The 72,089-nt window shown below is 34.3% G+C and overlaps 6 protein-coding genes across 14 annotated transcripts; 2 read left to right on the forward strand and 4 right to left on the reverse strand.

Moving 5' to 3' along the window:
- Positions 1 to 10,836: 10,836 nt before the first annotated feature.
- On the reverse strand, positions 10,837 to 14,076 carry LOC126699912 (uncharacterized). Of its 9 annotated transcripts, none has more exons than XR_007646923.1 (5): positions 13,798 to 14,076; positions 13,212 to 13,440; positions 12,263 to 12,359; positions 11,992 to 12,153; positions 10,837 to 11,185 (listed from the first exon to the last, which is right to left on the reverse strand). XR_007646923.1 is itself a non-coding variant. In XM_050397882.1 (5 exons), the coding sequence occupies exons 2-5, from the start codon at positions 13,261 to 13,263 to the stop codon at positions 11,105 to 11,107; spliced, it is 366 nt and encodes a 121-aa protein (XP_050253839.1). In that variant the 5' UTR covers positions 13,264 to 13,377; positions 13,798 to 14,076; the 3' UTR covers positions 10,837 to 11,104. The 9 variants fall into 9 exon arrangements, 5 of the variants coding, with proteins under 5 accessions (XP_050253839.1, XP_050253837.1, XP_050253842.1 ...); XM_050397882.1 differs by having other exon boundaries at positions 12,289 to 12,359; positions 13,212 to 13,377; XM_050397880.1 differs by having other exon boundaries at positions 12,289 to 12,359.
- Positions 14,077 to 15,145: 1,069 nt separating this feature from the next.
- Positions 15,146 to 16,772, forward strand: LOC126699058 (25.3 kDa vesicle transport protein). Its single transcript, XM_050396614.1, has 5 exons — positions 15,146 to 15,369; positions 15,766 to 15,926; positions 16,106 to 16,249; positions 16,338 to 16,405; positions 16,520 to 16,772. The coding sequence occupies exons 1-5, from the start codon at positions 15,179 to 15,181 to the stop codon at positions 16,619 to 16,621; spliced, it is 666 nt and encodes a 221-aa protein (XP_050252571.1). The 5' UTR covers positions 15,146 to 15,178; the 3' UTR covers positions 16,622 to 16,772.
- Positions 16,773 to 19,814: 3,042 nt separating this feature from the next.
- LOC126699837 (transcription factor LAF1-like) lies at positions 19,815 to 23,519 on the reverse strand. The gene is made up of 3 exons (XM_050397812.1): positions 23,236 to 23,519; positions 21,699 to 21,828; positions 19,815 to 20,527 (listed from the first exon to the last, which is right to left on the reverse strand). The coding sequence occupies exons 1-3, from the start codon at positions 23,369 to 23,371 to the stop codon at positions 19,924 to 19,926; spliced, it is 870 nt and encodes a 289-aa protein (XP_050253769.1). The 5' UTR covers positions 23,372 to 23,519; the 3' UTR covers positions 19,815 to 19,923.
- Positions 23,520 to 49,025: 25,506 nt separating this feature from the next.
- Positions 49,026 to 50,016, forward strand: LOC126700760 (uncharacterized). Its single transcript, XM_050398948.1, has 2 exons — positions 49,026 to 49,138; positions 49,485 to 50,016. Exon 2 carries the CDS (start codon positions 49,528 to 49,530, stop codon positions 50,014 to 50,016), a length of 489 nt encoding a protein of 162 aa, XP_050254905.1. The 5' UTR covers positions 49,026 to 49,138; positions 49,485 to 49,527.
- A 1,997-nt stretch (positions 50,017 to 52,013) lies between these two features.
- Positions 52,014 to 57,935, reverse strand: LOC126699092 (pre-mRNA cleavage factor Im 25 kDa subunit 2). The gene is made up of 7 exons (XM_050396670.1): positions 57,580 to 57,935; positions 57,134 to 57,179; positions 54,205 to 54,298; positions 54,003 to 54,076; positions 53,524 to 53,610; positions 53,277 to 53,387; positions 52,014 to 52,663 (listed from the first exon to the last, which is right to left on the reverse strand). Exons 1-7 carry the CDS (start codon positions 57,696 to 57,698, stop codon positions 52,592 to 52,594), a joined length of 603 nt encoding a protein of 200 aa, XP_050252627.1. The 5' UTR covers positions 57,699 to 57,935; the 3' UTR covers positions 52,014 to 52,591.
- Positions 57,936 to 61,742: 3,807 nt separating this feature from the next.
- On the reverse strand, positions 61,743 to 63,274 carry LOC126699561 (WD repeat-containing protein RUP2). The gene has a single exon (XM_050397460.1). It carries the CDS (start codon positions 63,170 to 63,172, stop codon positions 61,985 to 61,987), a length of 1,188 nt encoding a protein of 395 aa, XP_050253417.1. The 5' UTR covers positions 63,173 to 63,274; the 3' UTR covers positions 61,743 to 61,984.
- Between the last annotated feature and the right edge of the window lie 8,815 nt (positions 63,275 to 72,089).

A 72,089-nucleotide genomic window follows, 5' to 3' on the forward strand; every position in this document is an offset into this window, starting at 1 on the left:
AAAATTTATAGTAACTAGATGATGTTCCACGCGATACGCGGACTATTTTACAATTTTATTGGAAATCATTTGTATATATATTAAGACCTACATATAATACTTTTTTTGTTGTATAATATTTATGTTTGCCCATAGTATTGTTGAATACTTTGAAACTTGATTTTCTTAATTTATATTTTATTTTTAACAATATAACATATTATAATATTTACCGTTGAAAATATATTTTATTTTTTAAACTGATTAAATGATTTTGAAATCTTTAGATAAGAACTTAAAGCATAAAATAAGATTTTATCAATATTTAATTGTCTTTAGTTAGACTTCCGTACCCTTTAAAAAAAAAAAAAGCAAAAAATACACAAAAAAGTAGTAAAGAAACCTACAAATTATGAGTTCTAACATAGAATTATAAAAAAAAAAAAAATAGCTAACTTCATAAATAATCAATTTGGAAAATTTCTTTTTCTTTAGTTCTAAAACAAAATACATTTATGACTTTCTCAAACCAAATCCCAAACATTCAAAGACTCAAAGCAAATCACAATCTTTACAAAATGCACAATGTCCTTCTATAACATCAAACCGTAATCTACCGTCGCAAAATAAAAACCCAAGCCCCTTTCCTTAGTTAAAGCCTACTTATACAGATTAGGATCAAATGGTACTACAATGTTGAAATTATGTAGGTGTCGTTGAAAGGTTGAAGGTAAATGATATCATTTTTTGTTTTAGTGTATTTGAGATGAGATGACATGAAGTTAAGGGCTGTGGGCATGTGTATACAAAGGAGTAGAAGATAGAAGGGTAAATGGAAATGCAAAGAGTTTTTTGTGTGAGAGAGAGAAAGGAAAAGTCTTGAAACGTTGAATCAAATGAAACAAATATTAGTCTTAAAATATTAAATAAAAAATGTAACAAAAATTAGTCTCGAAACATCTAAAGACTCAAAGCAAATCACAACCTTTACAAAATCCACAATGTCATTCTATAACATCAAAACCGTAAGCTACCGTTACTAAATAAAAACCCAAGCCCCTTTCCTTAGTCAAAGCCTACTTATACGGGTTGGGATCAAATGGTACTGCAATGTTGGAATTATGTAGGTGTCGTTAAAAGATTGAAGGTAAATGATATAGTTTTTTGTTTTAGTGTATTTGAAATGAGATGACATGAAGCCAAGAGCTGTGGGCATGTGTATATAAAGGAGTAGAAGATAGAAGGGTAAATGGAAATACAAAGAGTTTTTGTGTGTGTGAGAAAGAGGAAAAGTCTTGAAACATTGAATCAAATGAAACAAATATTAGTCTTAAAATATTAAATAAAAAATGTAACAAAAATTAGTCACGAAACATTGAACCAAAAGAAATAAAGAATCCTTATTTTTAAATTTGTTCTTATCTCTAATGTTACTTAAGAGTATTTCAATTCTCTTCATAGAATGTGCTATACATGGCAGAACCTTATGCTTTCACGCATGAGCTCTCTGCTTTTATGTATATTAGCATTTAACCCGCACAATGCACATAAATTTTTTTCCTTTATTTATTTATTATTTTTCGTTTTTTAAAATTTTTATTGGTAAATGTTTTCTTGACAAAGTCACAAAGCAACTTATATTGCATAGGCATTTTTTTTTTTTTTTTTTGTGTTACTTTTCATCTTTAAATGTTTACTTACTATATTCAACGCGAAGGAAACAGACCAGCCCACTTTTTAGCAAAATATGCCAAGGGCATTGATGATTATTATACTTGGATTGAAGAGTCTCCTTGTTTTTTAGAACATGCTCTTATCCATGATGTAGCTTTTATTTCAGTGATTTAATAAAATATTCGGTCTTGCTATCAAAAAAAAAAAAATTAACGGGAGAGAAGGAAGAAATAATGATAATGAAAAAAAAATGCACAATAAAAAATACGAATAATTTTTACCTTTGACCTTACAAATAATAATAAAAAATTTGATTAATCAAATGTATTATACTATCTACAAAGGAAAAAAGGAAAAAAAGATGACTCATTTCACATCTCTTGTAAATTCCAAATGCTTATTGAAATTGCTTGACTTCAATATAGAAATCCAAATGTTCAAAGGTTCTACACATTCATTTTGTCACATTTTTAAACCATGGTACTAACAAAAACAAAAAGTACCAGACATAGAATTTCATAAAGTTAAAAGATCACAAAAATAATACATATAGAATTTCATAGACTTGATAGAGTGTGTTATCCTTCGGATTAATACATATAGGTTGAAACAAAGACTTATATTTTTAACCCCAACCAACATTTCTTGTGATTTGTGACAACTGTATAACTATTACTTGCCATTTGTCAATATTTATCTATAAGTTGATTCGGCTGAAAATACAAAACCATAATATTAGTTAGAATGCCACAAAGATGTAATATTAGCCCTACAAAGATGTAATGGTTTATAGGATATAAGAACTATGATTTAAGTCATTGGTGTTTCAGATACATTCTGATAGTAAAAACATAAAGTAAGCTTAGAACAAACAATCATCAATTGAAATCTACCAAGAAAGCCACTAAATATGTTTTTTTTTAGTGACTAACTAAAATATAATATGGGTTCTGCTAATAATAATATTCCTTGTAATCCTTAAAATATCATTTGTTGGAGTAATATCAAGACACATAAAATACTTCTAGAACTTATAAATGTGATTCAAACTCAAGATGATTTTTGCAATTTCTATGACACCTATAACAACTATTATTTTGTCTACCCTTTATTTTTTCTTTTTTCTTTTTTTTCATCTTTTAGATGGCAACTCTTTGTGTTCTACGGTTATAAATTTAAACAGCAACCCTTTGTGTTCCACGATTACAATCTCAAACGGCAACCCTTTAGCTTCCTAACATCAGACTTTGGCTTTCTAACTCCTTCATCTCTTCCTCTCCTCACACTATGGGTCCGTTTGGATAAAACTTATTTTGTTGAAATTAAAAGCTGAAAACTAAAAACACTGTAGTAAAATAATTTTTAAATATGTAAATAGTGCCGTAGGATCCATTTTTAATGAAAAAGTTGCTGAAAAGTGAAGTTTTTGGGTCTCGTGAATAATGCACGGGCCCACAAACTGATGAAAAGTGGCTGAAAAGTCAGAAATATATGGCTACTAAAGAGTAGCCGATGTCCCCCTGAAATGCGTGCTACAAAAAAAAAAAAAAAAAAAAACGCCAGACGCAATAAACGCAACGTGTATCCAAACGGATACTATATTAATACTGAAAAGATAGATGATTCAGTTTAAGTATCTCTAAATCCCAATTGCTCTTTGCTCTTTACCTCTATTCTCATGGCTGCCTGCATAATAGTTCAATGTAAGGATTAAATTAATAGTGTTGTTCTTTTTAGTTGTTGTTGTTGTTGTTGTTTTTTTTTTTTTTTTTTTTTTTTTTTTTTTTTTTTTGTTACTACCTCTTTTGTGTTGTGGGTCATACATGAGTTTTTATGTATTTAGGTTGGGTATTTGTACTTATATATGATGGTTTGTTTCTATGTTTAAAATTGGTTTTTTTTAAATGTTTGAGACGGTAACATTATTGGTTTATATTGTGTAATCCGTGTGATAGAGGTTTAGCAGTATCCATTTGATAGAGTTTTTATTTTTTTATTTTTTTTATTTTATTTAAATTGAATGATAGAGTTTTAGTAGTATCCATGCCTGCAGAAATTCAATTTGCTAAGGTATTTTAGTAGTTAGCAAATTGAATTATAGAGTTTAAAATTCAATATTATACTCAAAACATGATACTTCTCCTTTTTTTCTTGGTCTCCTCATTTAAGTGAATCCCTCCTTCATCATTGAAATCGATTTAAAATTTCTTCTATTAGCTTTGATTGTACTCTTAGCTATATCATAAAAGACTGTTTTTTGATATAATTTTTTTATGGTAATTATTGTCATTTTTGTTGTAGTTGAATCAAAATAAAATTATGCTAGATCTGCATAATTAGCAGTTGTTGCATCTTCATCATTATCACAAGTTTAAGATAGAGATTACCCTCATCAATAGCTGCTGCATCTTCTTTGTTGCCAAACTTGATCATCTTAACAAACCTTTTATTTATCTAATTGTACCACATGTATTTATTTATTTATGGATTCTATTTGATTGTAAGATTTTTATGTCTTTTGATATAAATTAACTAATTGGTATGCTAGCCAAACTGCTTACTTCTTCAGTTTTTTAAGATGCTTGTTATGTTATTCTCTCAATTTTTTTACAGCATTGACAACTTGCGGTATTGAGGTAATTACTGAATATTTTATATCAATAGTTATTTGTTAATAGGTGTTTGACAACTTTAGAATATGAAAAGTTTTAGGTTAAATGGGTAACAACTTTAATTTTGTTAATTTTTGCTTTTTAAATTAATAATAGTGATTTATCATGTTAAATTGGTAGTTTATTTGTATAGTAATCAGCTACAATGTTGTAATGTTATTTATTTTTTCTTTCTAATTTGTGAGGTTTAATTCAAATAATTTTGAATAAGTCCTCTGAAATCAAATTCAATACAAAAAATTTTTTGTTAGGGACTCTATATGGCTAAGGGGAGCTTGAATATAATATAAGTTTTGGCCGAATATAATATACTTATATTGTGAACTTCAGTTGCTTCAAGTAGTATTGTAGTAATTTAGATATGAAACTCTAGATGTATCACAAACAGTTAAGGATAACGGTATTTAGTAATATTTGTCTTTTAATTTAAATGGTATTTTGCATAATTGCTTTGCATTCATTAGATTTCATTTTCAGTAATTTTCCAGTGCATCATATGTGTTAGTGACTAATTATGTTAATAATGAAAATCTATATAGTGCTAACAAAAGAATTATAAAAAAGATAAAGATAATTTAGTAGAAAACAAACCCGAAAGAGAAAGGACTTAAAGCAATATCATAGTCAGAGTAAATCTTTTCCTTTCACGTGTGGCTCAATTGACCTGAAATTTATCATAGTCAGAGTTAGTCTCTCTCTCCCACCCTCTAATTTCATAGTGATTATAAATTTAAGAAAACAATTATAATATATGAAGTACATTACTATTTACATTAAAAAAAAAAAAAAAGAAAAAAAAAAAGAGGAAAATATAAAACAAATTGATACAAACCCAGAGGAGAAAGAAGCCAATGATTTGAAATATTATTGACCATGGCCAATGTAGATAGTGAACTCTTTAGATAGTCAGGTAATGTAAGTACTATAGTGAGAATTATACACATCATTTATTAAACTTAAAACTATGAACAATACAAAATGAATTTTAGAATAACATTAGAATTTTATCAAACAATTTGCAAGTGTGTTACTAAAATGTAGTTATCATTACCATTAGAGCAATATTTCTAACGTAGAGACCATCAATTACATACAGTTGGGTTGATGTTTGGGTAGGAAATGTCAAAGAAGTTCTTGGAGGACTGTTGCTTATTCATCTGATATTGTGGTGCAATACTATCTGCAATAAGTAAACACACCAACACATCGCTATTGCAAAAAACTATGTACATGTAATGTAATATTACCAATTGCATCATATTTGGTCGATAATTTTTTCTATCCACCATGTTGATATCTTCTAGCGCATTCATCCTTGAAAACTTTTGTTCATATTCATTGTTCATAAATGAAAAAATCATTTAGATTTATCATACTATGAGGCCGAAAAAATCAAATACAAACATCACATATTAAGGTCTAAAAGAGATTTCATCGAACATGTGGAGTGCAATAAAAATGAATATATAGAATACCAAAATTAACATATATAGAACCGTGCAAATTTTATCTGCTTTCAAAGAAACCCAAACATTCAAATCGGGTCCCATTTAGAAAAACCATAGACACGATAGCAAGCAACAAAACATATAATGCAGGATTCGAATATTTATATTAGCTTACCAATGAAAGCTGTTGTTGCCCATTTCATTGTCGAATAACCCCATCATTAAAATTTGAGTCTGACGGTGGTGGGACACTATCCTAAAGGTGGCAGCGGCCTTCAGATTTCTCTCTCTCTCTCTCTCTCTCTCTCTCTGCAAGGCCAAAAAACTTGCTGACCCTCGGATTTCTCTCTCTTTAGCTACTGTTCTAGAAGGCATAATAAAAAATAAAATTATATTCTAAGCCAAGAATCAATATTTGTTCAGCGAAAGATCAAACAAAAATGTACAATAGAGTTTGAAATCATGGGATAAATTGTATTTATAGGACAATAATTATTTTATTTTTGGAGGATTTGATAGTCACAAAATGGTTTAGATTGTAAGAGATGCTATTGGTTCTTGACCAAAGAGAACGGCTCTGTTCAATTTCTGAAGAGGGTAATTTTGGGTTTTCTTTTTCCCCTGATTGTTGGTTCAGAACGAAACGTGCGAACGGTAAGTAAGTGGCTGAACAGATGGGTTTATCCTTGAGGTGGCAGAAATTGCTAAATTACACAACAGAAAGAGTATATGAAAGAGGAAAATTAAGAACACTATGCTGACCTTGTGAATATGATATTGCAAAGAAGAAACGAAACAAAGCGGAATAGTAGATATCAGTTTAGAGTGAATACTGAAAGGAGGAAGGGAAGGGTTTTTTTTTTTTTTTTTTTTTTTTTTCCTTTCGTCTTCAATGAATGGGTTTATCGTTTGGTTGAGATGCTGCGTCTTCTTTTAACAGTAAACGTGTTTGTTCATACGTTATATCTTTTCGCTTTTTGCTGGGTTGCGGCGTTTGGGTTGGAATCAATGGGTTTAACATTTGATTTTGAGTTTTTCGTACGATGTAACTTTTCAAATTAAATTCTATACGTGGCAGATTTTTAAGTGGGGATTTTTTTTTTTGGTAAACTAAGTGGGGATTTTTCCTATATGTCACAACATCATTAATTGCAGGGAAATTCTTCTGTATATGATATGATATTGATTGATTTTATTATTTCTTTAATTTAATGATACCATTTCATTGTATTCTATGAGAATATAAATTAGAATTCCTCTCCTCCCACTTACTCTTGTTCAATTTTCTCTTGTCATATGAAAAAAAGTATACTCTTTTAATGTTAATTGTCGATTCTTAGGCTAAAGAGCATAAATTGCAAATTATACTATTTAAGTTTAGAGTAATTTTATTCTACTTCCTAACATTCCAACTTTTTAATCCACTTCCTTTACATTAAAGAGCGTTTGAATTTAAGCCTTTTTGTCCAAACGCTATGCCTAGAGTATAGACATGTTTTTCGCGTTGATGATGTGTCATAGTGAGGGGTAATTCTACAGTACCCCCTCTTTTTTTTTGGGGGTACGGTACCCTCTAATAGGTAATCTGCTATACCAGGTTACCAAAACATCACATTTGATGGTACCATCTTCACATTGTGTAATACTAACATCACATATGACTGTACTTTTGTCACATACGGTGGTTCCCTTATTTTTTTTCACATTCAATGGTACCATCATCACATTGTGTAGTACCAACATCACATGTGACTGTACTTTTGTCACATACAGTGGTTCCCTTATTTTTTTTTCTCATATTCGATGGTACCATCATCACATTGCATAGTACTAACATCACATGGGATTGTACTATTGTCACATTCGGTGGTTCCCTTATTTTTTTTCTCACATTTGATGGTACCATCTCACATTGTGCAGTACCAACATCACATGCGACTGTACTTTTGTCACATTCAGTGGTTCCCTTATTTTTTTCTCACATTTGATGGTACCATCTTCATATTGTGTAATACTAACATCACATGTGACTGCATTTTTGCCACATACGGTGGTTCCCTTATTTTTTCTCACATTCGATGGTACCATCCTCACATTGTGTAGTACCAACATCACATGTGATTGTACTTTTGTCACATTCAGTAATTCCTTTATTTTTTTTCCTCACATTTGATGATACCATCCTCACATTGTGCAGTACCAACATCACATGTGACTGTACTTTTGTCACATTTGATGGTTCCCTTATTTTTTTCTCACATTTGATGGTATCATTCTCACATTGTGCAGTACCAACATCACATGTGACTGTACTTTTGTCACATATGGTGGTTCTCTTATTTTTTTTCTCACATTCAATAGTACCACCCTCATATTGTGCAGTATTGACATCACATGTAATTGTACTATTGTCACATTCGGCGGTTCCCTTATTTTTTTCTCACATTTGATGGTACCATCCTCACATTTTGCAGTACCAACATCACATGTGACTGTACTTTTGTCACAGTCGATGGTTCCCTTATTTTTTTCCTCACATTTTATGGTACCAGCCTCACATTGCGCAGTACCAACATCACATGTGATTGTACTTTTGTTACATTCAGTAGTTCCTTTATTTTTTTTCTCACATTTGATAGTACCATCCACACATTGTGCAGTACCAATATCACATGTGATTGTACTTTTGTCACATTCGATAGTTCCCTTATTTTTTTTTCACATTTGATGGTACCATCCTTACACTATGCAGAACCAACATCACCTGTGATTGTACTTTTGTCAAATTCGGTAGTTCCCTTATTTCTTTCTCACATTTGATAGTATCATCCTTACATTGTACAGTACTAACATCATATGTGATTGTACTTTTGTCACATTCGGTGGTTCCCTTACTTTTTTTTCTTACATTTGATTATATCATCCTCACATTGTGCAGTACCAATATCACATGTGACTATACTTTTGTTACATTCTATGATTCCCTTATTTTTTTTCTCGCATTTGATGGTACTATCCTCAAATTGTGCAGTACCAACATCACATGTGACAGTACTTTTTTCACATTCGGTGGTTCCCTTTTTTTTTTCTCACATTTGATAGTACCATCCTTACATTGTACAGTACTAACATCATATGTGATTGTACTTTTGTCACACTCAGTGGTTCTCTTACTTTTTTTCTAACATTTAATTGTACCATCCTCACATTGTGCAGTACCAATATCACATTTGATTATACTTTTATTACATTTGGTGGTTCCCTTATTTTTTCTCACATTTGATGGCTCCATTATCACATTAAGTAATATCAATATCACATGTGACCGTACTTTTGTCACATATGATAGTTCATTTTTTTTTTTCACATTTGATAGTTCCATTATCACATTAAGTTGTATCAACATCATATATGACAGTACTTTTATCACATTCGGTTGTACTTGTATTTTTTTAAATTTTTTTATTTTTACATTTAATGGTATCATTTTCAAATTGTACAGTATCAAAATCAGATGTGATAATACTTTTGTCACGTTTGGTGATTCAATTCTTTTTCTCGTAAATTATGGTTCTATTATCTCATTAGGCAGTGACAACATCACATTTGATCATACTTTTCTCACATTTGATTGTACTTTAATTTTTTTTTCTCACATTTGATGGTGTTATCCTTATATTGTACAGTACCATCATCACATTTGACTGTACTTTTGTCACGTTTGGTGGTCCCGTTTTTTTTTTATTTTCATATTTGATTGTTTTATTGTCACATTAGGTAGTATCAACATCACATTAGACCGCACATTTCTCATATTCGGTGGTATTTTTGTCACATTTGACGGTTCCCTTTTTTTTTTTTTTCTCACAAATTACCATAATACTCCTAAAACCTAAAAAATGACGTAAATACCCTTAGAATCTAAAAAATGACAGAATAACCCTAAAACTTTTTTTTTTTTTTAAAAACCCAAAATTATCAAAAACCGAAAAATGACTAAAATAACCACAAAACCTAAAAATGACCAAAATACCCTTAAAATAAAAAAAAAAGACCAAATAACCTTGAATCTTAAAAAAAAAAACCAAAATTACCATAAAACCTAAAAATAACCGAAATAACAATGATACCTATAAAATGACCAAAATACCCTTAGGAAAAAAAAATGACCACATAGCATATCTTCTTCCCTTCGATGTTGATGATAAAAGATACAATTTCCTCTATCTCTCTTTGCATCTCTCTTTGTTCACAGTATTTGCCATTTATCACCTCTAAATTTCGGTACGTCTCCTTTTATGTAAAAGTTCAATGTTACATTGATGGTTTCCCTTCTTCTTCATATTTTTTTTAAAGCTAAACGAAATTACTAAGATAGTTAGCTTTAAATGAAACTTCAATACTAAACTTTTCAATTAATTAAAAATTATCTTTCAGTTAGCACTATTAATAAATTTTAAAAAAATCTAATAAAAGTTTGATTATTTACTTCTACTATTTTTTTTTTTCACTCTTACTTCTACAAACTCCATTAAAAACTTTTGACACCCCAATATGTAATGTAATAAACGAAAATTTTTTTGAACCCAACATTAAATCCCATGTTCACAACCACTAAATTTGTCAATTTGAACTCCAATCAGGCCTGCACTGCACAAAATGAAATTTCAATGTTCAAATAGATATATGTTAAGCTCTAAGATTATACCATCTAAAACAAAATTGTTGGGAACAACAATTTTTCAATAGTGATGGTTTCAATGACACTTCTTTTGCATTCATATCATCTTATAAAACCAGATCAAATAACTCTGCTTGTTCTGATGTAGGATTTTTTTGCCATTTAACATGATTTTCGAAATAATTTTTCAAGTTGGCATGTTTTTGAAACATATTTGTAAACTAGCATTTTGAGTCTTAAAGACTCGAGATTGCTTAAGGAACTCAAGCCTTTAAGACTCGAGTACAGGATCAAGTTCTAGTGATTCACATATACAGAATTGTTATTTGCAAAAAAAATAAAATAATAAATAAATAAATTTTATATATTCATCAAGACAAGATAACTACGACATAAAGATGCAACATCTTGCTCAGTGATTTGATTATACAATAGCAACAATAAAATGCAAAAATAATGTCATAGTCATGACTCATGACAAGTCTATTTCATAGTTCATACTTCAACATTTTTTTTCCAAGGGCCAAACCTAATTCTTGCATTCCCTAAGGCCAAAATTGCAATTGACCGGTTGGAATAAAAAAAGAGTTATTACTTAGACATGGTGCAGGAGGTTTCGGCAGGGCACAATCCAAGAGCTCCCTGACTTATCATTCCAAGGGTCCAATAGGAGCATAGCAAACTTGAGAGAGCTCCTGCAATCTGGTGCATTTCTCAATCTGACGAATCACCTTCAAGACTGCATAACATGCATATAAAATAGCTTAACATCACTTCAAAGTTTCTAACAGATAATTTCACAAATATCTCCTATGCATTTCCAAAATCAAAACTAAAATAAAATATATTTAAAAATCTAATATGTATAGATCAATGTTAAGATTATACACAGTCCAAGATTAAACCAAAATCAGGAAATTCAGAGCTTCACAACAAGTGCACAAGATTCTACAGAATAATGTTACTTTGCTTTTACATAACAATGTTTGAAAACTCAACAATACAAATTTAAATAAAAAGAATGTGCAAAGCTAATTATCAACATGTCCACTTGCAAGTTAGCAAAATTAATAGTATTGTTACATGAATGGCTCAATGACATAATCAAGCAATTAATAGTATTGTTACAAAAATTGCAAAGCTGCACCAACTAATGCTTACTAAAATAAAAAAACAAAGTGGAGTTCATCATCTCTTTATTAATTACAAAGATAATTGATAATAGCCCATAAATCTATAATTTTCCATCTTCATTGGGGTTGGAGACTTTGGCATAAAATATACATGATATCATTGTTAAAACGCTCTTACCAAAATTTAAAACTATAAATTAGATTCTTCATAACTACCTAAAAGAACTGAGAAACAAAGGGTGACACCCATAAATTATAAGGAAATGAACATGTAATGGAATCTAGCTCTTTTTCCAGGCTTAACTTGTGCCAAATTTTCTTACAAACTGACAATTTCATACACGCTGCTCTTATTACTAGTAATAAAATGACAAAACGAAAAATGTTGTAATAGAATTATAAACCTGAAATCGATAGAATACTAAAAAAAGCTTCCCTTTGGTGGAGAACACAATCAAAGAAACCTCGATTACGAAGGCAAAATGTTGCATGAGTGGGCATTTGCCACATTTTGTAGTTGGTGACTTCCAACCATGCACGTTTTCACATCCAAATAACTCAAGGAACTACAAGATTAACATAATTATAAATTATCCAAAACTTTCAAATGGGAACTTGCATAATTATAATTGTTATTTGTTTATAATACTCTAAACAATAACAATACAGACACACCAGATCCATAAAACATAGTACATCACCAATGGGCAAACTTGGAGAGTTTTCAATCCTCGACTGACGTAGTGGAACCGGAAGGCATGGTTGCAAACGCCTGCAGAAAAATAAACCATGTTTGTAAATAGAACAATTTCATTATTGAAAAAACCAAGGAACATATTAACAAATCAATTTTCACATTAAGAAAATCAATTGGTTATCATCAGGAATATGATGACAAAGAAGATCCTTCAAACTACTTGCCAAACTACTTGCCAAAAGTTGGGAAAACTACTTGCCAAAAGTTGGGAAAACTTAGACACAAAGCTTGAGAATATATATATCTATGGGAAGGCAGGTCATAATTGGGATCCTAAAGTTGATAGAACTAAAATGTTGCAATTTTTTTTTTTTTTTTTTTTGAGAAGCCAACCTGGAAGTCCAGGAGGGAAATTTATTGAAAAATAACAGCAATAATGTGATGAAGTGAAGATTGTTCAAATTTTTAGGTCCAAGAATGGTTTGGAAATTAAATTTAATGAAATGGAATTTGATGACTTCAATTATATCTATCAACACAAGGGCATACATTCTTTGTTAAAATATGCATTCCTACAAGATGGAAAGTGAGTTCCTATTCCTTGGGATGATTCTTTGAAATTGGCAGAATATACCTAATCTACTTCCCACATTACACAATTTATTCAATAAAAAATAAAATAGCCTACAATGTCACATTTTACAACCACCAATGACACATAACCCTGTGCATCAAAATCAGGCACCAAGACATTTTATTCCTCAATTTGCATTCCATGGGAACAAACATAACTAATCTCCTCTAATTTAACCATATATATATACACATAGAACTACGGCAAGCGTGTACAAATCACAAGAAATTATAAATTATAACATTGAGAGGAAATAAATAAAAATCAATAAATAGAGAAAGAAAAGAACCAACCTTTTATTTCCTTCAAACCAGATAGCATTGGAACTCTTTTGGCCTCCAGCATCCTAGAAACTTCCAAACCAGAATCATAAGCTCTGATAAAATGGTCTTCAACATCCTTCAATGCCTCCAACAATTCCCTCCCATCAGTGGGTGTATCAATCACTCTAAAACTTAGCTGGGACGAATCATGGAGGATATCATCAATAATGTGACCATATGAAGATTGTTCTGCAGAACCCTGTCATCATGCATGATTATTCATATATAATGTTAATTTTACTCACTTAATTTGAGAAGATTTTGGGGGACAACCCGTTTTGGCTAATTTAAATTTCAGTGTGTGGATCCTTGTTCCCAAATCATCACAAGTAACTAGCAAACATATAACCCAAAATACCCAAACCAAATGAAGCTAAAATACCCAAACAAATTAAACTCAAATAAAGAAAAGAAAAAATTCTTACACAAGACCTAACTTCTCAATACTAAAATAATCAAATCTAACCTAAAAATTAATAAATAAATTAAAAAAAAACCGAAATCAAATAAATAAATAAAGAAAAACAGCTTCTCAAATACTAAACAAAATTCTCACAGTAACAGTGGCGGCGGCGATGGCGGTGGCTTGCCAGGTCTCTTGTTCAACTTCTTAGCCCTTTTTGTCTTTCGTTCTCTTTTTTCTTTTTACCAATCTTTCGTTCTTCGTTTCTTTCTTTTTCTTTTGGCTTTCTTTTGTTTTTATACGCTACCTATTCTACCGGTAATAGGTCCACTACTAAACTTAAATGAACGATCAAGATTGAAACAATAAAAATATACGGTTAAGATTTGGGTGGGTATCATACCCACTAAAAATATAGGTGGGTACGATAGAATGACCCCATAGTGAGACATGAGATCACTTGAAAAAGGGTAGTGTCTTCCAAAACTCTTAGTAACCCTTTTTTTAATTTCAAAAAACGATGTCGTTCCATGCCTGGGAAACATATGACCTTGAAAGTAAGGAACAACAACAATCTCTCTCCAAGCAAGAGATTTCATATAGAGTAGATTCGGCTTGACATGACCTATTCAGGCCTAATGGAAGCCAGAGATCAAAGGTGGTCATCAGTGGTGGAAGGTGTTCTTATAGCATCCAATTGTGGAGGCAAAAATTTAGGAATTTAATACCACAATAAGTTACTTTACAATTTCATTTTACAAAATACCAAATATCGGGTGATTTTATTTTAGCATTCAACGTAATAAAATAATATATCTAGTACAATAAACAACAAATACCACCACTAACACAATAAAATAATATATTTTTTAATAAAAAATTGTTTTTTTAACCTTTTAGTTACAGTGCAGCCATTTTTGGTTGTGCACTGTAGCGCAACAGCCAAATGATATGTCCATAACTCCATCAATGCACTAGCTTTTTGTGTCACTTTTGTTATATCTAGTTGCTAAATTTAGCATTTTAACCATATGCCTCTACCAATACAAATGCTCTAGGCTGGTACGTAAGAGATTTGGCACAACAAGGTAAGAGTTCTTAGGTGGATTTGAAAAAAAATTGTGGTAATATATGTTTTGGTCTTAGGCTGCAAATTTTATGATCATGTAAAAATTTATTTAATCAAATGCATTTGGGTTAATTATTTTGCTGCAACTTGATTCCCACTAAGAAAAAAAAAGTCATACCAAAGCAAGCTTAAGTTACATGCATTATACTTAATGTGGATATTGGAAAGAAAAGATGGAAAAGAAACAAGAAAGGAAATGAATCTTTAAAACTTTTGCTACCCCCTCAACATATACACTGCTTTTCTCCTCTGGAATTGATTTCTATTGCACACCCAAGGAATAACTTCAGCTCCAAGTCTCTTACTTCCTTTCCCCATTTGTCCTATAAAAGACATTTCCTTTTAAGTCCAAATCCATCCTAACCTCATTACCTTAAAGGAGAACTGATTAATATTTCTTGGTAAATGGTTAAGCTAACGATAGTTGGAAGAGTTAGCGATGGGTTGCCTCTTGCACAAGGACCTAGGTATACGATTGAGGAAAATAACAACTTCTTATTTTACAAGCAACAAGCAGAGTTCATACTCAAAGAAATCTCCAAAGGAGCCTTGGCACATTCCAAGATGACCATTCACATTGATCATCACTGCTTCAAGTATATATCCTTTATTTCCTTTTGTTACTTGTCTATTTTATTTTCCATAGAACGATTATGCACTATGTTTCACATAATATCACATTAGATATTTCATGAAAAATGTGATTTGTTATTATTATTTTTAATTATAATTACTAGCAATATTTCCGATTTTTTTGGACATCTAATTCATGTGCCAAGTGCCATAATAGAAATACTGGGGTTCAAAGTTTTTGATTGAAATCATGATATTAATTCCATTATATCCTCTCTCTCTTTTTTCTTTTTCTTTTTGGGTTTTAATAGCAATATAAACAAAACTAAAGAAGTTGATCATGGTATAAAACATTCATCATCATAATGAAGGGATGATGGTATTTATCTATTTTACTTAATGTTTTGACATTAAGCTAGCCACTTGGTCGACAATGGAATCATCTTCATCACATTGTGCGATTCTTCATATCCAAGAAAACTAGCTTTCCATTATCTACAAGATTTGCAAAAGGAGTTTGAGAAGTTTGATAATAGACTCGTAGAGAAAATCACCAGACCATACAGCTTTGTGAAGTTTGGTAATTTCTATTTACTACAACAAGTTGATATTGATGTGTAGCACTCGAATTATAGAACAAGGAGAACATGATATATTTTATACACTAATTCCCACGCCGGATATTTATAATCTTCTGTGTTTTATGCTCTTATCAATATTTTTTTTCTGGAAACTATATTGCTGAAATTTAATTCTCAGATAGCATTATTGGGAATATCAGAAGACAATACATAGATACAAGAACGCAGGCCAACCTATCAAAGCTTAATGCTAATAGGAAACAAGATGTAGATATTGTTACTAAACATATATCTGAAATTTTAGAACGAAGGCAAAATGCTGGTGAAGTTCATGTTCTTTTTTTTTTCACATCAATTTGTTAATAATGAATAAACACATAAATCATGTATTATTCTTCTTCTCTTGGCAGAAATATCGGATCGAATATTTGTGACACCTCAAACTGTGTCCTCAATATGGAGCTCCCCACGCCTGGAGGCATGCAAAATTTTTCTACTCTTTTCTATCATATTCTCATTTCTCATCACCACCCAAATAAAGCATAGTTTTAATTAAGTTTTTGTAATATTTTCAATTTATTTTTCTTCACAGGTAATTGCCCTGAAGTGGACGCCTATCACAACAATTGTCGTAGTTGCTGTTGTTCTTTTATGGGCTAGCTTAGTACTCACAGACCACATCATAATTTCGTGAAATGTATGAGTTTGCGCAAGTCATGATTTAGTCCTTTTCTAGTTCCGCACAAATATAAATTTGAAAGATGTAACTTTGTTCTAGTCATTGTAATTAGAATAATCCGATTGGCCTAATGATCAATCAAGCATATGGACACATTATTATGTAATCAATTGCCTAATGAGGGGAGGGTGTATATAGTTCACAAACCCTTCAATTCTTATTCATTTTTATGTTTGACGGTGTATTAGTAAGCCCCAGCTGGATGAGGCAGGTAAAGCTAGGCTCTTTTGTTTACAACCCTATGCTTTGTAGAACGACAATGGTGCTGGTATAAAATGTTCTATGATTTGAATTCTTTGTAAAGTCAATGGAACCAGAACCTTTTTTAGATGAAAATTTTATCTATTAAAGTCATGTTGCTATATAATATAGAAGATACAGCTGGCCCAACAATTAAGTTTAAAAAACATTATCATAAACCCAATACAGATGTTGAATAAAGAATGGGGAACTGTAAGATTCTCACACGTTGATCTTATTTAGTTTTGTTATGTGATTTTGATAGTTTTGGGATGCATACAGAAGCAATTAGCAATCAAAGAAGAATGGCTTCAAATGGTTCCCAAAATGAATGACCAATCATCCATTTGGCATAATCTACCACAACATGCCATTTTATGTGGAGAGCTTTTGTCTTGCCAATCATATACACATACAAGTTATTCATCAAAAGAAATATATATATATACACATATAAGTTAGTCTTGAAACAGATTCTTGATTTTTAGTCGCAAGCACTCTAAGAATGGTTAAGGTCATTGTAAAAGCAACCTAATTTGTAGCAAATGCCTCCCTTCCTAACCTTCAAATGTAACTTTTAACTTCTTTTAAAAATATCACCACGGTTGCACTTTACAAAGGTATATGTATGATAACAAGTTTGATGGGATAAGTAATTGACAAATACAATCTGTTAGTCATTTGAAGTCAAAATTCCTTGGATTTAATTTCGGATCCAAGAACAAGCTTTCAGGTAACTATTGTGTGAATGATAAGCAATTAGACACATAATAGAAGAGAATCCCCACATCAAGGACCACTTTTACACTTTCTGAATCATATTAATTCAGGAGTCCAAGCAACACAAGAAGATCACAAATTGCAAGGCACTGTATTTGAAACAAATGAATAAGGGTGTCCCCAAAAGCAACTACATGGAAGAATAACCACTAATTAAACTTATCTGGTTTTTAATTGTTAAATATTAGCAACGCGATGTGTTATATCATGTTGTGTATGCTAGAGTGGATGCGGAAGATAAAGCCTAGAAGAGGAACATTGAGAACACGAGGGTTACGTGGTTCAGCCTTACGGCCTACATCCACGGAGGAATCCCTTAAGGGCTACATCTTTATTGTATGAGAGTGTAGTACAATAACCTCCTGTGTTACAATGAACCCTAACATGAGTATATATAGGTGACTAAACCCTAGACTAATAGACTTCTAGTACAAGTAGGAGACTTGACTTGCACACAAAGTAGAATTAGGGTTGGGCCTATTACATTGGGCTAATATGAATAATATATATCTCTAACACCCTCCCTCAAACTCAAGGCGGAAGCTTGATGAAGACTTGAGGTTGGATAAGCATGAGAAGATCACTTGGAGATGCCTTGAAGAATGCCTTCGAAGAGACCACAATGAAAAATGTGCCAATTGTCCAATTTCGAAGCTTCAAATGAAGAAACAGAGGCCAAAATTGGAATCTACGCGAAAAACTGAGCAAGATAAGCCCTTTTGAAAATTTTGACTTTTGGTCAAAAGTCAACGCAAAAAGTCAAAGTCAACTGGTCCAGGTCAAAGTCAACAGTCAAAGTGCTCATGGGTCAGATCCGGGTGGTCCGGGTCGGGTCGGTCCGGGTCAACGGTCAGCGAGGTGACGTGGTGCTGACGGGACGACACTGCTGACGTGGCTGATGACGTGTCGCTGACGTGGCTGATGACGTGTCGTTCACGTGGCTGATGACGTGTCACTGACGTGTACTAGGGCTGACGTGGCGTGCTTGCGTGGCTGCTGACGTGGATTAGGGCTGACGTGTCTGATGACGTCATCAGGTGACAGCAGCTTCAGTTTCGGCGCGTGGCTGTTTATCGGCGCGTGTTCTATTCTACCGGCGCGTGTCTGGAAATTCCGACGGCGCGTGGAGGCGCGTGCAAGGGAGATTGATGCTCGGACTTCGGTGGTTTGGTAGATCGGCGAGCTACGAGGCCGTCATGGCGGCGCGTGTAACCGTCGGAGAATCTTACCCTGTGAAATCGGCGGCGGCGCGTGGAGAAGTCGCTAGAAACTGCGCTAGCGCGTGGTGGCGCGTGCAGCATCGTATGACCACCAGATTCTCAGGCCAAGTAGATCGGTGGACGAGAAGGCCGTCTTGGCGGCGCGTGTGACTCAGATCTAGCCTGGGCGTCGAGAATCTGCGGCGGCGCGTGGGAATTTTCCGGAGGCTTCTGCGGCGCGTGGAGGCGCGTGGCAAGGATTTGGGTGACCGGATTTCTGGGTTTTGGTCGCGAGAGATCTTGGAACACGTCTGTGGTGTTGGTTTCGTCAGGCGAGGCTTGGATTTGCGCAGATCTGATAAGTTGAGTCACGGTTTGCTTGAGTCTGTGGATCTTGGACACAGCACTGCGCCACGGTGGCTGCGAGATGCCGTGGAGTCTAGATCCAGCAGAGAAGCATGCTCTGACTTCTGTTGGCGATGTGCACATGAGAATCTTCTTTGTTTGCTAGAGATGTTTGTTTGATGCCAAGAACGGAGTTTGGCTCTGATACCATGTTAAATATTAGCAACGCGATGTGTTATATCATGTTGTGTATGCTAGAGTGGATGCGGAAGATAAAGCCTAGAAGAGGAACATTGAGAACACGAGGGTTACGTGGTTCAGCCTTACGGCCTACATCCACGGAGGAATCCCTTAAGGGCTACATCTTTATTGTATGAGAGTGTAGTACAATAACCTCCTGTGTTACAATGAACCCTAACATGAGTATATATAGGTGACTAAACCCTAGACTAATAGACTTCTAGTACAAGTAGGAGACTTGACTTGCACACAAAGTAGAATTAGGGTTGGGCCTATTACATTGGGCTAATATGAATAATATATATCTCTAACATTAATGACCTATTTTATGGTCAAAGAAGCTATTAATTTCAGATAAATTGTGTAGTGGCCCTTTATTAGTATCAATATTATTACAATAAGAGTAATTAGAAGTTATTCTTCCTCAGTCGCCCAGAAAGTTGCCCTTAGTGCTCAGATATACATTACACCGTTATTCATGTTGAAATCACTACATGCATCACCCCCAGAGATGAAATCAACAAACCCATTTCCTGAAATCTGATCCTCAAACTTATATTGTAAATTGAACGTCTCAGTAGTGGCTGAGCCATGGCTTAGCCCATTGTGAAATTCACCACTATATGTTCCTTCATTGGATGAAAAAACTTGCATGGGAGAGTATTGGAAGTTTGAATTTTGAGAAAATGCATCTCTAGCAATTAGTCCCTCAGCAGAATTTGCAAAGCTCTCACCTTGAACATGATCTAAGGAAAGCCACTCGGCAAATAAAAGCTTTGGTAAGGGGCTACAGTTAGCCTCTTTAGGTGACTGATAAGCATTTGTTGTTGATTTTTCCATGTGTTCAAGTGAATTACAAATATTTGGAATTCCAGTTCTGGGATTTTTGGGAGAGTTTGAAGAATCCACAGTATCTGAGCTTGAACTAGTATACTGTGTTTTGGTATGAGCTTCCATTTCTTCAGCTCTGGCCACTTTCTTCTTCAAATAAGAATGCCAGTAGTTCTTAATCTCATTATCTGTTCTTCCAGGCAAATGCTGTGCTATCTGAGACCACCTGCTCAATGACAAACGGTATTACCTTTATCATTGTTGTTTATAACAAAAAATAGTTCTTGTATACTACTATATATTTTTAATTACCGGGTTACCTATAAAACAAAAATGTACTATGATATGCCTAAAGGCTAAAATAAGTTAATCATAGAGCTAGGTCAAATAAAGACTCGTAAAAAAAAAAAAAAAAAAAAAAAAGAGAGAGAGAGAGAGAGATTTAATCCCTCATATAATCTCCTTAATTCAAGTCATCCCAAAGAACAAGATTACTTGATTGACAAGTAAGAGCTTCGATTGGAGGAAGATTTCTAATAGACATCTAATTAGAGGTCTTCTTCAACCTTATAAAAAGAGAGTTCTACACCATCAACAAAGGTGAGCTCATATTGAAATAAAAATAACTCTTGCTCTTCAAGTTTTTCAAAAAATAGAGCGACCCTCTCTAACTTAAGCCTGTGCCCTCCGATAATCTCTAACTTGGTTTGCAGTGGTACAATTACTAAGCATCATTATAGGATAAAACTATTAGGTTTACTTTCTTATTCCATTCATCATCAAGACTTCCCCACACAAAACTCTTACATTACATGTGCTAACCTTAGTCATCACTTTCTCCCTACCTACTAATTAAAATATAAAAATTATTGCACCATTTTTACTTTTAACAATTATACTTCCACGTAGCCCAATAGATTCAACCTAGTGGGCAAGGGTTTTTTGTTTTTGTTTTTATTTTTTGGTTTTTCATAAGCCATAAGTGAGTTTGACTCCAACAACAGAGAGAGAGAGAGAGAGAGAGAGAGAGAGAGAGAGAGAGAGAGAGAGAGAGAGAGAGAGAGAAGGGAAGATTCAAATTAAAGATCTCAGCTTCATAAAACATCATCATGAGACAATTGTGCCACCCTTGAGAATAGTGAGCAAATTGCTTTGCTTGCATGATTGTCATGATCACAAAGATTATAACCTCACAGTTGATTGGTGTATTGAGATGACTTGCAAGTATCTGTCTTGATGGCTACTTATAATTTTATATTAACATCATGAACTGAGAAGTACCCATGTTTTTAGCTTTGAATATAGAATTGTAGAATGTTATTCTGGAATTTTTAATCACTAATTAGCAAAGCTAAATTAAAAAATAAAACAAAAGTAAGTGCACCCTTCTTTCTTACTTGTTGCCTAACATATGATGAAGGGTCAGAATTGTCTCCTCCTCTTGCTTGCTAAACATCCCTCGTTTCAATCCTGGTCTCAAGTAATTAATCCACCTTAATCTGCAGCTCTTTCCATTCCTCTGCAAGCCTGCAAGAAAAGTGTTACACTTTGTGATGAGGATGGAAGAAAAGTCAACTGATGAGGGTGTTTCAGTTAATTCAAGTAGAAGTCATATTCTGTCTATTAAAGAAAAAAAAAAAGAGGTCATAATCAATCTCTTTCACTCGAACATTTCAGATTTCAACAGAAATACATTTGTTACTGACTTTTTTTGGGGGGCTTTAAATTTTGCTACTGACTTAGGATAGCATCCTACTAACTCCGAACAATTAAGCGAGTAATTAACTATAATAAAAGTAAAAGTAAGAGTAAAAGTTATTATTAAGCAGCCAAAGTTATCTATATATATAGAACTTTTCTAACACTATCACCATCAAGAAAAAAAATGAAAAACAAGTTAGACATTTTACAGTATGCCACACAATTTACCGTAGATCAGGACTCTGTAATTAAATTGGTTATTTTTATATGCTTGGACAAGACTATAAAATGAGGTAGATGGCTGAATAAGAAAATAATCATCTGTCTTCATTCAGTAAGTCACTTGTATAATTAACTTTAGAATATAACAAATTCAACTTTATTTTTTGGTTAAAATAACAAATTCAACTTCATAAAAGTGGAAGTGTTTATTTGGGTTGGATCTCTCTCATTTCAAGTCAATGAAATTCAAGGCACATTCTTGCTATTAAAACAATGCCATAGAAAACAGGTAGGCTTATGAAAATATCCAAATATAGGTTTATTCAAGGTAGTTCTTCATAATCTTCTTTTGGATTAATTTTAATTATCCACTCTAGAGGTTATGAGCAAAATGCACTCTAAACAATAAAATTTTGAAATCACCATTTTAAATTAGTATAAATGTACAATGTCCATCCATATATATCCAAGGACAAAACTTAGATACAGTACCTTAGGTGCTATTCTTTAAGTTCCTCTCTTAAGATTCAGCCATATGGTTACTTAACTAAAAAATACACTTCCATCTATGAGAAAAAATCCATATGGCAGAATCCTAAAAAGGAAACCTAAGGAATAATACCTAAATACTGTACCTAAGTTTTACTCTATATCCAAAACATATTTCAAGATTAAAAATAAAAATATTAATGAACTGGTTGGATGTGTACTGCATATTAATAAAAACTAATATGTTGATTTTGATTCTTTAATATGCGCGCGCCTATCACCGAATCAATCCACTAATTTACTACTTTTAACTTTTGGATGATAGAGTAAACACTATAAGCTATAGTCTAGAGTTGATTATAAAAGGCAATAATTACAATGAACAGAGTAATTAAATGATCCCATAACCTCATGATAACTCAATTAATCCTTTATTTTACCATTAAGAATTTGTTAGTTAAGGTACCATGTACCGCAATGTACTTAAACATGATCATTGATAGAGGGGTATAGCAAACTCACCGGCGTTAATGGGGACGGAGCTCCAGCAGCCATGGCCATGTTTGAGGACATAGTTTCGGAGCCTTTGGTCTTCTTCAGGTGACCACAAGCCCTTCCTGTGCTTTGGCTTTGGTTTGTCTGATGACTTACACCCCATTTTGCTTATTTACAGAAATTGAGCTTAGCAACAGCTTGAATGTTTGAGCTTGTATTTTTATCTATATGCCAGAGAGAGAGAGAGAGAGAGAGAGTGTGTGAAAGAATATATGTCTCTGATGAGGTTATATGTAAGAGAACAATGGGTAGCCGACCATGAAGACTTCGGTATTTAAATCAATGATTAGTTGAAGTCTGCTCTCCCTTTGAAAATAAGATGAATTAACAAAGCAACGAATTTTGTTTTTAAAGAATTCCAGTTTTTTTATTTTTTTATTTTTTATGCATAACATATAGAAAGTTTCAAGGTTTTAAAAATGTCAATGTTACATAATGGTTTAAACTAGCTAACCTGTAATTGCCTAATTTAGGAGATTCAACTCAGAGAAAGAATTGACCCGAACCATGTGGGTGATATGTGCCCCAAGAACATAGTATCATTGCATATAGGTCGGCAGGCTTTTTCTGTGCCAATTGAAGGAATAAATATTATTGGTGGTAAGTTTACCTTGAAGGTCTTTGATATGTTAAGGTTCAAGTACTCTAATTAGAGGGTGAAAGCTCAAATTATAGCCAATTAGCCGTGTCATTCCTCCCAAGGTCAATCTCAAATAGTGCTATGTGACATTTTGATTTTTGACTACAATGAAACAGCGAAAGGAGTGAATAATTTGTTGAGGGAATTTAAAAAAAAAAATTATTTAGAGATGAAAAAGATGAAATAACTATTTCAAGGCTAAAAATTTTAAATATGGATTATGGTAAATATAATCTGAATTCTTCTATAGACACACATTCAACCACACACTTTAATATAACTTGTACATTTATTAACTTGCCATTTTAAATTGGATTATACCACTTACACATGGAGACCACTGTGGCACCACTTATGAAAATTAATTCAATCATTACTTGACATGTGTACTAGTTATGACAAAATGTGTGCAAGGGTGTGTCTCTCTTGACTTGTTGATATAATCTCAACTAATATGTTGTCATATATACTCAAACTCTACAAACTTTCATTAATGAGTTTAAACTATCAATTTTTATTTATTTTTTTTTTTTTTTTGTGTGTGTGTGTGTGTGTTTAAGACACTTTAAAATTTTTATAATTAGTTAATAATGTTTGGTTCATATTTTCTATGTAATTGCCTAGTCTCCTTTGACAAAACGTACTTTACTTGTAATTGGATAGATCTAAGTTGGGTTTAATGTATCAAGAAGTATGTTGTTCAAACATATCAAGTGATATCATTAAAGACATGAAGTTTGATCCAAGAAACAAGTGAAGAAAAGCTGTTTAATTAATTAAAGCTCGACACTAACTTGACACTAGCTGCTATCGAGGATTAATGATGGAACTCAACACAAGCTTGATTTATTGAGAATTATGATTTTAGAATTCTCAGATTTGAAATTTGGTCCATGATGACTTAAATGATTAGGGTTTCTCTATCTACAACCCTAGTCATATATAAAACTTATTTTAAAAGTCGTCAAATACAAAAATAGAGACCCAAAACTCATATAATCTGTGTGAAGTTACTGTATTTGTACACTTTAAGGTTTTGTAACTAAATTCTTTTTGATCTTCATCATTTATGAAGTGAAAAATTTTGCAGCCAACAACAATCAATCAAGTTATTGGAGTTAGTCACATATTGGGATCCATGTAAAGGAGTTAGTCACAGATTGGAAATTTGTACAAAGCGAAGAAGTTCGCTACAAGATCAAGTTCAATTGGGTATTGAAGCAAATGTTCAAATGTAGGTTGGTATTTTGGGATAGGCCATGGTAGTGATAAGATTTCTCATACTTATAACCGTTTGATTATTGATTAATGAATTCTTGGAAATGACGACTTGAAATTCACCCGGTGAGGTTTTTACTTTGCGAGAAGTTCTCCTCATTCGTTAACAAATCACCGTGTTATCTATTTTCCGTCACATATTAGTTATTTGGTAATTTGTTGGTGCCTCCACGATACTGTGTTATCTATTTTCCGCTGCATATTAGTTATTTGGTAATTTGTTAGTGCCTCCACGATTTGCATGTAATTTAACCTAACTAATTAACTTGGATAATTGAATTAATTTACTAGGGTCAATCTATTTTAATCCAACAAATAATTTGGTAGTTGGAGAGATAATTTGAATCTTAAACATCTTTATTAAAATACTGAAAGATGCTAATTAAGTTACGACACTCTCACATTCATTTGAAAATTTTCTAAAATTTTAGTTATGAATGAACATATTCATTTGAATAGGCTTTATTAGTTACAATGAAAGTATCCAGACCATTTTTTCTTCCAATTGTGTTGCAACTTAGAAAACTTTAATGGTCCATTTAAGGAAACCAATGTAAATGCAAGTCGTACTAGATGAAGATGGGCCATTGTGTTTCGCCGTAAAGTTGGACGTCAACCAAAGAAACAATAAGATTGATAAACTAAGTACGACGATTTTTTTGGTTGTCATGCCTGACATCATGTACTCCGGCGATGCCAGCAAAGCTAAAGAATCCGCAACCCTGTCTTGCGGGATTGTATCTCTTGGTTGACCCTACTAATTTAAGGCATAAAAAATGTGATTGTCAGAAGAACCCTTCTATCTTTCCTCAACAAAAAAAAAGGAAAAAGAACCCTTCTACATTTTATAGAGCCACAAATTTATCAGAAAAATTATATTTTTTAATCTAAAAGACTTGCCACAAACTTACATACCTATAACTAAATGAAGGGAATAAAAAAAATTAATTAAAAAAAGAAAAAGAAAAAAGAACTTGTTTGAGTAGCTGTCCTTTATTAGTGTTAGATTGGAACCAAACAAGGTTACAAATATTGAAAATTTTTATTATATTTTGGAATCATTGGGCGGCATCCATACCTTGGTTGTGTTTTATTGTGATAATTTATATTTGGTGAAAAACACATTTTAGTCCCTATATTTTCAGGCTATTCCTATTTTAATTCCTACATTTTATTTTTACCACTTTTAGTCCATATCCTGAAAAACGCTTTCTATTTTGGTCTCTGCCGTTACATCAGAAACGGAGAAAACTAATGTGGCAAATGGTAAGAATAAATAATATTAAATTAATATCTATGTGGCCTAAATTAATAATAAAAAATGTCACGTCAGCCTTTAAATTAAAAAAATTAATTTATTAATTTTAACTAATTAAAAACTAAAAATTATAGGAATTGAGATCTAAGTGTGTCTTGAACAAGAACAACAAGAACACAATCCCATATCCAAGAACACAAACTCAGAAATTATAAATAAATAAATAAATAAATAAAAAAACCCAGAAATTGCCTCAAATCTCCACAACGGTCCTACTTTGCCAAACCCTTCCATCCTTTCCCTCACAATCGCCTCAAACACCTTCAACTCTACCTCGTCATCCTCTGCCTTATCATCACTTTCGCTCACCAACTCCTCTTATCTACCGAATTTGACCCACTCGTCAAAGGCCACACCCCCGTCCACCGCTTCACTTCCCTCCAATTCACCGCCGTCCTCTTCCTCTTCCTCCTCCTCTCCGTCTCCCTCTTCCTCTCCGACTCCCCTTCCTCCCTCCTCCCCCTTCTTCCCGATCTCTTTTTCGCACTCGGCTCAACCGTTTTCTTCTTGCAATACTCCGTCTCCTCCATCGCCGCCACCGTCTAGACCTCTGATCTCCAAGCCAACTGCGACACCATCTCCGTGCGAATCTCCGCTCTCATCTCTCTCCTTTGTCTAATCCTCGCCTACCAGCCCAGGCTCTTTATTGCCGATGTGGGACTTGTGGCTGCTTTCTGCTGGCAAGGCCTTTGGGTTTTGCAAATTGGGTTGTCTCTCTAGTAGTGTAAGTGCGAGCTCGAGGACTCGAGGTTGCGCGCTGTGGCTATTTTGGATCTGGTTGTCTTTTTTCTTTTTTTTTTCTTTTTTTTTAATTTCTGGGTTTGTGTTCTTGAATCTAGGTTTGTATTCTTATTGTTTTTGTTCAAGACACACTTAGATCTCAATTCCTATGATTTTTAGTTTTTAATTCTGTTTTTAATTTTTTTTAATTAGTTAAAATAAATAAATAATTTTTTTTAAATTTAGAGGCTGATGTGGCATTTTTTATTATTAATTTAGGCCACATGGACATTAATTTAATATTATTTATTCCTATCGTTTGCCACATCAACTTTCTCTGTTTCTGATGTAACGGCAAGGACCAAAACGGGAAGCGTTTTTCAGGATAGGGACTAAAAACGGTAAAAGTAAAATGTAAGGATTAAAATGGGAATAGCCTGAAAATGTAGGGACTAAAATGTGCTTTTTATAAACAAAACTCAGTTTCTTTTCATGGTGAAAATTCAAATTATCCTCCTTTTATTGTAAGCAAAAAAAAAAAAAAATTATTTATCCCTTGTCAAATAATTTATTAGGTGGTTAAAACTCATTGATTAAATTTATTGTTACATCAATTTGTAAACTTTCTTTTTCTAGAGAGTTTCAACTTATGGCGTCCACTCTTGATGATAGCTCTTTATCATTAGACCAAGATATATACCAATCAATTTTTGGTATAGGTGGAGATTAAACCCCAGATCTTTTATTCAATTATCATAGAATTTACTAATTGAGCAAACTGGAATCCACAATTTGTAAACTTTATTAAGGTGTAATTGTTACAATGTAACTAAGTTGGCCCAATTAAAGCTCGCAATGTTGCAAGGCCATTTAAAAATTCAACTACCGCACACCCTTAGTGTGATGGTCACTTCATAAGTATAAGTATTTGTGAGATGTAAGGGGCAAGGACTAGGATTCAAGTCTCCAAGAGAGAACTTCACACATATATATATTTAGATTAGGCTATAGTAAAATTTCTATCTTGTATAAATAAAAAATAAATAAATAAAAAAAATCCAACTCAACTTCCACCTCATCCATTTATAACAGAATTAAAATAAATAAATAAATATATATATATATATATATATATACACATACATATATATATATATATATATATATATATCGGCCTTCATTAATCCTTTCTCTCTTGTGCCCACGCGAAAAGTTACAAGGCCATATTTTTCCCTTTGTTTTCTCATCATCTAAACAAATCCAAATCTCATGAACTTCACAATTAAACAATACCTGAGCTGCTCTCTCGATAAGATAATTAATGCATTTTTGTTCAAGCATAGAGTTATCCTCATCACCCACTATTTCCTTAAAATAATAAATAAATAAATAAGAAGCCACTAATATATGATATATCCACCAATTAACATTTTCAAATTCGTTGGAAAAAAAAAAGGCGCGACTCTATTGAGTTCTACAGTGCATTGTAGCCTAAATCGATTTGACATGACTTAGAATGAGTGATAGGAACGCAGTCAAGGCGGGAAAGATGGTCTAAATTGAACCACCCAACCCTAAAACTTACCCACCCAAATCTTTTATGGGTTCTAGAAGATCCAAAACCTTAAGATCGACTCCTTTCCAACAACCCCAAGTTGAAGAGAAACACTCTATTGATGTCAATTCCACAAGACTTTGCTGATGTCACTTCACAAGTGAGATGAAGCTGAGGGAGGTTATGGTCCTTGATGATTTCGTATAGAGAGAGAGATTTTTTTTTAGGTTTCATTAGTAATAGAGATAAGGTGGATGTTGAGTTGGATTTTTAATTAATAAAGCTACGATCACAACATATTCTCAATAATTTCACAATAGCTCTGGTAGCTAATTATTAATAGTAGGTAAAAAAATGATATTAGTGTGGGCCTAACTTAGGTAGCCTAAGCTTTGTGAAATTATTATAAAATTGTTGTGTAGGTAACACTACTCGTTTATAATTGACTTGGGTGAGCTCTAATTGGGCCAACTAAGTCGCATACTAGGAATTAAACTTACATTACATGTGATATGAACATTTGAAGGCACATGGGAGATTTTTTGGAAAATGATCAACTTACTCCATTTCTTCGTTTAAATTAAATATTATAGATTTAAAAAATCAAAATTAAAGGTGTATCTAATGTCGTGTTATTTAAAATTTTAAAAAGATATGACACTATATATATCGTTAAATATAAAAAATAAAATCTTAACCTTAACATCAACTTTATTCAATTCAATATATATATATATATATATATATATATAGTTTGTAGTTTATAAATTATAATGCATACAAGTGGCAATTGAAGAAGGTTTGCACATGTTGCTCCGTTGTATAGCCCGTGGACATTTTCATAAAAGACAAGTATAGTATCATACAAAGCCTTAAGAAAAGGTTTAATGAGAATCATAAAAAAATTAGAGCAAGTTGTCGGTGTTATCTCTCATGCTTCTCTACCGACAAGTAAATGTCTCAAGTAATGCATCACCTTCATCAGGCCCATTGTTGTGGCAAAATTCCAACCATTCCAAAATTAATATACATTTGTTGACCATAGAATTAGCTTACAATGAAATGTGGGAAATTCAAGTAGAAAAAAAAAAAAAAAAAAAAAAAAAAAATTGCAAGGACACCGGAGTAGAAATTTAATGAGTGCTGTACCTGTGCCCTTCTGCGTCATGTTGCATATATTGAAAAATAAAAATATCCTCACCCTTCTGATTATGATCAATGATGAATCATTTGATGAGATTGACAAAAAGAAAAACCATCTTCAATCATTGTTGAGAATCAGCATTTGGTTCACTAATTCATTAAAATATAGCAAAACATGGGATTACAAGTTAAAATATGCAGCCTAAAGTTCTTTGACAGATCATTTTCCTATATAATAATTGGCAGGATAGGATTACAATTGAGTATTGATATCCTGGATCATCCAATAGAGTAATAAAAAAAAACTTCTCTCTGAATATATGTCAACCCGTTAAAGCATTTCTTTGTGAAGAAAATAAGGCTTTTCTTCTTCACCAACTAATCGACATAGATGTATTGCAGTTTTAAATGGTAAATTATATATATATATATATATATATATTTTAAAAGTAAATGTGTCTCAAACCTTTTCATTGTTGGGTACATGAGTCAAAAACTTGGGAGGGGTGGAAATTGCTTACAAGTTACAACGACTGCTGTCACAACTAGTAAACTTTTTTTTTGATGGAGTCACAACTAGTAAACTATCGAAATGGAAGGGATTGGTTTTGATAAAAAGGAAATATAACTGTCGCAACTGTATGTCATATTTATTTGCCAACCAAACAGAAGTAGCTTCTTTCAAAACAATGAAACCAGTGCTGACCTATTTTATATGGTATTGCATAGGGATCAGCTACAAAGAGCGGAAATTGTTTGGATTGTTTACCCACTCAATAATCGTAGTATTCAATTCTGGTTGTTCTGATTATTTACTTTTATTCTTGGTTTTGTTTTTCCAATCCATTTTTTAAAGATTATATAACGCTAATTGCTTAAGTTTGAGATAAGACTTTAAGCATAATTTGTGCCAAATTAGTACTATGGAAAGGAATAAAGTGTAAAAACATTCAACAAATTCTAAAATGGTAAGGACTAGATTGTGATGAAAGAAAGTTTTTTCAAACCCAAACCCATTAAAAATATAAATATATTATTAAAATTGTAGGAAATTTATTTCAAATCCATCGTACTTATATTTGAGATATTTAAATTTCCTTTTTTATCTGCTTATGTCATTGGGGCCAGATGGGATAAATTTTAAATTATTCAATAATGTTAAGTTTTAAAATACTATTTAATTAACTAAATTTAATTATTAACACACTAATTCAGCCAAAAATAAATTGTATTGATAAACACTAAGACCACTATCTTAATAAAAATTAGATAATGTTAAGTGTTAACCATTCAATTTGTATAAAATTGTCTCATGCAACATGAGTTTAGAAAGAGTGAGAATATGGAGGTGAACTTTATAGAAATCTAGGAGGTTGTAATATATTAATGTTGAAAATTGTCACAAATACCTAATCAGTTTTGGTTTGGTTTCCTTGGCATGGAATGAAACGTTTTTCCTTGACCTAAAAGACAAGAATTTTCTTTGGTGTGGAAGTCAAGGATTCTTCTACATATGAAAGGAAAAGGTTTTTCAGTTGAAAAGGCAATTGGGTATTTCATATGCATCAACGAATAAAATTGAAACCTTATAAAAAAAAAGGTATTGTTATCAAGGTTCAGGGGTTTAATGGCTTTTACCTAAGGGTCCTTCCACATGAGGAAAGGAAAAAACTCTTAGATAAACATGTAGTGGGTTTCTTCAAATAGTAGTTTGGTAAATTTCTTTAGTTTGAAAGATACCTGTGTGTGTGTAGTGTGTGTGTGTGTGTGAGAGACTTATTGGGTGTATTTAGGTTTTGGGATTATGAGGTGAGTTAGTTTGTGTTTGTGAGAGGTTTTGTTTATATTGGCGAGATTTGTTTGTGTTGTTTGTGTGAGTTTTGAGTATTGTGAGGTTTGGTTAAGCGTGGTTGTAACCATATCATTGATAGTGTATTTTGGTTGGTGTTGCCCATGAATGTAGGCAAGGAGTTAGTTGAACCACGTTAAACATTGTTGTCTCATGTGGGTCTTTTATTTTCTTATTTGCATGAATGTGCTTCCACTAGTCCCAAATCACAACTATTAACATTAGAGCTTTTGCTGTTGCACAATGATTAATATTAGGAATTTTTATAATTAACTTGGATATTAAATCAAGTTTCTAATATTACCTAAAATTCAAACCGATCAAAACTAGGGGTGTCAATATTCGACCCAACCCGCGAACACAACACGAACCTGACATGAATTTTTGCAGGTTTGGGTCATAAACGAGTCAACTCGAAAACAATATAATAAGAAACAAGTCATTAGTGGGTCAACCCGCATGACTCACAATAAACACGTTTGACACACCAATTTATTTGAGTCAACCTAAAATGACCAATTTAACACAACTTGTTTAACTCGTATAACAAAATAAATATTTATTTTATTTTTGATTTGTCAAATATCTTTTATATCCAACCTATATTTTAAACTTTAAAAAAAAAAAAAAAGTGAGTAATTACAAAAACTTACAAGTATAATTGGAAATTGAAACTTTACAAGCCCTAATATACTTGGAAATTGAACTATATTATTTTGAATGTGGATTGAAGACATGACAGCACTACTTTTGGGATGTAAAAAATATTTATTTTTAGATGAATGTTATGTTTAATATTAAGCAGGTTGAAATGGATTGTGTCACATTCGTGTCAACCCAACACAACTTGTTTATTAAGTGTGTCAAGTGGATTGGGTCAGGTTAAACTGTCTCATTAACAGGTTGGGTTAGGATTGAATGATCATAACACAATTATTAAATGGGTTAGGTTGGGTTAAGTTTGATCCATTTAGTAAAATACTCTTATCTCGACACAACACGAACCTGACACGTTTACCCGAATTGACACCTCTATTCAAAACCTCGTTCGCTTTTAAATAGACTTGGTAAATGGGTTGGGCCGATAGGGTCAGGACAGATTGGGTTTGGATATAAAATAAAAATTAAAAAAAAAAAAATTAAAAAAAAAAAAAAAAAAAACTTATTAGACTAAAATAGACTACTATTTCTACGACCCTTAATTAGTCTTTAATGAATCAAATCAACTCAAAATGACCCTTAATGTTATACTGGTTTAATGAAATAAAGTAAAATCACTTATAATTAAGTGTGCTATTGGATTAGTTTCTTTCTAAAAGTTGGCAAAATTATAGTTGTAATTAAAAAAATTGAGGCTTTAAGAACGTATTACATAAGTAAATAAGCAAGAAAAATTAAAAGAAAAAACTAATCCAACTCATATGATATATACAATTTTAAGAATAAAATAAAACATGTTAAGTAAAGAAAAAAAAATAATTAGTAAGAAATAAAATCTATAATGAACTTACCAAAAAATATTACTCAAAAGTTAGTAGTAAAATAGACATTGAAAACAATTATATTTGAGAATTACTCAGCAAGTTGACACATATTGCTGTCAGTATATTCATCTACAATATAGAAAATTTAATATAACTTTAGTGTCTAAACACAATGAGTAAAAATAATAATTTTGTTTAGAATTTTATAATAAAGACTTGATGAGCAAGTAAAGTCGTGTATGGGTAAGGGTTCAACTTGGCCATGCCAAGTCAAAATTGGGTACGAGTTAGAAACTTATCAGAATAAAACAGATTGTTCTTCGTATTATTACTCATACCTTATTGTTTCATTTGGATTTAGACGGGTTAATGGATTTGAGTCCAATTTTACTCTCAATACTTGGTTTTTCTGAAAGGTTTCGTACTTGCAGATTATGTCCCTCTACCCTTGTATTATCATTAAGCAATGAACTTATTCCGTTAAACAGATTCTTATGATACCTTGCAAACAAAAGACATTTGATGTTATGTCTTAATCAGAAAAGACTTTTTTGTGAAGTTATCTAATATACATATGTTATATTTAAATTAATCACGAGATCCGTGGTCCTCAAAAACAATTAAAATGCTCACAAGCTCTAGATATAGTTTTTTTTATTAAAGCCCTAGATATAGTTGATAATACACATATGTGTTAATTATAATATCTTCTTGCAAATTCAAGTGGATCAAGACGTTGAAATTAGTAAGCAAATTGGAAATTATTAAACATAATCATGTTTTAGCTTGAGCCTATCACCTCTGAGGTATTAAAAATATATCATTGTGATTTGTGCACTTGACACCTTAGGTTTGCAAGCTATTGACCGCTGCTAGAATGTCCAGTAATGACTTTGTAAACGGAAATTAGGTACGAGTAAAATCTTATTTTCAAATATGTTATGAGTATACAATTCATAACTTTGACACTTTGTCCCGGTTTTACAGTTCCAAATAGAAAATGGATTTTAAAAGATTGTTTTTTAATACATGTACAAGTTGATCATTGAAATATTATTAAATTTTATTAGACACTTAAAATATGTCAAGGAAGTGCAATAAATCAATGAGATTTTTTAGCCATTTCCATGCCTTCTCACAGTACTTCAATAGTTTGTAGCCATTCTTTGAAATGCAGGAGCAATAAGCTTAGCAAACTCTCAAAACAATGAGAGTCTCACAAAAACGATTGATTACTGCATGTAAAATATAATTCAATAGTTAAATTTTCAAAATATGAATTTTATAATAAGTTATTAAATGATGTAACATTATTTAGAGTTACACTAGGTGTAACTTGAACCCAATATAGATATAGATATATATATATATATATATATATATATAATGTTATAAAGTTTGTTTAGAAAGAATATTTCCTTCCTCTCTAGACTCTCAGCAATTAAAGCTGAAAAGAGGGTAGGTAAGGTTTACATATTGAATGTTTCTTAACATTTGACTTCTTTTTATTTTTTTCAATATGTAGTAAGTGTAAGTTAGAGAACTTTGGGTTATATATGAAATTATTAAGGGAAGTAAGAATGAAAGAATTTGCCATGAGAAAATTAAATAATTGATTCAAGTTTATGGAAATTGATAGGGAAGTCAAACTAGACCAAACAATTTTTAATGTGCATTTCACACAACTTAGTTTTCGTCCTTTTGAAGAGGTTTACAGAAAGTACTCTATTGAATGTAACACTTCAGTCACAATTCTTTTCCATATTCTTCTCAAATTAGCAGACTAAATACTTTCACAATTGCGAAAGGGTATCTTGGTAGGAAAACCAACTTGTGACTCATGTTTATGAGACTCTTTCTCTGCATAGCATAGAAATAAACCAACCATGGTTTCATGATGCACCAAAAATTTTACATATTTACACAGCGTCATCTATGCATAGCAAGATTACACGTGTAGGAATCGTACCTTGGATGCTTCGTACAATCCACTTAGTAGTGAGTGGTAAACATGATCATAAGTAGAGTTTTAAATGAATCAATTTGTTTATGAATAACTCAATTTTGGTTCATATTCCGAAATAAATCTAAATGAACCCAATCATAAACTCTTAATACTCGGGTCATTAACAATCTTAACCAGAAGCTTAAAAGTTGGAAGGCTTTGCTTCTTGTTAAAAGTATTGATATATGATCTTAAGAAATCGTTTAGGTGATTGGAGGTTCCTTTTGACAAAGAGGTACTTAGAAACACATCTCCTTTCCAATAGTTTTGGAATAATAATAAAAGTGCCAAGGTAAGCTACCAAAATTTAGAGACCATGAATGGATATTTTCTTAATTCAAATTTGGTTGATTAGCTGAGATACAAAAAATTACAACACAATGTTTGCAAATTGCAACTATATATACACTCTACCCCTGGACCCCTTGTATTTCACCATTACACTTACTAAGAAAATGGAGCCAGTTCTTTTCAAGGGTAAAAATGTTTTCTAGCTCACTGTAGTTTAATTCACAACATGAAGAAGCACTGCTTTCTAGAGCATTGAACTCTCTCTTTTTTCTTGGGTTTTAAGTGTAAACAAGGGGATTGCACAACTGAACCTCACAGAAGGAGGTGGATATGCATGTCACTACTATATGGATTATGGCAATTGGCTTTCTCTTCATCGGAAATTGATCATGGATTAAATTTCTTATTAGTCAGTATATATATATATATTATAGTTAAATATTTTTTTCTTTTTATGTGATGCAGATTGAAGCCTATTATATGCTCCCTTACCAAACTACATGTAACTTGTATGACATACTATTCTAGAATATGATGCCTTTGTTATATGATTCAACACTAGCTACCATGATTCTATTATAAATGCAAAGAAAGGACAAAGGGATTAAGAGTGAGAGTGATTGTTTCCTAAAGTATTAGATGCTAAGCCGTCTGCTCAATAGGGTGTTGCAATGTGGTAGAAAGCAATTTGAAACCTTGTCACTTTGTCCAAGATATATAGTCACTAAATTGAAGTAATTGGTCACTTTCTTGTAGACTTAAATTAAATTGTGCATGTCAAACACGCTATACCTTCAATTAATGACAATTTATGTAAAAACAAACAGTTTATTAACATTATAATATATATACAGAATCTATAAAAGATTATAGCTAAGTATAAATATACATGTGGTAGACCACATTGCGTCTTTGTGTGAGAGGATGAATGATGCAAAGTATAGTATGTATACCTCATTGGCTGCCTCACCCTCTCTTTCTACGAAGGGGCCAGGGGTCTTGCTTAATGAAAATGAGGATTATTCTGGGGTAGTTATCAGTTAGTCAAATCCTTTCATTTGAGAATATTAAAAAAAAAAATTAGAAAAAGGAAAAGATTGAAATAAAAGAATGCTTAATATAAAAATATTTTCTTTTTTCTATTCAGCCAAAAACAAAAGAAACATCTTTTTATGTCAAAATCATGTAAAATACACTGAGGACTACCAACTAATAATGGCCCCGGGCCAAAAAACTTGTCTAGTTGCATTAAAGAATATTGGTTATCAAAATCAGTAATTAGATTATTGGCAAATCTATCCTTGAGTGGCCCGACTTTTATTTTATTATTATTTTTTTTAGATAATTACAATAGGTTATTAATCCCGAAGTTTAAACACTTTTACTCCTAAACTCAAGAATTTTGTGCATGAAAATGTGCTAATTAAACTACAAGATCCTTAACTGGACTTAATTTTATGATTTTTAAGTATTATTTGAATGCTATTGAATGATATATAGTATTACTTGCAGAGATTAATAATTAAGATGAGCAACAATGTCTTGTATTTTCTTTCACTTTTCATATATTAATTAAGAGAGATTTTAATTATATGAAACTTTAGTAATAAAGTTTTAGTTAGAGAGCAAACAGTTTACCAAAAAAAAAAAGTTAAGAGAGCAAACTATATATGTCAGAAATTTTAGAGTTTTATAGTGCGTCAAATGATGAAAGTGCATAGTACAATATGTAAGTCCGGAGGAGGAGGAACCGTAAAACTTGTATCAAAGATCAAGTAGGGAATTGGATTCATGAAGAATGAGAGATTGCTGATTATATTAGACAGAGATATGTTGAGCTATTTTCCACTTGTCATAACCACTCTGTTCTTTCTGCCTGGAACCCCCCTTGTTGGAAAGCTCGGATTAGCGTAGAGGATAGTGTCAAGCTGGTGGGTACTGTCTATGATGAGGAAATCGCGTCTGGTCTGTGGTCTTTAAAGGCATTTAAAGCCCCGGGCCGGATGGTCTCCACCTGGGGTTTTTTCAGCGATTTTGGTTATTGGTTGGTGCGTCGGTCAAAGATAAAGTGAGGCAGATTTTCGCAACCAGCAAGATGCCAAAATATCTGAACCAAACCCTTATAACCTTAGTTCCCAAATGTAACAATCCGGAGTCCTTCAACAACTACCGTCCAATAAGCCTTTGTAACACTGTTTACAAGCTAGTGTCCAAGATATTAGTTGCAAGAATAAGGTCTCTCCTGGCAGACCTATTCTTTCCATTTCAGACTACTTTTGTCCCTAGAAGGAAAGGTGTTGATAATGCCATCATTGTTCAGGAGATTATCCAACCTAAAGGAAAGGGATGTGTAGGGAATTAATTCGAAATTCCCAACCTATGAGAAACAAAAAATAGAGAAAACACACGCTAAAGAAAAACAATCACACACACAAGACAATATTTACATGATTCGGCAATTTACCTACATCTACGGAGTTGCAGGGATTTCATTATTATCAAGGAGAAAAAATACAAAGTGCGGCTACAGTTTTTTCACTCTCTCAAAAAACTACAACAACCAAACCTTAATCACCAAAACACGTTTTCTACATCCTGCGCATAGGATTCACAATGGGCTACAAACGAGCCAAAAAATTTTCCTGGGGACAACGCTCCGGCGTGGGCCTGTTGGCCCAAGCCTCCATTCCATGGACTAAGCCTTAGAAAATCTCCCATTAAAAAACTACGCAACATTATTCGGGTCGAGTCAGGTCGTCAATCGAATCAAACATAACTAAGCTCCATAAAGCCCTACAGGGTGGGCTTATGGCAATCAAGATTGACCTCGAAAAGGCTTATGACTGACTTGAGTGGAGCTTTATTAGAGATACCCTCGGCCTTTTTAACTTTCCTAGCCAGTTGATTTCGCTGATTATGAGTTGTGTATCAACCGCCTCAATTTCCATTCTTTGTAATGGAGTTGCTTTAGAATCCTTTCTCCCTTCTAGAGGTATCAGACAAGGGGATCCGATCTCTCCGTAACTCTTTATTCTCTACATGGAGGTCTTGGGCACGCTTATAATGGAGAAGTGTAATTCCAAACTTTGGAACCCAGTTAAGGTATCTCAAGGTGGCTTGGCCTTTTCCCACCTTTTTTTTGCAGATGACCTTGTGTTATTTGCAAAGGCTGACCAAAAAAACTGCTTGGCAGTCAAGGATGTGTTGGATGCCTTTTGTAGCTTATCAGGGCAAAAAGTTAGTCATGATAAGTCTAGAGTTTATTTCTCTCCTACTGTGGCATTGGATGAGAGAGCTGACATGTGTGATGTTTTGGGCTTTCAGTTTACTCCAACTCTTAGGAAATATTTGGGCTTCCCCATTAAACACAATGCTACACCCCAAGACTTTGGTTTTATCATAGATCATGTCTAGAGTCAGCTTGCCAGTTGGAAGGCTAATCTCCTTTCCTTTGCTGGTCGGCTAGTTCTTACTCAAGTTGTGACTACCACTATCCCTAATTATGTTATGCAATGTGTAGCTCTCCCAGTCAAGATTCTCAACAGTGTTGACAGACTCAGTCGAAACTTTCTATAGGGTTCTTCGGAAAGAAAGAAAGAAAGAAACTTAAACTTATTAGTTGGAAAAAGATTGCAAAACCAAAGAAAGATGGTGGTCTGGGCATTCAAGCAGCAAGAGAAAAAAATGTTGCCTTACTTGCTAAGCTGAACTAGCAGCTTCATTCTGAACCTTCTTCGTTATAGGCAAAATTTCTAACTCAGAAATATAGATCACCTAGGAGGGTGGCTAATCCTTGTATAAAAAGTTGGACTTACTCCTCTACTTGGTCAGCCATTCAAAAAGGTGAGGGTGTTTTTAAAAAGGGCTCCATATGGAATGTGAGCAGCAACAATCAGTTGTCCCTTTGGTATGACAAGTGGATGGTTAAAGGATCCCTTCGGAGTTTGATTGCTGGCCCGCTAAACTGGGAGGAGGAAGGCATGCTCTTGAGGGAGGTAGTCAATCTTACAGGTTGGAATTGGTAGAAAATCTCATTCTCTCTCCCTAGACAGTTAACTTTGGAAATGAAAGCCACCCCAGTCTCTATGTCCACTTCCAACTTAATTGTATTTCTTGGGCTCTCCCCCAAATGGACTTTTTGATCTTAAGGAAGCCTATAAGTTAGCTTCTCTGGAGATGGGTGATGCTACTACTAGAGTTATTGATGGTGAGTGGTTAAGGAAAGTTGTTACTATTCCAAAAATTAAATGTTTTCTTTGGCAATGCTTCCACCACACCATTCCTGTCCATGCTACTCTTGCTGCTACGGGAATGGACGTCCCACAAATCTGCCCTCTTTGTAATGAAGGCCCTGAGACCATCCTTCATTCCCTTAGAGATTGTCACAAAGCTCAAGTATTTTGGAAGGCTTCCCCCCCCCCCCCCCCAAAAAAATGGATGAGAATTTATTCTTCGGGACTAACCTTGCGAATTGGCTCAGGCTAAGTAGTTGCAGTTCCAAGGTATGTTCTTCATCAAGTGTTTCCTGGGGTAGTGTTTTCCCTTGTGGTATTTGGTCCTTTTGGCTCCGTAGGAATGATACAATTTTTCAAAATACTAGGAATCAAAGGTGTTTGAAAGCCGAAGTCCTCTCAAGGGCCATAGAGTACACATATATAGGTATCAACAGCAAGCAAGCACGTCTATGTATTGCTTTAAAAATTCCAGCGGTAATTATTGAGTTAGATGCTCAGGTAGTGGTAGACCTCTTGAAAAGGAATACTAGCCATTCAAGTGGCATTGGGGCTTTGGTAAGTGATTGTAAGAATGGCCCGAGGGAGATCCCAATGGTCCAAATTCAACATTGCTACTGGGAAGCAAACAAATGTACCGATACCCTTGCTAGGAGGGGTGCTCTTTTGCCCCAAGATTTTGTTATTTTTTTAGAACGCCTTGTTGAGGTGTTGTTTTTGCTTAGTTTGGATGTATCTAAGTTGTACTCTAATCGTGTTGTTTCTGCTTAGTTTTTAATAAAGCTTCCTTTCTACCCAAAAAAAAAAAAAACAATGTAATACTTACTTTTAAGTCATAAAAGACAAGCATGATATGTATATATGACCTAACTTTTTTTAGTTTTATTATTATAATAATTATGATAAATTAATAAAATAAAATAGATTATAAAATTTCTTTCAAATTTCTAGTCTATTTTTGATGAATCAGAATAGGGTTTTCTAACTTCTTTAAAATTGACAAAGAAATGTTTAATTATTAGGAAATTATATGAACAATCTTAATATGCTTATGCCTTATGGTGCGGTACATGATAAAAGTATGTCATAACACACGTGCAACATTATTAGCATTGTGTTAATAGCGCAAACACGGTGGGTAGATTGTGACATTTATTATATAATCTAAAAGAGAATGTACATATGTAGTGCACAACTTAATTAAGAAAATCACTTTTTTATGGAAAAAAAAATGATTTTCTTAATATAATTAAGAAAATCATATATAAACTAATGAAATTATTTTAATAATATAATTAATAAATAGATAGTAAAATAAAGAAAAAATTAAAATTACGCTAAGTTATATGATGAATATACATCATGTAAAACAAAATTTTTATAAATAACCAAATTTTATAATAAATTATAAAATACTTCACAAATAATGAAACTCCTTTTAAATGTTAAAACTTCTGATAATTGAGTTTTAATTAGGGGTTTTTTTCTTCTAAAAAATAGAGTCACTTTTTTTCCCCCTGAATAGGCCCAAAGGAACAAAAGGATCCAACGAAGAAGAAGGGAAATGTGAATAGGCCCAAAGGAGTTTCAATCAAAAGCCCATTTCACAACATTGTGGACAACAATGTCAATTTTCACTTAAAGTAAATTATTTTAATGATTTTGATGTATTTATAATTAGTCACATAGAGAAATTAATTATATCATAGCAGTTGTAATATAGTATATATTAAACCACACACATTGCAGGAATTATGTATAAGACCCAATTTTATTAACCATTCCATCAATAAACTTATATATTAATACAAAAACTATAAAAATAAAAATCTAAAATCAAACATTTCATAAATGAAATAGTTATTAATCTTAAATAATATAAGAGCGTAAAAAGAAAATATAATCTAATTATAGATTTATCAAAATACACGCAATAAAAGTATTAAATGGTACCAACATTAACAAAAATTAAACTAATACTACTTAAATAGCTAATCCCATCATACTTTAAACCCTTAATGTTCTAGAATAAGTAAAAGTAATAATTATGGGGAAATTATGTAATGAATATATTGTGAGAGCATTCTTGAGATGCCTAACATATTTTCTTACACGCACATAAATGAATTTCCAAACCTATATCTATGTTTTCGTAGATTTTATTACTTTGCTTAGATTAGGAGACTTCAAAGTTTATACTCTCTTAGTCCTAAATGCTAATAAAATGAATTAAACAGTGGAGGATGGTCAATCATGCCTATAAGATCTTATGATTAACAGCAACTGCGCAGATCCAATACATTCCAACCAAAATCCTCGTCAGTGAGTCAAACCAGAATCCGGTATCGACAAGGATGTTGGTTCAAATTCTCAAACCAAAATAATTAAGGTAAAGAAAAACCTTTCTTTAACCTCAATCAAATCACATTGGAAGTTTTGATATATATTTCCTATATATGTTTCTAAAAAGGGGTTGGAAAGATGCAAATAAGGAAAATATAGATAGATTCAGTTCTGAATAGGAAACATGAAGTTCTTGAACTAAGTCAGATAATTCAAAAGTTTATCAAAAAAAAAGTCAGATAATTCAAAACACAATAACTGAAAGAAAATATATATGGTAGTGATTAATTTCTTTTCTTCTTTTGTGCCCAAACGGGGAAAATTACTATCAAATAAGAAGAAAAGAAACTTAGTCCATATTCAAACCAACCATACATATTGTACTAGAACAATGCGACACGATCCCAACAGAAAGACATGTCGACTTTAAAGCAAGATTTTGTCCTTGGTAATCCAATGGGTGCCAATCTCTCCTAGGGCTTTGAGGTTTCTTTTGAATCTTCAGACTTCACATCGAAAACCTGAGCCAGAGGAAAAATATATATATGTTTATGTCAATATATAGTCTGAAATACAGCAGCAGCAGACTGGCATCTGAGCCCTAGTTCCTGAACATCTCATTTAAAAAGGCAAGAGGTGTCGATTGATCTACGAGGTTCTTGACATCATAAATGATGATTTGAAATTCATACATGTTTTAGTATAAAATATAAATATTATGCAATAATGAAAAGTTTGTTACCCTTATTATAACTCTTTATTATTAGAGTATGTTTGGATAGAGGAAGCGAAAAAGAAAGCCAAAAAGTACCATAATTTTTGTGGTTAATCCTCTCTAGAAAGTACAATTGAAAGTTGAAACCATTGACAAGTAACAAAAGTTAATGGCTTCTACGTAAAGTCATCTAGAACCCCTATTAAGTATTAACTACGTTAATGATTATTCATCTACTATCAATACTGTTGCTAAGTTCTATTAGCCAAAGAGAATCACCTCCCCCGTTTATAATAGATCCATCTGTGGCAATCGAATGCAAGCTTCCACCACCTTAGGCAAAGCCCCTAACCTCCAAAAACTCCCACCCCAAAACCATTATCCGAAGCCTTAAAAACCCAAACAACAACCTCTCAAGTTTACATAACCCAAAGCAAAGCTCCCTCGTTCATAACCACCGCATGTAATGGTCGGAGCACACCCCATCCACTACAATTGCCACCAATCTGCACAAGTTAAACCCCCACCAGCCACTCATAATTAGTTAATTACGACCCAAGAGGAAACATAGGGAGAGAGAGAGAGAGAGGTGTTTAGAGATAAAATAAAGAAAAAAAAAATTTTAAATGCTTCTGTGGCTTTATTTTGTCATTTAAGCGCTAAATTGGCTTTTTTTAATATTATTTCAATAATTTTTTATTATAATTAAATGATACGTATGTAATTTGTTTAATCAAGTCAACATTTTCCGTTACTTAGATGATGATAAAGATAACTTCGAACCAACTTAGAAAATTCAAGAACCACGACCAAAGAAAAAATAAATAAATTGACCCAAATATAAACACCCCACAAATATAGGATTGAAAATAATTTTTGTTAAAATTAATACTTCAAGAACCACAATACTTTACTTACTTCATGACTGAAAAATGAACCAGGCTGAAAATCCATGCGTCGTTGTCCTTCTTTAGCCTTATCATCGGCACTAAGGTCCCCATGCCATTTTGAAAAGGAGTTATCAACTTCCAAGAAGGAAGTCAGTTGCATGTAATATCGCTCTTTAGCGTCCTTGAGCTGTTCTTGATAATCTTGCATTAGTTTATCGTAGTACTCTTTCATACCACAAGGATAAGCATCAAACCTTCCTCCCATATCTATGAATAATTGCTTATAACGCCCAAAATCTGCGAAGACCCAAACAAGAGCCAATTATTTTATTCTTTCTTTTTCTCTCACGTAGAAGCTCACTAATGGTGAATTAGTCATAAAACATATATTATGCTATATATTTTGATCCAGTGTATATACAACATATTGAATGATTAATAATCAAGAGTATTTACAATTGATTTGTATAGAACAAATTAATGTCATACCGTACTAGCCAGTATAGTTCAAATGTCTTGTACCCGATGATCCAATACAAATAACCCCAAATTTGAAGTATTTTTTGCCTAAATATTGACTAATAGGACTGTATCAGGTGTACTAGAGAAAATTGGATATTTTGGATGGTAATTAGAAAAGCTTGATGCAAAGAAAGCCGGATTTTGGGTAATTTTTTGAGTTCAAAACAACATGCAATTCAAGGCTAGTTCAATTGAGCATCGAGGAATGGATTGTAGTAGACAATGACACCTAGAGTGTAAGGCTTCAACTTCAAGACTCATTTCTTCTTCATCATTGTCTCCAAAGAAACTATCACATTTTGCTTTCACTGCTGAGGATGCTTCTTACCATTGTTGAAGTTCTCTGTTCAATAATTGGAATTGACACACAATTTGCTTCTTTAACCTCGCCCTAATGTAGTTTTTGGGTTTTATGTTTTTTACTTGACTTCGGCGTCACTAACAAAGATTATGATAGCTTTGGAAAGACATGATCTGTTTGGCTCCTGAAGGAGGCGGCGACAGAAAAGAAAATTAAATACTTGGGGTTTTAGGGTTTGAGGGATGGACGGTTAAGATTACTTGTTAAATATGGTAAGATGACGGTGAGGTAGGTGTGCACTAATTGCCCTAGGCTCTCTCTCTCTCTCTCTCTCTCTCTCTCTCTCTCTCTCTCTCTCTCTCTCTCTCTCTCTCTCTCTCTCTCTCTCTCTCTCTCTCTCTCTCTCTCTCTCTCTCTCTCTGGGGGTCTCGGTAAGATGTTAAAAATGTTAAACAAACGTATACATTTCCTCTTTAGGTCAACCCAAATTAAGAAAAATATAGTTTATTATATTCACTATAAAAATTTATTTCTTTGACCAAATCAAAAAGGCTTCTAGTACGGTATTGGTAAATTTGGTAAAAAAATATTTTTAATATAATAATAACTTTGCTACTCACACACCATATGGTATAGCAAATGATGAGTGATAAACAATAAGATTTACATGAATAAGATGGTAAAATTTTTAACACAAGGACCATTCATTTACTTAATTTGAATGGATTTAACCATTTGAAATGAATCAAACCACCATCTAAACCCATCCAACCAAATTTTTTTTTATGGGATGGAATTCAATACAGGACTAAATGACTCCAAGCAGAAGCAAAGACAGCTATTGGTTTATACCTTCTAGCTATCCAACAAGAAAAACAAACAATCCTTTTGTGAAAAGCCTACCCAAAACAAGTGAGTTAAAACCATTTCGAAAGTTAATTAAGTCAAATGGTGTTTCAATTTCTCTAACGATAGAAATTGTAGGGTAGTAATTTTTTCTATACCACTTTATAGAGGGATACTTCCTTCTTCTTCTTCTTCTTTTTTTTTTTTTTTTTTTTAACATGAATTATGCCCCAAAATTGAGTTTTTTAAAATCAATTAATTGGAGATTTTGCAGCATATTGAGCCTTGGTCAATCTATAAGGGATAAGTTCCATTGCATTGAATGCAACTGAGGGTAAGTGGTGTGAAATAAATGCTAAAGTGAGGGCAACTTGTCAAAGAGCACTTTCTTTTAGATACCCTATTCGATTAAATTGAGAAGCCGATAGGAATCCATTTTCAAGAATTCTTCTGATAACTTGTCACTATAGTCAGGTCAGACAAATATTAATACAATAAGGGTGCGTTTGTTTTGGTGGTAAATGATTTCAGGAAATCATTTTCCCCCTGACTCGCGTGTTTGGCAGCTACGGAAAATAGAATTTTCCGGAAAATCATTTCCTTTGACCAGAAATTTACTCCTTTGACCCGGAAATGATTTTTCACTTTCATTTTCACTTCAAACCATTTCCGGGTCACGCGCAAAAGAGAGAGAGAGAGAGAGAGAGAAAGAAGAGAGCTCAGCCAGCCACTCACACCGATCCAACCACTCACACCGATCCAGCTCACGCCGGGTCATGCCGAGCTCAGCCAGTCGAGCCTCTCCCTCACGGTAGTCCGATCACCGAGCCAAACGCAGACCCACGGTGAGTGAGAGCTCAGCCACAAACTCACACCGATCCAGACAAACACACCCAATCCAGCTCACTCCGGGTCACGCCGAGCTCAGGCAGTCGATCACTGATCCAACCAGTCCGATCACCGAGCCAAACACAGACTCACGGTGAGTTTTCCTTCTCCAGTTGACCGTTTTACACCTCCGATCCACACACCTCACCTCACCTCCGATCCACACACAAGTCCGATCCACATCCCCTCAAACTCAGATATGCCAAAATCCACAACCCATCCTCCCGACCCACCTCCCGGATCCGATCTTAGCATTTTATATATATATATATATATATATATATATATATATATATTTATTTATATAAATATTTATATATTTATTTATATAATTATTTACTTTTTTATTTATTAATTTTTTTAATTATCCATTTTTTATTTAAACTGTGTATTATTCATGGGTTATGCGTATGAAATTTTGGAGCTTGACTGGTTTTTGCTGGTTATTCAAGATTGGTTTTTGCTGTGATTTTTTTTAGAATTTGGCTAGTTGGGTTATGTGTAGAACTTTTGCTGTGATTTTTTTTTTTTAATTTGGCTAGTTGGGTTATGTGTAGAAATTTTGGAGCTTGACCCATGATTGGTGTTATTATTTTCTTGCAGTAGAATATGTGTGTGTTTAAACCTTAATTGAAGGTGCATTGGGTATATAGGTGATTGTAAATAGAATGCAATGTGATGGTATTGTGATGATATCAATGTGCAGTTATCAATGTGATGGTATTGTGATAGTGTAAATATTGATTGTAAATAGAATGCAATGTGATTTGGTACTCGTTATCAATGTGGTTTGGATGTTTTCTATTTGTGGCTGTTTTTATTTACTGTGTAATCAATAGCATGCTTGTTTACATACCTCTTAGACCACAGTGTTTGTGATTTTGTTAGATGAAGAAAAAAACCAAAGCCGCAATTCTTGCCTCAGTTGCATCTGTCCTCCTTGTGGGGGTTGCATTGTTAAGGAAATTGCGACGTAGATGTAAACAACTGCCTAGGGCGCCTTTTGTTAACCATGTCGCCAAGAGAGAGGAATACATAAATAGTGTTCTGCATGGAACTAAGAGACATTGTGTGAATCAACTTAGAATGAAGTCTATAGCTTTCCACCACTTATGTCACATCCTCACTGAGGGAGAGCACGTACGCCCGACTATTCACATGTCTGTTACGGAGCAAGTGTTCATTTTCTTACACATTATTGTTCATAATGTGAGGTTTCGTGTAATGGGTAGTCAGATCTATAGATCAACTGAGATTGTTCATAGATACTTCAAGGTCGTCCTTAAGGGGGTCCTGAAATTATATAGAGCTCTAATAAGACTGCGTAGCAAAAATACACCCCCAGAGATAAGGAATAGCAGAAGGTTTTACCCATATTTTAAGGTAAATATTGCGACTTGTATATTTTTGTAAATTGTGAAGATTTGTGTAATTTTAAACCATTATGTCTGTCGAAAATTAGGATTGTGTTGGAGCAATAGATGGTATACATGTTCGTGCATCTGTGCCACCTGAAATACAAGGAAGATTTCGTGGTCGCAAAGATGGAACCACGCAAAATGTGTTAGCTGCCATTAGTTTTGACTTAAAGTTCACTTATGTATTGACTGGATGGGAAGGCAGTGCACATGATTCACGTGTGTTAAATGATGCATTTGCTAGGCCAGGGGGATTTTCAATTCCCGATGGTATTATACGATTACTTCACCTTTTTGATTTATTAGTTTAATAAATATTGTACGTTTTCCTAAGCATAGTAGTGATTTGGTTTTATTTTTTAATATATGTAGGTAAATATTATCTTGGTGATGCTGGGTATGGTAATAAAAATGGAATATTGTCACCTTATCGGAGTGTGCGATTTCACTTGAAAGAGTTTAGTGATCGTCCTCCTGAGAATGAGCAAGAATTATTCAACCTCCAACACTCTTCATTGAGAACTACCATTGAGCGAGGGTTTGGAGTGTTGAAGAAACATTTTCGAGTGTTGGATGCAGAACCATTTTGGTTTTTCCCAACCCAAGTGAAAGTAGTGTTAGCATGTTGTGTGGTTCATAATCACATTATGGGGGTTGAACCAAATGACCATATTATGGAAGATGCAATGAACCAAGTAGAGTCTAGTGACCACCAACAAGAAACACAATCACGTCGGGAGTCCGTTGAAGACAGTAGATCGTGGAATGCTAAGAGAGATGAGATATGCCAAGCTTGTGGTCTGATTATACCAGGAGTGGAGAGTAGTACTTTATTTAGATTTCTATGATTGTAATGTGTTTTTTCTTTCTGTTTTTTGTAAAGAAAATGTATTTACTATAGACTTTTGTGGTGTAATGAAAAAATATTTTCAACATTACATTGTTATTTGATGGCATTACATTGTCATTTCCAATGTTAGCATGTTTCATTCTGTTGTGCACATTTATAAGCGTGGTTGTATGTGTGTTTGATTTATTGTTCATGTTCTGAGCATAATTACTAAATGCTACTCTCACTATACTATTTTCATATGTAGTAATGTCAAAGGGCGAAGAGAAAGTTAGCAGAATCAAGCAATTTAGGTGGCTGCCACCCATGCATGAAATGATGCTTAGGATACTTACGGAGGAGGCTGCAAAGGGCAATAAGCCCTCTAGTACTTTCAAGGCCGACTCCTTTGCTCTTGTAGCAAAGGAGATAACGGCCCAATTTGGGGTTGAGTGCCACCCATCCTATGTTGACAATCGGATGCGAACTCTAAGGACCATGTGGTCCACTATTCAGACTCTTAGAAAGAAGAGTGGATTTGGTTGGGATGATAATCTAAAAATGATAACTTGCGACGCTAAGACATACCAAGAAGAAGTCATGGTATGGCTTCCAACTATATTTTCTTAATATAGATGATAATATATGTTTTTGCCTTTTATATGAAATTTATAGTGTCATTCTTTTTAGGATTCCATTGCTTTTATAAGGTTTTTCAAATATAACTTTCATGTGCGGATCTATTGTAAAATCTAGGCTTAGCATTTGTACATTGTATTTTCTGTTGTACTTATCTTCAAAATCATAAGTTATGTCTCCTGTTCCCTAACAGATTTTTTTGTTTATCATTGACCTAAAACATTTAATGGCATCTATATTGAATTGAATATTGAATTTATGAGTGAAGTGATTATTGCATTGTTATTATACGTTCCTTTCTCCCTTACAGGCGCATCGAAAGCATGCGGAGTATCTAAACAAAAAAAATTGAGATGTATGATGAATTAGCGATTGTTGTGGGGAAGGACACAGCCACGGGTGGCTTTTCTAAGTCCTATGTGGATATTGAGAATGAGCCAGACAATGGGGACAGTGCGGAGTTTGTTGCAGACAATGTGGAGGAAGGTGTGGTCGAGAAAGGGAAGAATGCAGTCGAGTCATCCACCACTGGGTCGGGAATTTCCAAGTCCCGCAAAAGAGGGCGTGCACCTTCTAATGCTGATGATAGTGTGCTGATTGATTTGTCTAATCAGCTGAAGGAAATAGCTGTGGCTCTGAAAGAAATCAATCGGGGCCCGGTGAATTACACAGCTCTTTACAATGAGGTAATGGCTATGATGGCGGATGGGTATAGCGAAGATATGCTCGCAACTGCCTTTGACCATCTTTGTGAAAATGAGAAGACAACACGTGGATTTCTAGCCAAGAATGCTAGGTTGAGGAAGCTGTGGTTGGATGGTTTTTTGTTCTCACAAATTTGACTTGTTTATTTCATGTTGACTGTGATGGTAGATTTAGGAATTAACTTTTGTTGTAGTACTAGTATTGACCTATCATTGTATTATATATGTAGTCTTTTGTATAATTGGGACGATACGATTGTCCAAATTATGTATTTGTACTATTCAGATACCACGAATAGGTATCATTTTTGTACACCATGGAGGTGTAATGCCAATGGTGAACAATTGATGTGGCTGTTTTTATATAAATATTATGAGTATATTCAAATGATTATTTTTAATGTTGAAGTGGATGATTATTTTTGTACTATTACAGATATGTTTAGGCAATGCAGGTGCTTGAATTTGAATGATTATTTTTTATGTTGAAGTGGATGATTAGTTTTGTACTGTTATAGGTTTGTCTAGATAATGCAAGTGCTTGAATTTGTAACACATTTCATATTTTCCGTAAAATGATCCACAAACCAAACATGGGAATTGATTTTCCGTAAAAACGAATTCCATTTTTCGTAAAATGTTTGACCGAACCAAACATGGGAATTGATTTTCCGTAAAACGGAAAGCATTTTTCGTAAAATGTTTGAACGAACCAAACACCGAAATTGATTTTCTGTAAAACGAATTCCGAGACAGCCAAATAGCCTGAATACATTTTCCTTTTCTGGAAATTAGCATTTCCGGAAAATATTTATTTTCCAAAAAACATTTTACAGGAACCAAACACACCCTAAGAGACAATTCATGATTTGAAGAGCTCACTTATTCACCACATTCAAATGAAATTAAGGGGACTGATGCAAGGCCCATTAGGCCCATACTCGTAGCATGTTCTACTTTAGTCCTTCCATTTTGTTAGCTCAATTATTTTTAGAGGAGGAAAAGGAACTTAAGAGAGTAGTGAGTGTAAGAATTTCTGTTTCGAGAAGATCAAATTGTTCAAGAATTCTTAATTTTTCATAGTCTATTTATTATGAAAAAAACTATTTTCCCCTTTTATGAAATTTTGACTATTTGGTGAAGTGCAATGCACAAATTTTTACAACTTGTTAAGATGTCAAGCTATAATTTGTATAATATTACTTTTATGTAAATTATAAATTTATAATATATTCACTCAATAATTATAATATATATATATATATATATATATATATATATCTTTGTGTGTCTCTAGACTTACTAGTTTAAAAATCATTCCAATTGTCATTGTAAGGCCAATGATAATTCCATTGGTTTCACCATTCAACCAGTAACCAATCCTATTAAGGTCCTTTTTCACAAAAATCAATATTTAGCTAAATGTCTCCATCCGTGGCTCATACCATAAATTTGCTTCAGCCAAGTGCAAAAAATAGTCAATGTTAAGATTTCACAATTTAATGCATCCAACTCAGCGAAGCCTTATTCTTCTTCTTCAGGCAAAAAATTTCTTTTGAGTTTCAAAAATAAATAATAATAATAAAAGAATTTATTGGGAAAAGAAGTTCACGAAGCCTTCGGTTTCACCAGGAGAGGAGACCACCTAACACAACAAGTGGCTCATTGTTTCTCCCGAAATCAATGGCCATGCAGGGGGAAGCCAGTCAAACCATCCAGGCTTGGGCCACCTGGTGGGTCAATTAACCGAACTAATAAATGACTCATCTTTTCCTGTGTGAGGTAGCTCGGTTGGAACTTATTTCACCACAAGTTTGCAGCAATGCATCATCAGCCTTTCAGCCATTTTACGGGGACAATGGATGGCTCGGTTGGAACTTATCCTACCATAAATTTGCAGCAATGTATGATTGGCCTTTCAGCCATCAGTCATCACCCATTGTCACCATTAATGAGCCTTGACCATTGATTCCAGCGCTTGCATGCATCAGTCAAAACTAGACGGCACTAAAGTAAGAGGTTGATAGCCTAAGCAGCATGCAAAAGCAACAACTTCATTAATAAAGACAGTTACACGAAGGATGATCCCATGTCCAAAATGAGACCAAGTAGCTGTCAAAGAAACTACACCAAGATAAGCATAAGCAACCGATACATGCTATGTATCTTTTTTGATAATTCAATTGTTACAAGTGGGGGATGGGGGATTCAGACCCTGATTCTCCTTATAAAGGAGACCAAGCAATGTGACTAAGCTACAAGGCTTTGGACAATACATGCTACATATCTCCTCTGTTTGTACCCTAATTTCACCTATAATATTACAAGCATAATCAATTAAATTACAAAAAAATTGTCGGAAATCGCAAAGCAGAACGTTATAACTCATTCCATCCCACTGAAAAGTAAACCCATTGGACTTAAACTACAGTAAATGACTCCAAGAACTCAACAGAAACCTTGTTGGAACAAGAATTCTACACTTACACAGAACGCATCATTAGATATTCTAAAGGACCAAACAAAGAGACCATGTCAATAGATAAGCTTCAATTATCAGCATAACTGGAGAAACCCCTTCTAAACCAACTTAAATTCAGCTATGAAGTAATAATCAGGTCTGAGCCCTAGTAGTCCATGGAATTAAATCAAAGGTACGAACTTCAGATAATTATAAGCAGGCTATCAGGATGTGAGCTTTAGAAACTAATGCTCATTTAGCAATCATGTTGAACTGGAATCTGGAGAGTTGCTGAGGAATGGTGGATATAACTGGTCCATATCTCTGCAACCAGGTAAGTGACATTTGTTACAAGATTGAGACAAGAAAACAGGATATAAGACAGCAGTTTCAAGCTAGATTTATTTATTTATTTTTAAAATAAATATTTTTAAAAAAATGATAAAAATAAAAAAGGGAGGGTGAAAAGGTCATGTCTGCCATTTTGAAGACCACAAGATTAGGAGTGGGGAACACAAGAATGGAAAGGGTTAATCCATGGCCACCAAAATAAGCCACTAAAGTGACCATGTTTTGATAGTGGACCAATCCCTCTCTCTCTCTCCCTCTCTCTCTAGACCAATCCCTCTCTCTCTCTCCCTCTCTCTCTCTAGAGAGAGAGGGAGAGACAAGAGTTATCCCCTTATCCCTAATGGCCCCACAACTCTTCTATGACTATTATCATTTCTACCAAAAAGACTGTGTCTTGTCTTAAAAGATTCAAATTGTGGCAAACCTGGCACTTTGAACATAAGTAGTTAATATTGAACACTACACTAGTGTCAAATTAAGTTACTTCTCAGAATACTTGAAAAAAAAAATTGATAAAAAAAAAATAAAAAATAAAAATAAAAATAAAAAACAATTGCATATCAGAAGAATGCCAGATGTACTGTACCTGAACGTTATCATAGAGTTCAAACAATGGAACAGCAAGAAGTTTCAAATTTTTGGGGACTGCAAAGTACTCCCTCTCAGACAAGTGAACAATGAAAAGCTTCTTACACTCCTGCATAATCCATATGGCAGAGGAAAGAAAAAGTTAAATGTAGCCCCAGAAACTTACCCCATTGGGAAGGGGGGATCATCATGTATAACCAATGAAGCCAGAAACAAGAACAGATTCAGTACTTTGGTTATGTTACCTTGGGTTTTGTTATGTGGGGAGGGCAATAAGGATACATTATGGTTTCAAAGTTTGGCCTCCACCAAACAGCCACACATTCACCTATCTGCAAAAAGATAGCAAGGAGCGACAACAAGCATTAGCAATTATAAAAGTTGCAGTGCATTTGCAGGCTCACATAAAGGAGAGAGGGTACATGGTCTTAAACCATTGTACCCAAGACCCACGTTCCCAAGTAAAACTGGCTTCCTAATAGAATGGAAGCAAGGCAGCTATTCAAAATCAAGAAACAAAGCATGATAAAATGAAAGCCCAATAAGAAGCACCTGGCAAAGGCTAGCCATCAGTCTCAGAAATTAGGCAATTCTATATCTATAACCAGTTTATTTTTGCACCACTCAACTTTCAGTCAATATCCATATGTTTCCCATTGCCATATTAGTTTCAAGAATCTTCTTTAGCCTATACTCAGACACAGAATACAATAGAAAATAATACCTGCCAGTCTGGCACAAGAGCTGGTACAGTAGCACCAAGCTTGCTGGTCAGCTTTCTTTTCAAGCCCTCAATTTCTGCCACAAAGCAAACAGAAGAGTGAAAAAAGTTCATTCAGAATGAGAAAATCATGAAGGGAATTGGTGGTGGGGGAGAAGAGAAAAACACAGATGAAGTGATGAGTATAACAAAAGAGATATCATACCATTCTCTCCTGGCTTCAAACGCCCACCAGGAAGTTTGCAGAAAGTGTTTCCAATTTGCAGAAGAAGTATGTGAGGATGGTTATGTTCCTGTACCTGCAAGATCAAGCCATAGGTTGAGCCAGAGAAAGTTAGGAAGTGTTGCACTTGCACATGTAAAACAAAGAAGTTTATGTCCAATTTTGATCCATTCAAGCAATACGTATACCATGAAGCAAAAAAACTTGGAAAGAAAAGGTCTCATGTCCTGTGGGGTATGAAATAACTGTCTTCAAAATGACAGCCTACTTATATGATTAAATGCTTGTGATTTCTTTTTAGTGACTATAAAACTGTCAAATCACAATTCTTGTGACAAACAATTTTGCATGCAAGAAAATTGCCTTCAGAGAAAAGCTTCCTGTGGGCAAAATCTGAATTCCTCTTTTAATGATGCAGAAGGCATACAGCCAAGAGTTCATGTATATCTGGTGATCCTACTTATTAATTTGTTTAGAGTTTTCAAATGCGGTTATATCTCAGATGGCAGAGAAATACATACAATACTAAAACAATGGTTCTAAATAAAACCACACAAGTTTACTGATGGAAAAAGTGGCTTATGCTGAATTCCTACAAATTTCATGCAACATTTCCAGGACTTGGTCAAGATGACAAAAGGCACCATTTTATAACTTAAAGCTTCTACTTGCGAATGTCGGGCTTGGGCAAGATGGTTCAACTCAACCCAAATCTCTTAATAAACTTAATATTAAATGATTGGATCAAATTTGACATAGTCATGGAAATCAAGTAAAAGTGAAGCTTTAAAACGCTGATGCTTCTGCTTTATACTCAAGATTGCTACAGGATGGAGAACAAAGCTAAAGAGAACAGGACCAGTCCTCTCTATTATAACCACATTTAAAATAAAATAAGTAAAAAACCTGTATTCATATGACACTCATTTCCTCAAAATGAGAAGGTAGAAGGCTTTAAGTTAGTACATTGATTTTATGGAGACCTCTCTTATAACCAGAAAATGGCAATGTCATTCATCACTCTGCTAGCAACTTGAGCAAGCACACTTGCTACCATGCATCTTTCTTTTTCATAATATTGCAAAAAGTGGACCAGTGTCATAAATTTTGTACACGAATGTGATTATACAGTAAATATAGCACGATAAATCAACAATTATTTTGGGATTACAAATGAATAGGCTTAGCTGAAGTGTCCATTTTTGGTGAGTGGGCCTGTAAAGATCAAGGTTTTCTTATTGGCACATGCACTCCATTGATCTTGAACCCAATTAAAGGAAGAAGTGCGATTTCAGCTAGAGCTCATTGGTTGCAAATTTCAAAATTTGTAGCCTTCATTCATCACAAAAATGTGCCAAGCCAATTGCACTCAGTAGCATCTATTACTTAATACTTACACATAACTTGCCTAGCAAACAAAAGGTTTGATCAGTCACCCCTCACCAAGATATATAAAGGAAGAGGATTAGTGTTTCTCATAAAAGCTCTCTCATAGAGGAAGGTGAAAGGACGAAAAGCACCAAAATTGGCACTTGGGATTTGGAGGTTATCAGGTAGTTTTATTTGTTTCAAATAATTCTTTAACTCTACAAAATGGATCAAAACAATTAAAAATTTTCCACAAAGATGAACCAATGAGTAACCAACTATTTGTGTTCTTCTGTATCCGGAACAAGGACAAAACGCTAGAGAGAAAGCAAAGATTGATTTGATTAAGCTTATAAAATTTGCTGAGAGTTAAGAAAGAACTATTATTCAGCACTAGTCACCACATATTGGGTCCTTTAAAGAAAGCATAGCTTGACTTGAATAAGTTTATAAAACTATTGGGTCCTTCAACATCCCACTAACATTGGAAATTTGTTAAAATCTCAATACAAGCATCAAATCCATGAGATTTTTACATTAATGTATGTCACGGGCATAGTCAAGCCAACTCTAGCTCAAATGGCATTTCTTCCTCCCAAAAGAATGGGCAGATGGTAATGTCATGGGTTCAAAACACATTGGGTGCAAGAGTAATTTTTACACCCCACCCCCCAAAAAATAATAATAATTTCATGGACATAGTCTAATACATTTTTTTTTATAGGCAATAGGAATTTTATTGAAAAAAAAGAACATCGTGTTCACAATGATGAAAAGTCTGATCAAGAAACAAATGCATATAACTCAAGAACTAAAGCTAACAGATTGTAGAAAATCAGAAATGGAAATACATTGCGTAAAACTCCAGATACGAAACCAGTGAAACAAAATACCAAAAAGAGGAGACTTTGAGAGAAAACATAGTCTAACACATATAAAGTCTAAATGCTAATTAAAGTATTAAAGATATGTTCTTGTGTCACAAATGTGTGCCCTTTGGTGTATGTTTGCAACAGCTTACATGTATGGGTATTTATCATAATTGCTATTTATGAATAACGAAGCAAGTTTTGATGAACAGATAAGTAAATTGCAACATATTTAAGGTGAATGACAATCTAGGAACCTACTCTGCCGTTTATCCTCAAAAAAAAAATATATATATATAGGAACTACAAGGCTGCCATCAGTTTCATCTAAGACAAGTATTGCATTCAAATCAAATGAGAGAGAAGAGACAACAAACCATTCGAGAATAAACCCATGAAAGACAAGTAAACACGTTTAGTATACATCTTAATATTTCAACCATTTAGGCCTTGTCCTCTTTTACGCATTAACTTTTTACTCCAAAATTAAAGTTCCAGGGGAGGAAATAAAATCGCAATTAGTCGGTATCCCTCAAAGGCAGGTATCTCAAAAACAACAATGAACTCAAACCCAAATGCAAATGCAAGCATCATAAAGGTTCAATTTTCAAGTACAGCATCAAAGGTCTACAAAAAGGTAATCCAAACACAAGCACATAATCGATTGTACATACCAGCAAAATCCCTTCGACACTCGTCCTCATTCCCTCCTTCATATAGCTGAAACCAATAACCATAACCAGGAATCACATAAAAATGCTACTATAATAATAATTCATATCCGAAACTTCCATACTAGTTTTTCTTCGAAAACAAAAATTCAAAAACACATTTTTGTTTCTTTGTTTCCAATTGCAGTCCATTGCAGTCAAAATTCTTTACTAACACGACGAAAATTTTGAAACTTTACAAAGAAAATTCTGGAAATAAATATGAGTTAGGGTTTCAATTCTTGAACTCCATGAGTGAACTAAAAAAAAAAGGGGGCTTTGGACTTAAATGAAAACACTGAAAGAGAAAATAAACTAGTAGAAGTACTTTAATTTTCTATTATTGTTTTCTAGGTAACCAAACAGCAAGGGAGGGTTTTGAGGGTTTATCTAGGGTTTAGAGAAGTTACTTGACTTTCATGCGAGCGAGGCGATCAGCGACGGAGGTATCTTTTTCCATCTTGGGCTCTTTGGTGCCGAAGGTGTAGCTTGACAGTGGGTACGTGTTCACCACCGATGAAGTCACCATCTCTGTCCCTCTCTCTCTCTCTCTCTCTGTTTCTCTTCTACACTCTCTGTGTGTCTCTCTCTCTCTCTCTCTAAATCTATGGAAATCGAGAGGAGGAGCTCAGCCGAACTGAGTCTACTATGCAAAACTCTACAGAGGAATTGAATTCTCTGTCAATCAAAGTTTCGAGACACGCTCTAAACTCTAAATATTGCAGAATGGAGATTAGCAGGGCAACGGGCCAACGACCATATTCCAAATTAAAAATTAGGGGTAAAGTATAAAGAGTTAAAATTAAAAAATTAAAAATAAATAAATAAAATAAAAAACCTACCCTTCAGTTTAGGGTAATACTATAATTTACTCCTTACTACTAAAACTTTTCAAAAATATAAATTTACTCCTTAAGCACAAACACAAATCATTGTTAAAAATTTCCCTACTCCTCAATTATTTTAGTTATCTATTATTGACTATCTAAACATTCCATCACGTATATAATTACTGTGAGACTTCTCCAATCAAGACAAGTTATAGGAATGAAGCAAATTATTAGGAGTGTTTAGAGACCAAAAATTGGATATTTTTGAAAAATATTGACTACTTGGTATTAGTGCAAACCTAATACATGCCTGATTTTTGTAGTTTGCCCGGAATTGTTCAAATGATAGCTCATAGATAATGGAACCCACCTCCCTCTTGAAGTCTCCACTCTCAACCTATCTCAAATAAAATTTTGATAAATCTAGGGCAATTGGTGGTGTGCTTATTTTGGTCACGGTCTTGTTTTCCAAATTCCACAAGCATTGTTACATATAAAGGTGGTTACATATGCTTAATATACAATGAGTTTTGTTGTTATGTTTAATGAATTCTAGTTATGGTCACTACAATTTAGATGCTAGAAGCCTAGAAAGTGTGTGTTGGTAAACCATGATCAAAACATAAAGTCTATATTTAGGCTTGCTCAAAGTATGTTTTATTGTAAAATTGGAATCGAGTGATTGCAGAAATTATTGGACAAAATCTGCAAGACTCAATCAATCGAAAATTATACTCGATCGATCGAATCTCATGTAGATTTAATTTTCTGCAGAAATTTCAATTCAGCCCAAGCCCATATGACGTGTAGGTTAAGTGTTTTATTTCAAGTATAAAAGGAAAAACTCTAACTACGTTTTAGAGGTCTTTGGAGAGTTGTGTGTTGAATCTTTTGTGAGATCTAGAGGTGTTTACCTTCATACACACACTTAGAGTTATCAAGATCAAGATTCATGTCAAGAACTTGATGATCTCTTCAATTGCTGCATAAATAATTTTAAAGAAGACTTGCAACCTTTGAGTGGAGTCTTAAAGTCACAAGTAGGAGAACTTGTGGTTGCTGTGGATCAAAGAAATAAGTAGTCCGTGGACTCAGAGCTGTCACATGGTCGTGGTAGTAAGTTTTCTACTCAAGGTAGTAAGTTTTCTACTCAAGGTAGTAATAAGATGTTAGTGGTCTAAAATCTATTGTAAAAACTTCAATTCTTTCATAATGGATCTGTTTTACTTTAAGGATAGTTAAGTTAAATCATTCCCAGGTTTTTTACCGGTTAGGTTTTCCTAGATTATCATATCATTGTGTTCTTTACTTTTCCGCCTTATTTACATGATATGATTTTATTGTGCTAACCTAGAACTGAATAATTTATCTAAGTAATCACTTGGCTAAATAACTAGGTTAAACATCTTGTGTTAAAGGGTCTAAAAACGTACAAAATGGAAAAAGTTTGCCTCCAAATATTTGCAGAGTCATCTTGCTCCAACTCATGATGTGTCGATTAAAGAGACCATTCATATGTAATTATAGTTAAATGAAATTTTTTAATGAATCATGTATAGTTTTATAAATCGCCATGTAATAGGTTGGAAAAAATAATTTCATCCAAACATGTTTGAGCCAAACTTTATTCTTAAACAAACAATAATATCAACACTTAAAAGAATTACAATCATTTTCACAATTATTAATATAACAACTTGTTATTGAAGTAATATCATTTTCACTGTGATTCACTTTTATCAATAGTTCAACACCAATCACAATGTATCAACTCAACAATTGTGAATAATTGTGTCTTTTAGATTTATTGATTCTAAAACATTTTCTTGCAATTTTATGAATGTGTTATACTGTAATGGGGATAAAATTATCAAAAAAATTACAAATATAACATTTTTTTTACAACTGTTAATATGACATGTAAAAATGATATTGCTCTAATTAAAACCGACCATTTAATAATTGTGAAAAATGTTATTTCCTTAACATTCCTTCGAAATTATATGGTCTATATCTTAGTTTTAGATAGAAAAATATGCCAATTTTTGTAATGAGCATTATTCATTGAAAGAACATATATACAAAAGGTAAAAATAAAAAATTAACATTTTAAGATCTTAGGTTTGTGAGAGTTTGAGAATTAACATCTTGAAGAGTTTCTTTGTGAAGGGCTTAATGTGTCAAGCTAGAGCCTATGACATCATTTCAATACAAAAAATAAACTCATTTAAAAATTTAAACAAGTGGATGTAGACTTAACAATGTTGCATTAACAACTTGCCCTAAAAAAAAGACAAAAAAATAATATATATATATATATATATATATAATATTGGACTTAAGCTACTCAAACAATCAAGTACATTTTACACATGCAAATACAAAAACAAATCTCTTCATTCACATGTAATTATGTAAGTCTGGCAATACTTACATACTCTCAGAGTAGTGCTTCAAGCTCTCACAAAGGAGGGTGGGGTCCACTTTCTTTGTGAGAGCCCGAGGCACTACTCCGGAATTTTGTAAGTTTTTTTTACTCACAAGACAATGACATAAAGAAAAGTTCTAATCTCTCTCCCTGTTTAATGTAATAATAAAAAAGAAATAAAATGGATACTTTTTTTTCTAAACATGTTATTAATAGGCATGATACATCGTTATTAAGCTTTATTATGAGGTCTCTCATACATCACTATTGGAGTACTGCATTTAGCTACTAACACCCACCACTAAATTTTTAAGCAACCATAGATGCAACTAATATGGTAATATATATAGAGCAGATAAGATATACATTATGTAAGTTTTTTTTCCTCACAAGACAATGACATAAAGAAAAGTTCTAATCTCTCTCCCTATTTAATGTAATAATAAAAAAGAAATAAAATGGATACTTTTTTTTCTAAACATGTTATTAATAGGTATGATACATCGTTATTAAGCTCTATTATGAGGACCCTGATACATCACTATTGGAGTAATGCATTTAGCTACTAACTCCCACCACTAAATTTTTAAGCAACCATAGATGCAACTTATATAGTAATATATATAGAGTAGATAAGATATGTATCCTATCTACTCTTCCATAAAAAGAAAAAATAAAAATCTTATCTACTCAACTGTGGCCCTGTGGGAACCACTAACATTCATGCTACTGGTATATTGGGTGAGATTTGGAGAGTTAGCACCATGTCCATTCTCCTTATGAAAGCTTCAATGCTTAATATAGCAGGTCAGGATGTTGCATTAACCTAAAAGGTTGATAGTGGATTTTGGTCTAACAATTTTATATTAACCATCAACTTTTTGTCAATACTATTTAATGTGAAATTTAATAATTTAAACAGTCACATGACTCTTTAACAAACTTGGTTAAGAAAACCATGCAAAATAAATTTATTAAAAAAAAAAAAAAAAACACAACACATTAAATTTGATGAGATTGGGCTAACACCTACCAGGCTACCACAAATCAATTGTTCATGTAGATTACAAATGTTACCCACTAATTCTCAAGATTAATGTTGCAATACCCAAAATCCAAACACACCTAATGGCATGTTTCAATTATATGCAAGAGCTATAAACTAGTTTACAAGGACCACTGCATTTTTCTTATTATTCAATTCTTATCAAATTGGAATTGCAATCAAATAAGACAGCCTCTGAATAAACTACCTCATGATGCATGACTCAATTCATAGTCATAGGCAGGACCCATAACATTTACAATGAAAAGAAAAATCTAAAATCAGGCTGAGTATCGATTAGGATTTAGGAAGGACAATTCACATCACAGAGCTATAAATGTAGTTACATCTCTAAAACATTTGTTAGCAGAAGTGATAAAAGCTGAGCAAAATGGCCTATCTTTCTTTTTCCTTTTATCTTTATTCAAAAAAAAAAAAAATTGCATGCAAAATTCTCTATATGATTAAAAATTCCCAAACAGTATTGAAGGAAAGTGGGTCAGAAGCAATTACTAATATGAAAACAACTTCCTTTTGCCCACAAAAACCTGCAAAACCCCATTTGATCCTCCTGCCAAAAGTGTACATTGGTCCTCCCCAACTTGGCCCCAACACACGCTACTAACAAACCCATGGTCACACCCGGGTCCAGTCATTGGCTCAAACCCACGCACCCATATGGGTTCACCCCACCTCTTATCATACACAAAGACCCGGTTATTTTCCGACCCGCATCCGAGTAACCCACCATTTCTCCACACGGATAACCCGACGAAGCTCCGGCTATTCACGTGCCCTTTGTACGTGCGAATCACACGTGTAGAATCATCAACATTCCACAGCTTCAAACACCCATCAGTCCCAGCTGAAACAATCATATGATCATCAAGAAATCTAACATAAGTAACTGTTTTACCATGCCCATCAAAAACCACAACCGGGTCACCCAAGTTTCTAACATCGTACCCGTAAGCCCTCCGGTCAGCACATCCAACGGCAACTAATGGCCCACCAAATGGATTGAATTCCACAGAACAAACAGGACTACGTGACACGCTAGGCTGCACCGTAGCCACACATTTCCCACCCTCACAACGCGGGTCCCATATTTGCATGGTTCCATCGTCCGACCCGGATGCTCCGATAACCGGATCCCAATGCGAATAGTCCACGCTCCAGACCCGGCGCCCGCCATGCTCGTCACGCTCGAAAATGGGTATTTTCCTCTCGAGGTCATACTCCATCACAACCCCATCATAGTCCCCGGACCCCAGGACCCGATTGCCCGACCCGGGTTTCCATCTCAGGCTGCTAAGCTTTGCTGGGGTGCACACGTAATAGTCACATGCACTGGCGTGGTCTAACAACTTAGTACTACTAACACTGTCAACGTGTTCTTCTTCATCAGGCAACAAAGTGCTTAAACTATAAACTCTAATCTTTCTCGCTATGCCACCCGTGGCTACCAAGGTATCTGAGGGATCCAATTCGATTGCTCCGAGGGTGTCAGAAACAGCTCCAATGGACGTGCTCGAAGAAACAATGGTGGAGAGATTGAAATCCCATTCGCATCTAGCTTTTTCTTCGTTATCTTCTTCTTCTTCTTCTTCTTCATCTTCGGCTATGCTGTGTTTTTGTTTGCGTTTTGTCTGTTGGGTTTGGTCTGGAAGGGATAGGGATTTTGTGGAGAGGCTTTTCATATCCCATTCAAATGGAGTTGTAGAGATGTCATTGGAGGTCTTTTGATCTTTGGACCAATGAAAGGCTCCCACAAACTCTTAAACCTACAGTATTTTTTTTTTTTTTTCTATACAAGTATACATTATATGGATAAATAGACAATCAACCTGAATTTATTTTATTTTATTTTAATTTAATTTTCGTTGTCGAAAATTACAATAAACACCATTCTCTAAAATGAATGGTGTACATTTTTCCGCTACTTTCCTCTTTAGGAAAAGTCACGTGTTACGTGTTCTTGCAATTTTGTTGTTCGCTCGCTACCCGCTAGAATCTTTTATGGTAAAAAAAAGAAGGTAAAAAAATAAGCTTTTTAGCTAAACGATATCAAAGCTAATAAAATCGGTTTGTATTAGTCACAATAATTTTGTCTACCAAATTTATTGGTGAACAATACCTAAATACACTTATTGAGATAGTACTAATCATCAATGTATCGACAGAATAATTTTTATTTATTTGGTTTCCCATCTAACTCTCTATATCTCTCATGCACCGATCCACACAAATTGGTGGAAATAGAGATCAGGTTTGGATTTTCGATCTTGGTTGCTCATGCACCGAACCATCATTAATCGATGGAGATAGATGATGAATTTCCAATCTAGGTCGCAACAGACTCATCGTGGTTGAACCGACTCCAATTTGGGTTGCAATGCTCTGCCATGGTTTCCAAGCTCAGCCTTGACGCGCGGAAACGGATTTGAGATCTTTCTAAATTTAGGATGTTTATGGATTTGTGAGGAAAGGAGGAAAGGGAGTGAAGGAAAGTTTATTTAAAAAAAGACCTCGTTAATGTGTGTCCTTGCTTTTTAGAGTTTTTGTTAATATACCATTTAAAAAAAAATTATATAACTTTTTTAGAAAATATAAAAAGTTTGTAAGAAAATCATTTTTTTATTTTCTCATAAATTTTTTAAAAAATATTTCCTATATCAATGCACTTAAGGCATTTGTTAGCTTTTTTATTTAAAAAAAAAATTTAAATAAAGTACATCACATATAACTCAGTGATAAAGAAAATGTAATGTATATGTATACGTGTGCATGTGCATATTTGCTTCGAAAGGTTAAGTGAAAGCTTCAACTCTTTATTATGAGAAAGGTTTAAACTAATATATAGGACCAAGGGGAGATCTCAATTAAATTTCTTCTCTCGGGTTTTCAGAGTCAAATAGGTACCAGCTTTTATACTATATATAAGATTGATTGAAGGCTAGGGAAAAAGTCATTTAATCTTGAGTAACTCCAAAATTTATAATCTTTATAAAATGATTTGATTTGATTTGTTATGTTATGTTTTTTTTTTTTTAATTGATTGGATGTGAATTGGACATTTCAAAAAGTGTATATAATATATTTGTAGATATGGCCTATGAGCCTTTAGCCATAATTTAGAATATACCTCTGTCTCCCTTAAATTAAAACTCCCATTCTCAAAGTATTTTGACTATTGGACCTTCTTTAAGAGGCCAATCCAAAATATTTGGGATCAATTCATAAGAAAATTAAAATTAAAATTTTATTTATTAATATGAGGTTTTCCAAAGCAATGTAATATGAGAATTGAGACCTCCATTGGATACAAACCACTTGCTATTGTTTGGTATTGGCGGTTGGCACTGGTTAGATTGGATAAGGGGTAGAGAGCAGAGACACACAGGCACATGAGCTAGGACAACGCAGAATGATAAGTGTTCGACGAAAGCACCACCAAATTAAATAATATTAGATACATGTCAAGTCAATATCACACTTACATTTGCATTCATTGCTATAGTTTTTTTGTTTTCAATTTCTTTGGGGCCAACACTTGTCAACACTTTTAGGTTTGAAAAGTTACACGTAAGTTCATGACGTTTAGAATGAGTTTCAATGTGTTATGCTTACGATGATAACTTCATCAAAGTTTCGGTGGTAAACTTGGTATTATTGTATTATCTATTATTATCATGTGGTGTAAGGTTAATGAGTCCATATTAAAAATTAATTGGTATTTTGGTCTAATAATAAAGAGCTATTATCATAAGCAGATACCATAGGTTAAACTCTCTCTCAAAAAAAGGTACTCTCATTTTCTGTTTTTTTTTTTTTTTTTTTCATCAACTAAACTTTGATCATTTGCTCCTCACGTGAAGTGGGTATTTATGATATTTCACAATGGATCCCCCTAAAAAATAATTTCCAACTAGACCCGAAAATTATACATTATATAGGATGGGTCTGGTATTAAATGTATATTAATATATATATATATATATATATATTTTTTTTTTTTTTTTTTTTTTGAGAAAATGTATATCAATATTTTAGTGGTGAAGGAGCAAAACAGTATTGCTGGTTGCTTTTGTGCCTTACTTTTATGAAAGGAATGGTGTGGATACGGACCATTGTGTTCCCGCCTTACGTGGTCTAAGCCAAGCCTTTTGTCCTCTCCAATTGTTGTCCAACTTCTAAGCCTTACGAATGCATAGTCATAACTCATAAGCACATTATCACATGGAAAAACCTTCATCTATGGTATGCCCGTGAAGTCGTTCTTAAAGACCACAAGTTTCAACAATCTGACTCACCTTTTTTTTTTTTTTTTTTTTAAGTATTCGAGTTTTGCTATTTTCCAGAAGGCTTTTTAATGAGGCACTGTTAATGAGTCTTTGAAGGTCCAATCTATATTGTGAAATAGCAAAATTTAATTTTAAAAAAAAAAATGGACTTTAAATTGAAAGGAGCTCGAGTGTTTAACTTATAAAAATAGCTCGACTCCAATAATAACAGTATCCTTTTCACAAAAGGAAACTTGAAGAATACCGTACGTACTCTGCCAGTCTGCTGTATAAATTGATTAACAAAACTCGGGATTTGGCGGTCCAGTTGCACTGGACCCAAACCTTATCCCAAAAGTAAACGATTATAGATAGACACAGAGTCCTATGATTGATATTCTGACTCTCTGACCAAAAAAAAAAAAAAAAAAAAGATATTCTGATTCGAAGTACTAAGTATAATAATAATAGTTCTCAGCAACCAAAAAAATTACAATAATATTAATACAGTGAGTGAAAAACGTTGTTGTTGTTGTTGTTGTTGTTTTTTTTTTTTTTTTTTTTTCTGAATTCAGTCATTTCACAAACATATAGTGTGGGTTTGGATTCAGCGTTTTCGTTGAATCCCGCGTCACGTTTTCTTTTTCTTGTTCTTTTTTTTTTTTGCTTTCACACGTTTAAGGGAGAGACAAATGTCACTGTTCATATACTGTTCCGTCACTGTTTAGTACTGTAGCAGTACTGTTTAATACTGTAGCAGTACTGTTCATACATTAAAAAAATATTAAAAATGGGTCCCACTGCACTATTCACACATTTAAAAATTATTTTGTTACAATGTTTTCAGTTTCAGCAACAATAAGTTCAATCCAGACGGACCCATAATTAGATTGATATGCGTTTTTAGGAACGATTTATTTTCCGTAACTTATCTCTCTATATATAATAATAATAATAATAATAATAATAGGTAAAGTTGAGAAAAACTCAAATTAGAATTCTAAATTAGAGTTCTAATTTTGTGCCATGTGTCATAAATTATTTAGTCTTAAACAGTTTTATTTTTTAATTTTAGAATCAAATATGAAACCACATCATAATTATTCATCCAAATAAGTTATTAAGTACTGTAAGCACACGATTTGCGTTAAACCTCTGTTGGATTGGGTTCGCACGTAAATGGGCCCATACAATATCATTTGTAGAGAGTGGGATCGAAAGGCTAAGCCATGTTTACCCGGCTGTGTTTTTGTTAAGATCTTTATGAATGATCTAGAGGTATTCACCCTTTTGGCCCTCTTCTCTGGAAGGATCCGGCCTCCTCCTTTAGGTTGCATATTTTCCTTTTATATTAGCATGCATTCAATTTCCTTCGTCCACGTGTAGGGTCGAACTTTCCAAGACTGATACTTGTCCCATCAGTTTCGGACCCGAGTTGTTGGGAGTGGTTGAGTGGGCTAAAGAAACACGACTCTGTGAGAGGCAAAGCTCTGTCTAGGGCAGGTAGTATGGGCAGCCTTTCCTAGATATTTTAGATTTCTTACAAGATTATCCCTATGTCGCTTTTGCCCCTTTCCTTAGTGTAGCTCTGGGCCATCCGAGGGCTGTACCCTCCTCGGCGGCTTCTCTGGCCCATTGGTGCTTTGCGTTATGGGGCTTGGACTACTATCTTCTTCGGCTTGGGCCTTAAGTCTTCCTGTGAACAGGTGGATCTGGCCCAATTGTTGTCGGGCCCCACAATAGCCCCTCAAAACCATGCTGTCCGACCCCTTGGTTGGATAGGAGGGTTTTGATAATACCGAGCATTTATAGCGGCTCATTAAATTCGGCCCTTGATCAACGTCGGCGACTTTTCACCTCCCCAAGGAATGCGCCGGTCTACGAGATGTTTCCCTCGATTTGCGCGTGATGCGTTTATACTATTTGGTTGTTCGTAGTGTGCCTTTAATATCTTCCTTTTACGAGGCCTCCCAAATCAAGCGGTTACTGATAACGTGGAGGAACGAAACGGACGCACATTTATTTGGGGATTTCTTGGGATATCGGAGCGCGTTACGTACCCTTGTCCCCTTCCCCTATATAAAGAGAGAGGACAAAGGGTGATTCTCTTATATCTGAATCCCCCAGGCTCTTCTCAGAATTCACTTCTTCCATCCGGTTACTTAATATTCAATAATACATCCCCCACAGTAATCCGCCATGAACAAAGCCTTCCTTTCCCAGAAACGTCATGTCCTAACAAAACTTGAGATGGCTCGGTCGGGGCAAGGATGGCGGAGGCTCAAGATTTGCCTCCCCATTCTTTTAGCCAAAATCCGAAGCAGGGACTCGTCATACCCCATTTCTGGTGTGACTGAGTCGAGAACCTCCCTTGTCATCTCCATCCGCTCTCTCATGAGCATACCTAATATAGCTCCCCTTCTCCCTCTTTTGCTCATTTTACTTTCTTTTCATTGCTTCCCTCTTCTTCTCCTCCTTCCTACTCATATCCTCCATCTTCTTTTTCCCTTGCTTTCTTCAGTGACAAGAGCTTGCTGAAGTGCTTCCATGTGTTCCAATTCTTCTTCCTTGTCCTTCATTATTTTTGTATAAGGTTCTTCTCCTGATATGAGCAGTACTGAGGTATAGATTTCAAAGAGACTTTGAAGGCGAGTTCAGAAGACACCTGATGGTTCACTTATTTGTATTACGGATGTTGTTACTGTCTTAGCAGTTCATTTTTTGTATAGGCTTGTTTAAGCCCTTCCTTGTACGTTGTAACAATTTTTCATATTAATAAAAGTTATTGTTACTCTATTTCGTATGTCTTGTTTATATATTCTAACAAATGTGAAAGCGCTGCTCGGCATAATAGTATAGCATTTGAATCAATAATAACTAAGGCCAAAGTAATCGTTGATAAAAAGATGCCAAGATAACTTTAACAAAATTATTATTCAATATAACAGTCCGACCAGTAAGGAATGAGACTTATCTTAAAATTAGCCGTGATGGGTATTAAATGCTCGATAAGGTGTAAGAAGTAGTTATCCGAGGACATGTTACCCACCGGATGAATGGCCTCCTTAGGTTGACGATCATTAGGTTGTTCTGCCATTTTCATGATATGCGAGCCTTAGCCTTTTCCAGTATTTAAGCCGAGCAATTTCTTCATTCGGGCAGTTGATTTCCCAGGAAACCTGAGTCCGAGGACTTTGCAAAACCTAGGTTTTGCTCAGGACTTATGCGTTTTATCTTATGTACTTGACCTTTCCCTTAGGCTTGAGTCCGAGACTTGTGTCTTTATCGGTACTTGGTTTTCCCTTTTAGTTTGAGTCCGAGGATCATGCAAGCCTTAGGTTCTGTCCGAGACCAATGTCTGCATCAGTACTTGGTTTCCCTTTTAGCTTGAGTCCGAGGATCATGCAAGCCTTAGGTTCTGTCCGAGACCAATGTCTGCATCAGTACTTGGTTTCCCCTTTTAGCTTGAGTCAGAGGATCATGCAAGCCTTAGGTTCTGTCCGAGACCAATGTCTGCATCAGTACTTGGTTTCCCCTTTTAGCTTGAGTCCGAGGATCATGCAAGCCTTAGGTTCTGTCCGAGACCAATGTCTGCATCAGTACTTGGTTTCCCTTTTAGCTTGAGCATTTCCCGAGGTGCTAAACAGGGGTTGTCCTCGGCCATGGCCACTGCTCGGCGTCGGCTACAGTACCTGGGCCCTTACACAAAGCGGGCCCGGGGCCACGAATCCACCTAGCCCATGAATTAAGAGATATTTCTGCAACTTCTGGCCACGTGGTACTCTCTGATGTCACGGTGACCGAGGTGCGCCTTTACGAGGCTCTTTAATCTTATGGTTGCAGTTGATGTTGGAAGTTGAGCCAGGACTGTTTTGTCTGTAGCGTTTCTTGGGACGCCACGTGAGTTGACTGCCATCACCTTGTCTTTTCCAATAAATGGGAAGGAGAGAAAGTTGCTTTATATACGCACAAATCCTTCAGATTTTCTCCCACATCACAGCCTCCATATCCGGAGTTCTCCTTTCTTGGCATAACATGTTGAAAGTGAGGGTTGGGAAGAAAGAACTGTCTCCGCCGCAGAAGCGCCGTGTCTTCATGAGGCTTATAACAGTAAGGTATGGGCACAGGAAGCACAAGTTCAGGAGAGTATTCCATCTCCACCGAGGGGGAACGGCGTCTCTCCCTCTTTTAGTCAAAATCCGAAGCAGGCTCTGTTCATGCCAGCACTTTGGTATGGCAGAAGAAAGATTTTCCTCCATCAGCGCCTCTGCTTTGCGGCAGGCGTATATTTAGAGAAAGGCCCACCACCTCCAACTCCCTGCACCTTTTCTTCAACGGTGTCAGGTTCAAGTTGGGTCTCTTTGGCTGCCTGAGTTATGGGCATGTAAGGGTGCGGGGGAAGAATAAGGCCTCGGAGCTGTAGCCAACCTTTCCTCCGACATACCTCCTCGGCTTTCTCCAGCTTTCTTGTATTTTTCTTTTTCTTGCTTATGTAGTAAGCTTTGACGTAGGCTGATTCCAGCTTTTCATTTGTACACTGTACTATTTCTTCATCGTAATAAAAATGGAAATTGATTTACGTGTTTTAAGCGTTGATCTAATGGGCAACACAACTTTGTGAACGTATGTGCTCTATGTATGTGTTGCTTTGAGAATATTTGTGATAAAACTACTTTGAAACATAATCTAATCAACTCTCATCTGTCAGCACTATCAGGCATTATATCGATAATTTGTAATAAATCAAACTTAAGAAACTAATCGGGATATCAGTTGGATATTCTGTGATAAGCGCGTGAATATCGTCCAAGGCTGATGATTTATAAATAATCCATCCGAGCAATCGACTGGGAATTAGGGAACTCCGAGGGCGCTTTCGTGTACTTGGTTTCCCCATAGGCTTGAGTCCGAGGACCATGCAATGCCTTGGTTCTGTCCAAAACTTGTATGCTTCTTTTTAAGTAGTTGGTTTCCCCAGAGGCTTGAGTCTGAGGACCATGCAAGGCCTTGGTTCTGTCCAAAACTTGTATGCTTCTTTTTAAGTAGTTGGTTTCCCCAGAGGCTTGGGTCCGAGAACCATGCAAGGCCTTGGTTCTGTCCAAAACTTGTATGCTTCTTTTTAAGTAGTTGGTTTCCCCAGAGGCTTGGGTCCGAGAACCATGCAAGGCCTTGGTTCTGTCCAAAACTTGTATGATTCTTTTTAAGTAGTTGGTTTCCCCAGAGGCTTGGGTCCGAGGACCATGCAAGACCTTGGTTCTGTCCAAAACTTGCATGCTTCTTTTTAAGTAGTTGGTTTCCCCAGAGGCTTGGGTCCGAGGACCATGCAAGGCCTTGGTTCTGTCCAAAACTTGTATGCTTCTTTTTAAGTAGTTGGTTTCCCCAGAGGCTTGGGTCCGAGGACCATGCAAGACCTTGGTTCTGTCCAAAACTTGCATGCTTCTTTTTAAGTAGTTGGTTTCCCCAGAGGCTTGGGTCCGAGGACCATGCAAGGCCTTGGTTCTGTCCAAAACTTGTATGATTCTTTTTAAGTAGTTGGTTTCCCCAGAGGCTTGGATCCGAGGACCATGCAAGGCCTTGGTTCTGTCCAAAACTTGTATTCTTTCTTATTTGCTTATTATTCCGAAGGTTTAGCTCCTCGAATAAGGTAGAGGAAGTTGGCCTGATGTTTGAAGCCCCTAGGCTTGCCCATGTCGTTGACACCGTGGAACGTAGCCCCTAGTGGGAGCCTATGTTGGAATAGCAACAATGTGTCGCCGGTGATACAGGCATCCTCATAGTCCCTTGTTCGATAGAAGCTCAACCTCGCCACCGCTCGAGCTAACACGCAAGCCTTCCCACAGACGGCGCCAATTGTAAGCACACGATTTGCGTTAAACCTCTGTTGGATTGGGTTCGCACGTAAATGGGCCCATACAATATCATTTGTAGAGAGTGGGATCGAAAGGCTAAGCCATGTTTACCCGGCTGTGTTTTTGTTAAGATCTTTATGAATGATCTAGAGGTATTCACCCTTTTGGCCCTCTTCTCTGGAAGGATCCGGCCTCCTCCTTTAGGTTGCATATTTTCCTTTTATATTAGCATGCATTTAATTTCCTTCGTCCACGTGTAGGGTCGAACTTTCCAAGACTGATACTTGTCCCATCAGTTTCGGACCCGAGTTGTTGGGAGTGGTTGAGTGGGCTAAAGAAACACGACTCTGTGAGAGGCAAAGCTCTGTCTAGGGCAGGTAGTATGGGCAGTCTTTCCTAGATATTTTAGATTTCTTACAAGATTATCCTTATGTCGCTTTTGCCCCTTTCCTTAGTGTAGCTCTGGGCCATCCGAGGGCTGTACC

Source organism: Quercus robur, chromosome 9 (assembly GCF_932294415.1).
Source record: "Quercus robur chromosome 9, dhQueRobu3.1, whole genome shotgun sequence".
NCBI lineage: Eukaryota > Viridiplantae > Streptophyta > Magnoliopsida > Fagales > Fagaceae > Quercus > Quercus robur.

Excerpts from the sequence above, each read along its gene's own strand:
- LOC126699912 (XM_050397882.1), bottom strand. The coding sequence starts at position 13,263 with ATGCTGGAGGCCAAAAGAGTTCCAATGCTATCTGGTTTGAAGGAAATA. Across the intron at positions 12,154-12,288 it reads CTCTCCAAGTTTGCCCATTG|TTCCTTGAGTTATTTGGATG; the intron begins GTGATGTACTAT and ends TTAATCTTGTAG. Across the intron at positions 11,186-11,991 it reads TAGTATTCTATCGATTTCAG|GTGATTCGTCAGATTGAGAA; the intron begins GTTTATAATTCT and ends GCAGTCTTGAAG.
- LOC126699058 (XM_050396614.1), top strand. The coding sequence starts at position 15,179 with ATGGTTAAGCTAACGATAGTTGGAAGAGTTAGCGATGGGTTGCCTCTT. Across the intron at positions 16,250-16,337 it reads AGAACGAAGGCAAAATGCTG|AAATATCGGATCGAATATTT; the intron begins GTGAAGTTCATG and ends TTCTCTTGGCAG. Across the intron at positions 16,406-16,519 it reads GGAGCTCCCCACGCCTGGAG|GTAATTGCCCTGAAGTGGAC; the intron begins GCATGCAAAATT and ends TTTTCTTCACAG.
- LOC126699837 (XM_050397812.1), bottom strand. The coding sequence starts at position 23,371 with ATGGGGTGTAAGTCATCAGACAAACCAAAGCCAAAGCACAGGAAGGGC. Across the intron at positions 21,829-23,235 it reads CTCCGTCCCCATTAACGCCG|GCTTGCAGAGGAATGGAAAG; the intron begins GTGAGTTTGCTA and ends CTTTTCTTGCAG. Across the intron at positions 20,528-21,698 it reads CATCATATGTTAGGCAACAA|GTGGTCTCAGATAGCACAGC; the intron begins GTAAGAAAGAAG and ends GTCATTGAGCAG.
- LOC126700760 (XM_050398948.1), top strand. The coding sequence starts at position 49,528 with ATGTATGATGAATTAGCGATTGTTGTGGGGAAGGACACAGCCACGGGT.
- LOC126699092 (XM_050396670.1), bottom strand. The coding sequence starts at position 57,698 with ATGGTGACTTCATCGGTGGTGAACACGTACCCACTGTCAAGCTACACC. Across the intron at positions 54,077-54,204 it reads TTTGAAGCCAGGAGAGAATG|AAATTGAGGGCTTGAAAAGA; the intron begins GTATGATATCTC and ends GCTTTGTGGCAG. Across the intron at positions 52,664-53,276 it reads AACTCTATGATAACGTTCAG|AGATATGGACCAGTTATATC; the intron begins GTACAGTACATC and ends ACCTGGTTGCAG.
- LOC126699561 (XM_050397460.1), bottom strand. The coding sequence starts at position 63,172 with ATGAAAAGCCTCTCCACAAAATCCCTATCCCTTCCAGACCAAACCCAA.